Source organism: Apodemus sylvaticus, chromosome 13 (genome assembly GCF_947179515.1).
Source record: "Apodemus sylvaticus chromosome 13, mApoSyl1.1, whole genome shotgun sequence".
In the NCBI taxonomy this organism is placed as follows: domain Eukaryota; kingdom Metazoa; phylum Chordata; class Mammalia; order Rodentia; family Muridae; genus Apodemus; species Apodemus sylvaticus.
The window spans coordinates 101,363,169-101,435,257 of NC_067484.1; the positions used below are offsets into that span (position 1 = coordinate 101,363,169).

General features: G+C 39.6%; 1 non-coding gene across 1 annotated transcript; it reads left to right on the top strand.

Annotated features, from left to right (window-relative positions):
* The first annotated feature begins 37,952 nt into the window (after positions 1-37,952).
* LOC127664288 (5S ribosomal RNA) lies at positions 37,953-38,071 on the top strand. The gene has a single exon (XR_007973141.1). It is a non-coding gene; the product is annotated as a 5S ribosomal RNA (ribosomal RNA).
* Positions 38,072-72,089: the final 34,018 nt, after the last annotated feature.

Genomic DNA, 72,089 nt, shown 5'->3' on the forward strand with positions numbered 1-72,089 from the left:
ATGTGGGTTGTAGTGTAAGGATGTCTTGGGGAGGGTGAGATGAGTTTAGCCCCCTAAGGGCTGCAGCTCTAGCTGCCTCATCAGCTCGGTTGTTTCCCTTAGATACAATAGAGTCATCCGTCTGGTGAGATCTGCAATGGACAATCCCAATAGCTGTGGGGAGATGGGAGGCCTTTAGCAAGGCTAAAATATGGTTTGCATTAGTTATGGATCCTCCAGTTGTGCTAAGTAACCCGCGCTCTTTCCAGATAGCAGCGTGGGACAGGAGGATATGGAAGGCATATTTAGAATCTGTGTAAACATTGAGGGATTGTCCCTGTGCCAGTTGAAAGGCACGAGTGAGAGCTATCAGCTCAGCCTGTTGATTAGTAGTGTGTACAGGAAGGGCCTGTGCCTCTACCACCTCGGTGTCTGACACTATGGCATAGCCAGCTTTTCTAGTCCCTTCATATAGAAAGGAGCTTCCATCTGTGTACCAAGTATAAATGGCTTGAGGCAATGTGCCCTCCTGTATGTGTGAAGGATGAGGTAATAGTTGCTCTAAAGTCTCAGTGCAGGAATGAGACAGGGAGTGGTTAGTATTAGGTCGAGGGAGAAGAGTAGAAATATTAAGAGGAGGACATGATTGAAAGGTGAGCGTGGAATCTTCTATTAGCGCTACCTGGAGAGAAAGAACTCTAGAGGGAGGTAGAGTCTGCAGGCCTTTGTAGGTTAGGAGCTGTGACAGGTTGTGAGAAGAGAGCACAGTTATAGGAGACCCCAAGGTTAATTTCTTTGATTCTCGAATAAGAAGTTCAGCAGCTGCTAAGGCACGAATACAAGGTGCCCATCCCTGGATGGTTAAATCCAGCCTTTTTGACAAGTATGCTACAGGTGCGAAGGAAGGGTCCCAGTTGATGGCCTAAGACTCCAAGGGCAAATCCCTCTTTTTCAGTTACATAGAGGGAAAAAGGGCGAGTCAGGTCAGGGAGATGTAAGGCTGGGGCCTTAAGGAGAGCCTGTTGGAGCCTCTGAAAGGGTTTGGCAACAGATATGAGAAGAGGTTTGTGGGTGGGGCCTAATGCTGCCTCATATAAGGGTCGAGAGAGGAGGGAGAAGGAAGGAACCCAAGAACGTAAAAAGCTAGCCATTCCTAGGAATGATAAAATCTCTTCCTTTGTAGAAGGAACAGTTAAGGACTGAATTAGGTTTTTTCTATCTAAGGTAATAGCCTTATGGGTTGGGGTAATTGTTAATCCCAAATAAGTAACCTGAGGAGTGGACAGTTGAACCTTAGAGGGAGAGACCCTGTAGCCTCGACTGGAGAGGAAATTTAGGAGAGTAGAGGTGTCAGCTTGGCTAATTTCTAGAGATGGACTACAGACAAGGACATCATCTACATAAAGAAGAATTTTAGATCTGGGGAGAGATAAAGAAAGTAAGTCAGAAGCTAGAGCCTGGCCAAATAGGTGTGGGCTGTCTCGGAATCCCTGAGGTAAAACAGTCCAGGTAAGTTGGGTAGAAAAGTGGGTGTCAGGATCTGTCCAGGTAAAGGCAAATATGTTTTGTGACTGGGCATCAAGAGGGATAGAGAAAAATGCGTCCTTTAGATCTAGGACTGAGAAATGAGAAGTTCCTGAGGGGATAGTAGAAAGGAGTGTATAGGGATTAGCTACGACAGGATGGAGAGGAACCACTGCGGCATTAATGCGCCTGAGGTCTTGAACCAGGCGGTAGGTACCATTAGGTTTCTTAACTGCTAGTATAGGGGTATTGAAAGGAGAAGAGGTGGGACGAAGAAGCTTTTTCCTTAAGAGGTCAGAAATGATAGGCTTAAGTCCCCTGAGGCTCTGGAGAGAGAGGGGGTATTGAGCTTGGGTGATGTACCTGGTAGGGTCCAGTAACTGGATGACAACGGGAGAATGATGTTTAGCAACAGAGGGGGTTCTGGACGTCCCAAACTCTGGGGTCCACCTGAGAAGCTGGTAGAGGAAATAACATGTTAGTGTTAGTAGGTTGATTGGCTAGAAGGAGAAGTAGGGGAACTGCTGGCGAGCTCGGGTTCAGGCGAGTGGGGGGAGCAAAAGAAATTGAAGCTCCCAACTTAACTAAAAGATCCCTTCCTAATAAAGGGACGGGAGAGGGTTGGCACTACCAAAAAGGAATGGGTGAAGGGTATATTTCTAAAAGTACAGCTAAGTGGTGGGGTCTGATGAGGAAGGTAAGGCTGTCCTCCTATCCCGACTATGGGAAGACGCGAGGGTGATGTGGAGCCCCAAAATTCCACCAGGACTGAGTAAGTGGCCCCGGTATCCAGAAGGAAAGAGATGGGCTTTCCACATACCACGATAGTTACCCGGGGCTCCCTGCTAGTGATGGGCGAGGTCGGGTTGAGGGAGGCTCCGGCCCCTTCATTCATCCATAGCCAAGCCTAGGAGGTCAGTAGGGAGGGGTTTCTGGGCGGGATGGCCTTCTGTTCTGCATAACATGAGGACAATCGACTGCCCAGGGACCCTCACGATGACATTTAGGACATGGTCCCCTTGGCTTGCGGGGGGTTGGGGCAAGTCCTTGCCCAGTGACCTGATTGACCACACCTGTAGCAGGGAGCTGGTGGTTCCTGAGCCTTGGAAGGCCCGGAGCCCGGGGCGATAGCTGGAGCTGGTCGGACAGCTTTTGCCAGCATGTGGTACTTTTGTTTTTCGGGCTTTTTCATCTCTCTCATGGTATACCTTGAAGGCGAAGGCCAGCGCCAAGACTTCCGCCTGTGGAGTCAGGGGTCCTCTCTCCAAGCGTCTAAGTTTAGCTCTTATGTCGGGATAGCTTTGGGAAAAGAAATAAGTCATTAAGAGTTGCTTACCTTCCGGATTGTCAGGATCTAGATTAGTGAATTGCAACAAAGCCTTCGTGAGGCGTTGTAAAAACTGAGATGGATTTTCCTGTTTTTCCTGGACAACCTCTTGGAGTTTTTCAAAATTTATTGGCTTTAAAACTGCCTTTCTGAGACCAGCTAGAAGGCATGTAACAAACCTGTCTCTGGCTAAAATACCAGCCGAGGAATTATAATCCCATAGCGGGTCTTGGTCAGGCACTGCCTCAGATCCAATTGGATAGCTGCCGTCTGTCTGGTGAATTTCATCTGCATGCGTTTTTGCCTCTTCCCAAACTCGCCTGCGTTCATCAGGAAGTAAATTGTTAGTAAGAATCATATAGACATCATGAAAAGTCAAGTTGTAAGATTGAGTAATGTACTGAAATTCTTTAATAAAGTTAGAGGGGTTAGAGGTATAAGAACCCAGTCTGCTTTCTATTTGAGAAAGTTCGCTCAAAGAGAAGGGAACGTGTACTCTAACTAGACCATCGATTCCAGCCACTTCCCTCAGAGGAAGGACCGGCGCTGGGTCAGGTGTCTTTGGAGGAGAGGTTGGGGGCTTGGCCGTGGCCTTAGAACGTGTAATAGGAGGGGTAAAGGTTGGTGCCAGTTCAGGGCGTCTGTGGTGATCCTTTACTGGCACAGAGGGAGAGGAGACAGACTCCGAGACCTGGTGGGAGGGAGAAACTGGGGCTGCAGGTTGAGATCTTGTAGTCTCCACGTGTCTGTGGCGAGTGGACGGAGGTGGTTCGTCAGCGGGGTCGAAAGTAACGCCATCTAGTGGAGGGTGAGCAGGTTTCATGGCTAGGAGGAGCTGAGATGGAGTGCAAGCAGCGCAGAGAGAAGGTTTAGACCGGAGATAGATAAAAGCTTGGACGTACAGGATTTGGTCCCATTTACCGGATTGCTGACAGTATGTATTAAGATCCCTTAAAATAATTGGATCTAGGGTGCCATTAGGTGGCCATTTGGAATTATTATCTAGTTTATATTGAGTCCAGACCTTATTACAGAGGTTAATTAGTTTTGACCGCCTCACATCGTGAGTTAGTTTTAGAGACTTGAGATTCTCCAGGAGGCAACTGAGGGGACTTCCTGGGGGTACCGGCGAGGATGCTCTGTTCCCCATCAGGTGTGGGGGGCTTTGTTATACCACTACCGGCGTCCCGGATAGTGTTTAACAAAGAAACGGCAGCTAAGCCAGAGAGTCCGGACCGTCGTGCGGAAACCTGGGAGCTGGGGCAAAAAAGCCGGAAAAAAGTAACCCACCTGGGGCCCCAGGATTTTCAGAACGGCTGGAAGCCAATGAGAGGGAGTTAGGATTACTTCTGGAACGGGAAACACCCGTGGTAGAGCATCATAAAACGAGTGTTAGCTCAGGCAGTATCTAGTTCTAGAAGGAAACTGGCCAGGTCTCTTCTGAACTTAAGAAACCACCCAGCCAACCGAAAGACCTTACCTTATTGGGCCGGTGGTGTTTGCTAAGGAAGTGCAATCCGATATCCGGGAACGTGGAACAATTTGGTTTAGCGGCTCAGAGTGGCGGCGGTGAGCGGGGCGCGCGGCGGCGACGGGCGCAGACGGGGCGCACCGGGCCGGGCCGCTACCCCGGGCCAGGCGGCGCACTAGCGGCCGCGGTCCGGAGCCCTAGGCGGTGGCGGGCAGCGTGGCGGCAGCGTGGCAGCAGCAGCAAGCGGCAGCGGCGGGGCAGCAGCGCGGAGAGATGGCGGTGCAGCAGCGTGGAGAGGCGGCGGGGCAGGGGACTTCGGCGGTGGTCCGCGGTGGTCCGTAGAAGCAGCGTGGCCAGTAGCACGGGCGGGAGGGAGGGTTTCTCTGGGTTTCGCTGGTCGGCTCGCCAATGTTAGTTTCTGCGTCTGTTGGCTTCTGGGTCGACTTCTGTAGCCGCTGGCCGCTAGCCGACACACACGCACGCACCCCGGACGCCGGGCCGCGGACCGCGGTGGGGCCGGGAACCGCAATGAGGCACGCTAGACCAAATGGTTCCACGTGGAGTTTATTTAAGAAGGGAAGGGTAGCCGGAGGGAACGGGAGTGAGAAGGGAAGGAAAAGAAAGAGAGGGAGGAGCGCTGCTAGGTTATATAGGAGTGGTGACGTAATTACAGGTAAAGGTGGGCTATGGAATTCTGGGTAGATGGTGGCCGTTGCCTGGGCAACGGACCTATACATTGCTTTGCGTGGTGTCTTAGGCCTTAGGTACCTACAGTAACGGATGCCTGCCCGTTGATTCCAGGATGGAGAAAGAAAGAAAGAAAGAAAGAAAGAAAGAAAGAAAGAAAGAAAGAAAGAAAGAAAGAAAGAAAGAAAGAAAGAAAGAAAGAAAGAAAGAAAGAAAGAAAGAAAGAAAAAAAGAAAGAAAAAAAGAAAGAAAGAAAGAAAGAAAGAAAGAAAGAAAGATGGAAAGAAAGAAAGATGGAAAGAAAGAAAGGAAGAGAGGAAGGAAGGAAGACAAAAGGAAAAAAGAAAGAAAGGGAAGGGAAGGGAAAGGTAAAGGGAAGGGGGATAATGCTTTCTATATACAAGAAGCAATTGTAATTTTTCTACCGTGCCCCCCCCCGTCTAGTTTGGTTTGATTTTGGTTTATTAAGGAAGTTTCACTAGCAGTGAAGGCATGTCCAATTGACAATGACAAACCTAAGGGCAGGCCCTGGGTAGAATTTTGTGGATGGTGAGAAAGGACGTAGGAGGAGCTTTGGGTTAGGAAACTATGATCAAAATATAGCATAGAAAACACAGTTTCTACTATTAAGAAAAGGCCTACCTTGTCTCCTCCTGCCAAAAAAGCCCCGACAGCAATACTTTACTGACTGACTGCATGTGTTCCTTCTCTGCATATCCAATCACTCCCAGCTAGCTAGGTAGTGTGCAATTCTGTCCCCGTTGTGGTATCGAGGGTTAAGAAAAAAGGAGAACCACCTATACAGTTATGTAATGCCATGATCCATCAATACTAGGTAGACTTTCCAACACAGAATGAACACACACACATACACACACACACATACACACACACACACACACACACACACACACACACACACAGCTGCTCTCAGGGCAATCAGTCCCAGACACACAGTATTTTAATCCTCAGGTAAACTCTGTAGGGGAAGCCTTACAAATTCATCCGTTCTGCAGGTTGTACTTGCTTATTTAGTTTAGACCCCAACTTTTATTTAGTGTCAAAATAAATAAATAAATAAATAAATAAATAAATAGATAGATAGATAAATACTGTCTAGATTCAGCCATAGAAATCTCTGAGCTGGCAGAGTGAGGCTGGGTAAGAGTGACCCGAGTGAGTGGGGTCTTCCTCTTTCTGCTAGTGTGTGTTCTCAACTCCATTACCATTTCCAAAGAGCCTAGCTAGGCTATCCTGGAGCAATGTGATCCTGAAAGCAAATAATTGATAGATAGAAGGACACAGATGTGTCGATCCCCACCCCCACAAGGAGAGGTGGAGCCAGGGTGGGGGTGGGGGTGGGAGTGGGGGTTGGGGTGGTGTGGTGTGGTAGGGGGAGGTGTTGAGGAGGAATTTAGGTCGCTTAAACAAGTAAACAACTGGAAACTTCATTTCTTAATTTTATTGAGTGTACCGTGGAAGAGTGAAAATCGGTTAAGAGGGAAGGAGGGAGGGAGGGCGGGCCATCTTTCCATACTGGGCTGATTCGTGCCTTGTGAAGTCCAAATGGGCTGGTAAGTATGTTGTCACCGTGTCTTATCGAAAAGACTGTAGTTCTGGCCTCCCATTTGATTTCCAAAGGGCAGACTGGGTACCCTGCATGGGTAGAAAGGGAAATCATGTCAAGTCACACGCAAGCAAGCAAAACCAAAACCAAAAATAATGTCTGTTAAGTTGAGCAGAGCAGAGCAGAGGAGAGCAGATTCATTCCTCAAAGGCTGATAGTCTGCCAGCTGGGCCTATGAAGTGAAAACAAGTAGGAGAAGGAAGAAAATTATCCTTCTGTTACAGCGTTTCTAAATTTCAAGGAACATTACAGGCCTTGGTGTTCAAACCCTCTGGTTCACTAGCATATTCTTCGTATCTGTCAGACAATATGCAATGCCTACCTCCCCGCCCCCCATACTGTGATGTAGTGTGTGTGTGTTCCACAGCACAACCATCACTGGAGGATTAAGTAAAGATGGATGAGACAGCTAGGGCTACAAAATAAAGATAACAGATGCATAGATAAACAGACAGCAGAGCAGAGCTCACTCACAATGCTTCCCCCATGGGGGGGGGAGAGGGGGAAAAAAGGAAGCCAGGAGGGACTGGTCAACCTCATTTTGAGAGAGAGATGAAACAATACAAACATAGCCAAATACTTTATTATTTTTTTATCGGACTAATAAAAACCAGTAATTACAAAATTCTGGCAATCTCAAGATGGTTGGTGTAGTGGTGGCAGGCAGGCAGCGCTACACAGAGAGATGCTGTCTGGAAGAAAAACAAAAGGAAAGGAAGAAGAGAAGAGAAGAGAAGAGAAGAGAAGAGAAGAGAAGAGAAGAGAAGAGAAGAGAAGAGAAGAGAAGAGAAGAGAAGAGAAGAGAAAACTGGTCGATCATATATATATATATATATATATATATATGCCCAGGAGTGGCATAGCTCGGTCCGCTGGTAGTACTATGTCTAATTTTCAGAGGAATCGCCAAACTGGGTGCTTTTACCAGCTTGTAATCCCACCAAGAATGGAGAAGTGTTCCTTTTCCCCCCACATACTCTCCAGCAACTGCTGTCCCCTGAGTTTTTCATCTTAGCCATTCTGACTGGTGTAAAGTGGAATCTCAGTGTTGTTTTGATTTACATTTCCCTGATAACTAAGGATGTTGAACATTTGAGGCAGATGCTAACAACCTACTATTGGACTGGGCATGGAGTCCCCAAGGGAGGAGCTGGAGGATGGTCCAGAGGAGCTGAAGGGGTTTAAAGCCCCATGGAAAGAACAATGATTTCGGCAACTGAGATACCCCAAGACTCCCAGGGACTGAACCATCAAACAAGGGCACACATGGTTCCAGCTAAAAATCTGGCAGAGGAAGGCCTTGCTGGGCATCAGTGGGAGGAATGGTCCTTGGTCAGGTAAAGGTTCAACAGAGGCTGGAACAAAGGGAAACCAAGGGTGGGGGAGGGAATGTGTTGGGTGGAGGGGCATATACATGGAGGCAGGGGGAAGGAGGAAGGAGAGGGGTTGGGGGGTCTTAGGGGAGGGAGGATATTGGGAAAGGTTTAACCATTGGCAATGTAAATGAAGATGATAGTCACTAAAAAGTAATAAATTAAAAAAAGAGAACAGGCCCCTCTCTTACATATCACAGCACCCTTTCTGCATTCAATTCAGTGTTCCAGCACAGCGCAGACTGAGATGCTCACCACTCAACAATGTTGTTGCTTGGCTTTGAACATTTATTGTGTCCATCCTCCATACAGCTTAGCTGGGATCTGGGGATACATGGAGGAATAGTATGTGTCCCTTGAGAGAGAAAAGCCAACAGCTAAACATATAGAGGTATTTTGTTTTTTATTTTAAATTTTAGTTCATTTTCATGTGTATCGATGTTTTAGGCCATCTGCTAATCAGGCCACTCCCAAGGCTGAGTACCTCTGCCCCTGACTGCTCCTACTTCTTGGGAGTTTGTAATTTTTTGCAAAGTGAGGAGCCATGACTGGAGGGGGCACTATAGTTCACACTATATCAGACGCTCCTCCTTGCCCAACCTCTGGAAAGGTACCAGTTAGGTCTGGGCACAGCAATGTCAATACCAGCCACGCCCTGGGCATAACTCAGCCCCCCTCAGGCTGGGAAATATTGCCAGACAGATAGAAGTTCATCATAGGGGATCTGGGTTATGAAGAACCACTGGGGATAGCTCTAGGCGTCATGTCTCTCTCCTTCTCAGTCATCACAATTCTAGTATTCATCACTTTTGTGAAGTACAAAGATACTCCTGTTGTTAAGGCCAATAACCACATTCTCAGCTACATCCTGCTCATCTCTCTAGTTTTCTGTTTTCTTTGTTCATTGCTCTTCATTGGACATCCCAACCAAGCCACCTGCATCCTGCAGCAGACCACATTTGGAGGATTTTTCACAGTGGCTGTTTGCACAGTATTGGCCAAAACAATAACTGTGGTCATGGCTTTCAAGCTCACTATTCCAGGGAGCAGAATGAGAGGGATGCTGACATCAGGGGCACCTAACTTGGTCATTCCCATTTGTACCCTGATCCAACTTGTTCTCTGTGGCATCTGGTTGGTAACATCTCCTCCCTTTATTGACAGAGATATACAATCTGAACATGGGAAGACTGTCATTATTTGCAACAAAGGCTCAGTCATTGCCTTCCATGTTGTCCTGGGATACTTGGGTTCCTTGGCTCTGGGGAGCTTCACTGTGGCTTTCCTGGCTAGGAACCTTCCTGACAGATTCAATGAAGCCAAGTTCCTAACTTTCAGCATGCTGGTGTTCTGCAGTGTCTGGATCACCTTCCTCCATGTCTACCATAGTACCAGGGGGAAGATCATGGTGGCTGTGGAGGTCTTCTCCATCTTGGCTTCTAGTGCAGGGTTGCTAGGGTGTATCTTTGTCCCAAAGTGTTATGTTATTTTAGTTAGACCAGATTCAGATTTTGTACAGAAGTACAAAGATAAATTGCTTCATTGAAACTTTCATAGTAGGAAAATGTTAGATGATACTCAACATAATTTTATTTGTCTTAAGAAATGTAGTACTTAATCATAGAACATTTTTAAGGGATAAACAAATCAGAACTTACATATAGAACAGTACTATTCATTGTGATACAAATGAACAAAGTTTGGTTAAAAATGGGTTTATAAATAAGTACACAATACTGAAGAAATTGAGAATAAGGCATCTCAGTTGAAGAATGGCTACCATCATGTTGGCCTGTGGTTTGGTGTGTAAGTCATGTACTTGATAAATGATTAATATAAGGTGATGATAGTGACGGTGGATGATACCCACTCTAGGTGAGTTTTTCTTGGAATTATAAGAAAGAGGACTGCAGAGAACATGGACCTGTAGCCAGTAAACAACATTATTCCACGTGATTTCGTGGGGTGCTTGCATCCAATGTCATGCCTTGGCTACATTCAGTATTCTGTGACCAAAGTACATAAAATATAAACAGTTTTTTTTTAAATGTTTCTCTTGATCATTGTGTGTTTTTTGTTTCTTTTAGAACAATAGAATTAAAGATATCACCTAAATGTTAAAATGCCACTTTTGGGATTTGGGATATCATAGATTTCTGATGCAATAAAAATCACTTATTTCAAAAGAGAAACAAGAGGGCAATTTAGCAGAGTGTGAAGCACATGGACAGTGTTGCATATGACAGCATAGAAGCAATGGACTTTGGAGTAGCATTAAAATGTACTAGACATTTCTTAAGAATATCAATTAACCTAAAAGGAAAGAAATATTTTAAGAAAAGTTCAATGGGCTTCAGAATGTGCTCTGTAAATTTTTTTAAAAAGACACAATTTAATTAATAAATGAAAGTCTCATTAAATGAGTAACATCATTAATAGAAATGTCCCCCACAAGACCTTTACTACATTAAGGGTGGCTCTGGCTTTATATATAGCAGAGGAAGCCTTAGGCATCAATGGGAGAACTGGCCCTTGGTCCCATGAAAGCTCAATGTCCCAGTGTAGGAGAATGCCAGGGCTAGAAGGCAGGAATGGGTGTGTGGGGGTACACACCTTCATTTAAAGAGGACCAGGGCTGGTATACAGAGTTTTTGGGGGGAAATTAGGAAAGGGGATAACATTTGAAATGTAAATACATAAAATATCAAATTAAAAAAAATGATACCACTAGGATTCAGGCATTTCTGTAATAGAGCCAATCAATTATCACAGATAATGAACCAAAATAGACACTGCATCCTTTTGGCAACCTCTGTGTTGTTTACGTTGTTCAGTGGTGTGCATTGATTGGTCTATAGATCGTTTTCTTCCTCGACATGACTTTTTCCCCTTTTCCTTTATTTTAGCCTCCCTATCTCTCAAACACCTCCTGCAGATGCAGTCACATGGAAGCTAGAACTTAATCCTATTCATCTCAAAGCTCCCAGCAGTGCCTTCCATTATTTAAGATCCAAGGCATAGGTGTTTTTGCAAAGTCTTGTTCAGCAAACCACATGTCTGTTTCACAACAAATATGGAAGAAGAGCTGTTGTTGATGGTAAAACTAGCCATAGTTATAAGAAGTCATCCACCTTCTCTATATAAAAGGCAGTTCTAAACTATTAATTCATGACATATATTTAAAATCTGGGCCTTTATATTCCTAGCATTGAAATGTTAGGAAAAACAACCAAAAACTTAAAGCCATATATCTATAACATGGAATAAAAACTCTGAGCAGTCTGTGGATCAATATAGTTGAAGAAAACACAAAGATTGGAATGAGGCCGTATGATTGCATTGTCCCCACAGACACAGACTTTTAAACAATTCTTACCTTAACAGCAATTAAACTGATGTAGCATATGTGGCTACTTAAGTAGAATTGCACTGTTGCAATTATGTTACATTAAAGAAACCTTGCAGACAGACAGCAGCTGAGTGGAGGGTTTGTGAGTTTGTGAGTCCAGTAGTACCTTGGTGACATTTTCATCTATTCAAACTTTGTCTGCTGAGCTTCTAGCACAAGCCAGCACTGTGCTAGAAAAGGCTGCTGTGTAAACACCATGAGCCTTGCCCTCACATTTTTCTTTTTCTTTTTCCCCACTTTTAAAAAAAAAAAATTGCTTTATTTACAAGTCGAATAGTATCCACCTTCAGAATAAGTTACTCCTTTGAAAACCCCCTTTCTCACCCCCTATCCCCCTGCTCAACCGCCTCCTCCCTAATTTCCTGACTTGCATTCCTATGTTCTGGGGAAATGAGCCTTCACAGGACCAATGGCCTCTCCTCTCACTGCTGTCTGAAATGGTCATCTTCTGCAACATATGTCGCTGGAGCAATTGGTCCCTCCATGTGTATTCTTTGGCTGGTTACTTAGCCCCAGGGAGCTGGGGGGTACTGATTGGTACATATTATTGTACCTCCTGCAGGGCTGCAAATCTCTTCAGCTCCTTGGGTTCTTGCTTTAGCTGCTCCACTGGCACCCTATGCCCATTCTATTGGTTGGCTGTGAGCCATGGGTATTTTGATCCACTTTTCAAAATGGATAAAATTATTCATACATTGGTCTTCCTTCTTCTTGAGCTTCATGTGGTCTGTGAGTTGTATTTCCGGTATTCAGAGCATTTCGGCTAATACCAACTTATCAGCAATTGCATAACATGTGTGTTCTTTTGTGATTGGATTACTCACTCAGGATGACAGTTTCTAGCTACTTCCATTTGCCTAAGAATTTCAAGAAGTCATTGTTTTTTAATAGCTGAGTAGTAACACATTGTGCAGATGTAACAAATTTTCTGAGATGTGTGTTCTTTCCAGCTTCTGGCTATTATAAATATTGCTGCTATGAACACAGTGGAGCCTGTACCTATAACAATACCATACAGTTTCTTTTTATCACTATTGCTCTGTAGTACTGCTTGAGGTCAGGGATGTTGATTCCCCACGAATTTTATTTTTGAGAATAGTTTTCACTATCTGTTTTGTGTTTTATTTTCCCTGAATGAATTAGCAAATTGCTTTTTCTAACTTTATGAAGAACTGAGTTGGACTTTTGATGGGAATTGCATTGAATCTGTAGATTGCTTTCGGCAAGATGACCACTTTTACAATATTAATCCTACCAATCCATGAGCATGGGAGATCTTTGAATTTTCTGAGGTTTTATTCTATTTCTTTCTTCACTGATTTGAAATCCATATCATACGGATCTTTCACTTGCTTGGTTAGAATCACACCAATGTATTTTATATTATGTGTGACTATTGTGAAGGGTGTCATTTCCCTAATTTCTTTCTCATCCTGTTAATTCTTTGAGTAGAATAAGGCTCCTGATTTCTTTGAGTTAATTTTATATCCAGAAATTTTGGGACCTCAAAATAACACTGGAACACACTGAACCTGATAGAAGTGAATGATGGGAACAGATTTGAACGTCTTAGCACAAGAAACAGCATTCTGAACAGAACATCAGTAGTGCTGGCACTAAGATAAACTATTAATAATTGACACTTCATGAGACAAAAAAACCCTGTAGAAGGCAAAAGACACAGTGAAATAGATATCTTGAATCCCTAAGAAAGAGGAAAACAATTTTACTAACACCAAACAATCATAGGCATAACATACAAAATGTAAAAAGAAATCAAGGAAATAAATGTTTAAAGGGCAAAAGATTCAGTTAAAAATTGGGTATGTCCTAAATGAAGGAAAACAGTAGCAATGGTTCAAGGACAGTACACTTATAAACGACTCTCACAGTCAGTGCTATATCCATTAAAAAACAGCATGAAATTACAGCTTAGGTACTGTTAATCTGCCCCATCTGATTTTAATCCTTAATATTTTCTCATTTGTCAGATGGACATGAGAGTTTCAGCCATCTTTTCCACACTATAGTTAGCCATGGAAAATGAAGGGCAGAAAAAGCACAGAATCTAGCTGAAAAAAAAATCAAAGTTTGTTCTAACATTTTATAGTTGGTATGTGATTTTTTTAATAAGTGTTTTTTCAAAGATGATAAGCTAATGTGCTAATATAGGACACATTAAAATGCAGAAAGTTGCTTTATTTGGATGGTAGGAGAGCTTTCTGCCAATGAATCTGATTTCTGCCCCATCTGATTTTAATCTTTAATATTTTCTCATTTGTCAGATGGACATGAGAGTTTCAGCCATCTTGTCCACACTATAGTTAGCCATGGAAAATGGCTAACTGCGTGAAAAGGCAAAAACGGCATTCAGATACAGACCAACTTGCTTGAATTTAAAGAATGACAATAAATTACAGTTGAATAAAATATAACTGTATTTGACAAGTGTCTCATGTTTATTTCTGAATCAAAAAGTCAAAGTGAGCTGGCAACAATTTGATTCTTGCTTTAGAGACTGTGTTTAGGCATTTAGCATTTTATATCTCAGCCTGCATATGTTTAATATAATATAAAACTAATGTAGAAACATGGCATGACATTATACATGTGGTCCAAGATACAATTCACAGTTCAATGAAGCTCAAGAAGAAGGAAGACTGAAGTGTGCTTTGGTCCTTCTTAGAAAGTGGAAGAAAATAATCATAGGAGCAAATACAGAGACAAAGTGTGGAGCAGAGACTGAAGGAAAGGCCATCCATTGATTGCCCCACCTGGGGATCCATCCCATTTACAATCCTCAAACCCACACACTCTTTTGGATTCCAAGAAGTGCTTTGTAAAAGGTGCCTAATATAGCTGTCCCATTAGAGGCTATCCCAGTACCTGACAAATACAGAGGCAGAGGCTCACAGCCAACCATTAGACTGAGCATGAGGTCCCCACTGGAGGAGCTCGAGAAAGAACGTAGGAGCTGAAGGGGTTTGCAACACCATAGGAAGAACAACAATGTGAACCAACCAGAGCTCTGAAGGACTAAACCCCCAACCAAGGAGTACACATGGAAGGACCCATGGCTCCAATCATATATTTAGCAGAGGATGGCCTTGTCTGATACCAGTATGAGGAGAGGCCATGGGAACTGTGAAGCCTCAATGCCCCAGTATAGGGGAATGCCAGGATGGGGAAATGGGAGTGGGAGGTTGGGGGAACACTCACATAGAAGCAGGGGAATGGTGGAGGGGATAGGGATTTTTTGGGGGGGATAACAGGAAAGAAGATAACATTTGAAATGTAAATAAAGAAAATATCTAATAAAAATTCAAAAAAGAAGTATCTTTACTTTTAAAATTTAAATATAATTACATCATGTCCCCGTTTCATTCAAACCTTCAATTCTTCCTGTGTATATTCCTCAAACACTATCATTTTCATCAATACTCGCATATTCATAGTGTCCATTTATGAATGATAGATAGATAGATAGATAGATATAGATTAGATTAGATTAGATTAGATTAGATTAGATTAGATTAGATATAGGTCCTGCATAGAGAATACAGCATAACTTATGTGTCAAATATTTCAGAACTGAATCTCTTCCCTTCCATAGATTATTTCTCCAAATTTCTGTATTCATTGGTAGTCTGTAGTTTTCTTCATATGGTTGAGTCCTCATGAAATTCAACACATCCATGGTAGTATGTTTATCAATGTCACACATTTTCCATTTTACATTAGGATGCCAAATTTATAAGACATCATGGAGGCCATCCCTCCAGCATTTATAGGAGAATATTCTCAAAGAAAATGCCCTGTTCCTCTGGCTCATGCAACATTTTCAACTTCTACTTTCATCCTAAGCTTTATATGCAGTTGTGTTGTAGATGAATAATATAGGGATAGACACCACACAATCTCTTATTCTCTGAGTTTTGTTCTCTTTGGTTCCCCATAATGGGACCTATCTGTTTCAATCCATATTTTTCTTAAGAGGGGTGAGAGATGCAGTGTACTGTGGGTATAGGGATAAACATTTACAATGCAGTTAGGAATCATGTTGGTTTAGTAAAGCAGCAGTAGCAGATTCTCTTCTATTATCCATGACTTCTCTAGCTCTAAAGACTTGCCTAGGTTCCCAAAAATGCTTTGAATTCCTCCACAAAGCAGAAAATATTGCTAAATTGTTTTGATCTATGCTTGTAACCTAAAATCAAAACAAGATAAATATCCAACAAAATTTGATATATGCATGTGTTCTAGGACTTGGTTTTCAAATACTACCAAGGCCACAATTATATTTCATGAAGAAACAATGGATACCAAGTGAGAATTGTATTAAGAAAATAAAGCCATTCATACCAAAACCAGTTTCCACTGTGAAGTGGTCACTTCATTAATTCCAGGACTAAGAAGGCAAAGAGGCAGGTTATGTGCCCAAGGCCAGCCTGGTTTTTAGAGCGTGTTAGGGGACTGACATTTCTAGGAATGTGTAATGATGGCATGTCCTATAGTGGTAGGGGTCATGACTCAGGTTTTTCTGATAATAAAGCAAACTGTCATCCCCTGGGAAAACTTTCAATCCGGGCATCTATAGAACAACAGCTCATAAATGTTTGGAAACCTAGTCTGCAGGAGGGCAGAATCTAGTTGTAACCTCACACTTGTCCCTCAGTCTGTGGCTGTTACAATACAAGCTTTGTCTGATCCCCTTCCCAGGACTTGCTCAGCACCTAATGCCACTAGAGTGAAGGGATACAGCCACACTTCTAACCTGTCCCTCTGAGATGCTAAGTTAAAGCATTTGTCTGACTTATTGGAATGAATGAGTGTATCCAAGAATTAATTCATCTCCATCAGCAGAAACCCTATGACATGGTTCTTTTATCCCCTAGGGATGTGAGGCCTGAGGTATTTCAAATGTAAAGTTGAGGTCTTTGATCCACTTGGACTTGAGTTTTCCATAGGTGACAAATGTGGGTCTATTTGCATTTTTCCACATGCAGACATTCAGTTCGACCAGCAGCAGGTGGTGAATATGCACTGCTTTACTCTTGGAATTATTTTGGCATCTTTGTAAAAATCAATTGTCTGCTGTGCCCTCCTCCCTCAGCTCTCTGAGCAAGGATTTCCAGACCTCAGTTAGCCACATGCCTCCCCCACCTGGGGTGGAGCCCTCAGACCAAGGTAAGGCCCATTGTTCTCCAAGAACCTGCCACTTCCTGAAAGATGCTAGCCTCCACCTGATGTCAGCCTCCAGCGGAACAAGCAGAACCAGTTCTGCAGACCTGTTTCCGGCCTTTGGGAGAAGGGTCTTCCCTCACCTATCTATTTGGAGACCCCCAGAAAACTTTGAGGCTTGAGCAGAAAATCTTGTGTTGACTCCATGTTTCTCCTGTCACCTTGTTCCTATCTCCAGTTTCCTTCCAGGTGACCTGGTAACCCATTCGAATGCAGCCATGGGTGGCTAAAGTCTGCAACTGTACAGTGTTATTTCTGGCATTTTCAGTTTAATCCATTGATCACCCTGTCTGTTTCTATACTAATACAACACATTTTCATTACTCTAGCTCTGTTAAACTGCTTGAAGTCAGACTGTGGGATCTTTTGATTGCTTCTTTTTCTTTCAGTACTGTAGGTTTATTTGAAATGTTGATATTTACATGACAAAATTTTCTAAGTGATCACTATTGAGAATATTAATCATTTCTCTTGAAGTTTCCAATTTAATTGAGAACAGAATTTTAATGAATGCCTTCATGATTCTTAGAGTTACTTGGTACTTCTTCTGATGGCCATCTTTCACTCCTGATTTTATTAATTTGGATTTTTCTCATGATCTTTTATTTAGAATGGCTATGTATGTGACTCTCTTAAGAATTTTTTAAAAACAGACTCTTTTCTTTGATTATTTGTGTTCTTTATTTCTATCTTATTTATTTTTCCCCTCATGCTGATTATGCTTTTATGATATATTCCTCTTATGACTCTTGAGTTCTTTTATGTTCTAATGCTTTTAAGTGTGTTGTTAAGTTATTCTTAGTGTAATGAAGGTTCTTCTTATCCCAACTTTATTTTTGTCCCATAAGTTTGGGTATGTTTTACATTATTTTCAATTAATTATAGGAAGTCTATAATTGCATTTCTTTTTTTTTTCTTGTTGTCTTGCTCTAATACTCACAAAAATTACTCAGCTTGCCTGAGTTTGCAAGGTTTCTGTATATTCTATTATTGTTGATACTCTGTAATTATATATGCCAGACTGTTAACATATATGGATTTTCAAATTTCCTGTATGTGTAGGGATTGGTTTTATGACTGGGCATGTATTAATTTGGGAGAATAATCCATGCATGACAAGAATAAATTTTATTCTTTTGTGATTATTTGTAATGTTATTAACAGATTTGTTTGATCATTTTGTTTGAAGGTATCCAGTACCTATAGTATTTTTCCATTTACTTTTTTCTTAATAACCATTCCATTGCTTAGAATAATGTATTGAGGTTTCCTGCTATCAATGTGTGAAGGTCAATGTGTGATTTAAGTTTTACATGTGTTTCTTCGACAAAAACATGTATTCTCGTGTTCGTGGCAAACAATATAAGAATCAAAGCAATTGAATGAATATGTAGTCTTCTTCTTTATATCTAATGATTTGTTTTCTATTCAAGTCTATTTTGTTACCAATTGGAATGGTTCCACCAGCTTGCTCCTTAGGTCTATTTGTGTCAAAGTTTTTCAAGTGTTTTATTCTGAGGTAATATTTATCTTTGATGTTGATGTTTATTAATTGTAAACAACAGAAGGATGCATTAGATGAAGAAATTATTTGAAACTATCCAACACCACTTCATAATAAAATGAAGGCAGCCAGTAGAGATGTGTGTAAATTACCTAAAAATGAGGATTATTGTTTACAGGAATAATTATTGTTACATAGCCAACATTTATAATTTTGATTATATTTTTTAAATAGTACTTTGATTTTAGTTCAAATTTTCAAATTATGGATAATTGCATAAGTATGACTGGTACATTAAGTGTCCAAAATGAAATCATAGTTGAAATAGGATGTGAATTCAACCTCACTTTGGGAAAGGGTAGGTAAACAGAGACCAAATAATATATTGAGCATTAAAATTATGTGCAAAGTCTTACAAAATATTCCAATATGAGAAACAGTAAATTTGGGTGTATGTTCTAGTTTATACAAAATTCTGGTGGATTTCTCTGGAAGTAAACTTAAGCGAGCATACCACACAGGTAAATTTCTATCAATGTCTTTTGTTTTATCATTAATTATAATATGCAAGATGGCATGAATCTTGGTGCATTTAACAAATGAGTAAATAAATAAAAGTTTATCATATAAAACTTAGTTATTTTACTTTCAAAAATGGATATTCATTATTTATTCATTATTGCCATTTAAACTACATTCTTAGAATTTTAACAGTGAAATTCAATGAATATGCATGTTAAAAATAATCATTTAGAATATGACAAACCAATCTAATAAATGTTTAAGTAAATAGACCTTATGTAATGCAGAAATACTGAGAAAATGTATGTTATAACATAAATAATATTTGTCAGTCCACTGTTTTCCTATTCATATTACAATTTAGATACAGACATGAAGGCTTTATGCACACATAAGAAAAATTTCTCCAACCCACAAGTATATGTTTTTGTTAATAATAATTGAGGATAAAGTGTGGGGCAAGGGCGTCATTTCAAATTAAAGACTGAGGAAATTCGACAGGTTTGAGTCTGGATATAACAGTGTGTCTTTTTATCAGTAAGTGTGTGTGTGTGTGTGTGTTTGCACATCTTATCACAAAGAATGTAGGAGTGGTATTATTTGAAAACTTAAAAGGCATGAAGGAATTGGTAATGGGTATATATATTCCTGTTCCTCTGGCTCATGCAACATTTTCAACTTCTACTTTCATTCGTAAGTTTTCAGTTGGGTTGTAGATGAATAAAATAGGGAGAGACACCAAACAATCTCTTATTCTCTGAATTTTGTTCTCTTTGGGTTGTCAGTGTTGTGTTTTGTAAAAGGAAGCCAAGAATGTGTTTGGTGAAGGTGCGGTATTGTGGGGGGAAGGGGGCGCCTCTGTGGACCATGCTGAGGCAGCACTTTCCTCTGAAGGACCAGCCACAGGATGGTATAGTGTAGAATAGAGATTATTTAGGACATGGGGGGAGGATTTGAAGAAGTAGACACAGAAATGGCAGAGACAGAGAGAGAGACAGAGACAGACAGACATGGAGAGAGACAGAGAGAGAGACAGAGAGAGAGAGGAAGAAGAGGAGGAAGAGGAGGAGGAGGCTGGTCATGAGCACATGGAGAGGGGGAGGGGATTGGGGAGAGAGGGGGAAGGGATTGGGGAGAGAGGGGGAGGGGAATGGGGAGAGAGGGGGAGAGGGTAAGGGAGCGAGAGCAGGAGAAGAGAAGAGAGTGAGAAGGAGACACGCAGCCCCTTTTAGACTGAGTCGCCACACCAGGCTGTGGCCAGGTCAATGTGAGGCAGAGCATAGACAAAATGACAACAGCCAGGACTACAGGGCCTCTTAAGACTGAAGAAGGGCAGCCTGGGGCCTGGCTGTGTGGCAGCCAATGCAGAGTCTACACAACACATTGTAGTGAGACTTCCTTGATGAAAACTTGTGGTTCACACTGCCTAACCTTCCTGTGAGTCACCTGCTTGGTCCTTGATGGCCTCCGAACTAGGAATCATATGACCTCTGACCCTGCTCTGTCCACACCTCTGTCACTGAGGTAAAAGGGTTTCAAGGAAGGAATTGCATCCGTGGTTTGAGACTGTGTATAAAGTATCCTCGAGAACTGCATCCAAAAGTGGGTTCAGGGAACATGAATCCCCTAAATAAAAATGTATGGAAAAACATAATTCCTGTCTACCAGTAGGGCTTTCTTAAATATTAATTAAATGGGAATCTTAGGTGAACACTTTAGTTCCTGGTTCAGAGTCAATGTTCAAAAATATTTGTTAGGACTGAGGAGGTGACTTTTATTTGAGACAGAGTCTATGTGGGTCTGGCTGTCCTGGAACTCATTATATAGAGCATAGATGAACAAGGCATCTCCTTTAAAAGCACTGTTTTCTCCTTCAGCATCTGCTATACTGAGAAGCAATCCCTGGGGTTATTCCTATCCATGGCAGACTTCCTTATATTCCTATATCTTCCTATATCTTCTTTGGTGTCATTCCTGCTGATGAAACTGTATCTATTCCTTGCATTGAACCATTTTTACTGTTTCCAAAACCTTTGTTTTTAAGAAGACCTTATCCTGGCTGGAGGGTACCACTGTCAGGCCTCCACTAACCACACAGCTGCCTGTGGAGCCTGATTTGGTGGTAGAGGCTCTGAGGGTGATGGTGGTGGAAGCAGAGTGGCTGCTGGGACTTGCCAATCATGGTTGAGGGAGTGGTGACTAGGACAGGTGGCAAGGGCAGGGGATCCTCCCGTGGAGTGATGGTGAATAGACTGGGGGTGGTCATGAGGCTCTTAGGCCTCTCTAGTTCTTTACCTCTTAAAAAGTCAGATAGGGATTTGGTCTCATGAAATAGGTATTACAGCTAATCAGACAGTGATTGGCTACACACATAACTTTGCTGACATGCGTGCACCAGTAAGCACATCTTATGAGCCCAGTTGTTGCAGTTGGCAGAGTCACAGCTGTATGAAATCGGTAATTATTTTTCTTCTTTGGTAGAATAAGAAATAACTTCTAGCATCATGAAAACTAGTCAGTAAAGGTCAAGATTTGAGGTGTGTACCAGACTGATCTCCTTGTGTTCTGTGACACAATTTTATTTTTTTTAATGATGACTTAATTTTTTTGGTATTTATCAGTATATGCAAGGCCTCATATGTTTCATAATTGTAAAATTTAGTAAGTCTACAATTTAGGGATTAGATGAAGGACAGAGATCTATGGGAATTTATGTAGTAGTGAGAATCAAAATGCATCAAAAAGCTACAAAACCAGGAAAGACTGATGCTGTTAATAGGATCTTTTGGGAAATCCAGGTGAAGACAGAAGCTTGCTTCAATCTCCCTGCTACCACTTGGGTTCAATCTTGGGCAAATTATTTAACCTCTCCCAACCATGTTTCCTCACTGCATGCAAACTTCCTCATGCTTTTCATATCTACATGGATTTTTCCAGATTTATATTTTATTTGGATTCTTTCTTCCAAATTTAAGGGGGGGAAACATATAAACAAACAAAAACCAAAACCAAACTAAAACAAACAAAAACAAAAACCCAAAACCACCACCACCATCACCCACAACAAAAGAAATGAATGAAAGAATTAGATCAACCTCAATGTCTGTTATAGGAAACTTAATCATTGTACTCAGACAGCAGAATATTTTTGTACAAATTCTAGTGATTCTATGAAGCTAACCTGCTCTAGGAAATTACCGAGGAATTAAAAGAGAATATTAATGAGTTGAGCCTCATTCCTGTTTTGGGCAACCAACCACATAAAGTGATTGTCTGTACTTGTTCCTGTCTCTACCATGCTGTGAAACTAACTTCTACACACAGTATGTGTAGCTCTATCTACCCTTGCCTTACTGACATTATTCCTCTTCCCCTTTCTCTGCCTACATCTTCATATTCTGAGAAATCTGCTCAGAAAATGACCCTACACCCTGTATCCATAATTATGAATATATTCTGATATACTTACTTATTCCTTGCTGACTTGTCTTCTTCAATGTTTTTGACTTCACAATGTATTCCACTCCTATATTTTTCTAGGTCATAAGTCCTGGAGCTCTGACTAGATGTCTCGCATCTACCAGGGTCTCCAGGTCCCATGAAGACCAGGGTGAGAAAGTAAAATTTCCAATTTTGAAGAATGTGTGAATGCAAGTTCACAATCGCACAAGTAATGACTCCATCTGTGGATGTTGTTTCAAAATAATTAGAAATAATAATCTTCAATGTTGAGAGTTGAACCCACAGTTTCAAACATGGAAACAGGTGTTCTAACACCAGTTACCTGGTATCAACATCATCTCACATGAGGGGATTTATCCCAACATACAATGTTGAAAAATAGATCCCTCTTCACTTAACCAACGTTGACTGCATCATATCTACACTTTGCAAGGCTAGACCAGGATAGGATTATCCCAAATCAAGATTTCATTAGAAATTCAATCTTCAAGGGCCTAGGATAGTGCTGAGCATATAAATCATGTTCATTGGACACTTGCTGAATACATAACATCTGTGATGCACCAGGTTTCTTTCCAAGAATTAGGCATAAATTCCCCATATTCAAATCTGTGTAATCAAGACAGAAATGAGGCAACAATTAGGGATGTTTTATAGCTATCATGTGACAGGGACTGATTCAGGGGCAGTGACGGATAGATTTGTCCTTGTGCAGCATGGACTGACTGCATCCATCAGCGAGCTGAACAAGTCCAGACATATTTCCAGAGGAGATGGTGGTGGTTGCAGGTGGTTGCAGGTGGTGGTTGTGCAAAACTGGCTTAGTGGTTTGCTCTCTCTTCCCTCTCTCTGTCTCTCTGTCTCTGGCTGTCTTTCTTTCTCTGTCTCTGATTATGTTTCTCTGTATCTGTCTCTCTCTGTCTCTGTATCTGTCCCTCTCTGTGTCTCTCTGTCTTTCCCTGAGTCTGTATCTGTCTCTCTGTTTCTATCTCTCATTATATCTCTCTTTCTCTCTATCTCTGTCTCTCTGTTTCTGTCTCTATCTCTCTCTGTGTCTGTCTCTCTGTCTCTGTCTCTGTCTCTCTCTGTCTTTCTGTCTCTGTCTGTCTCTGTCTCTGTCTTTTTCTCTGTCATAATAGATTATTTTTTTTTTCATAAAAAAGTCAATCAGAATACTGAGTTCAGGACCAGCCTGGCACAGAGCAAGGGTAGATCCAGGTCCTGTAGAACTTGTAATTTCTAGAAAGGGTACCCACAGCATGCTTATCATTTGTGCTTAACAGAGGCAAGCAGATCTCTAAGTTATTTTGCTAAGTTTAAGGGAAATAAGTAATTGTTGTCTCCTAGGTAGCAAGGGACTAGGTTCACAGGATTCTGATTTATATGATAATCAAAAAGAGAGCAGAAGTTATTTACTGCATTTATATATAATATAAGTGACTGGGCTTATGAGCTGCAAGAAAAAAAAACTATCAAGGTAAAGTTTCAAAATAGCAAGAGAGAGCTGCTTGGAGAACTGTCTCACGCAGCACATAGAGAGGAAGAGAGCTGCCTGGAGAGCTTCAGCGAAAACTGATTAGAAATAAAAATGATTGAACAAAGAGAAATCTGGTTTTAAAGTTTTCTTGAGCAGAATATAGGCCTCCAGCTTGCCCCACAATTCTCGTCATTTCTTTTTCTACTATCAGACACCTCTTCTTTAGAATCTCTCTCCAAGCTATGTCTGTTCCTACAACTGATTCACAATTCATGGAATGTCACTGACTTACTGAGACTGGATGTAAGTCAGAGTGTGAAAAGTGGAGGAAGTGATCTAATGTGACCCCAAACAGTTCCAGACAAACCAGGGCTTTTCAAAGATCAACATCCAGAGAATCTGGGCAGAAGTTTTTGTAACTCTCTGCCTTTAGTCACCTCATCTTTTTTGAGCTGACACTGACAAAGAAAGTACACACTAGAAAAAGAAAAGAAAACAGAAAAAAAGAAAACACAAAGCAAACGGGTATGTTTATGCATTACTGGAAAGCCAGGCTAAAGTGCGCCTAATCCAGGAATTTTTCACATCACTGTTCTATGACTCCCTGTGACTTTCCCAGGACCACATTTTCCTTGCTGGTTTACAGTGAGATGGGAAGCCAGCTTACTTTGGCCTCACTTTCTCATTTCTCTAAGCTCCCCATTCTCACTCTCAAGTAGACTCTTCCTCCATCTTGCACACATACATATGGGTGAACTCTCTAGGGACTAATTGAAAGCTCTGAGAGCAGCGGGTGTTGTGACATCACTGGTGACATCACAGGGGATGCCTAGAACTCTCCAGGATACACTAGACAGTTCAGACAAGGGATTGTTTATGTCATGTGGAACAGGCTTTGCCTTCCTGTTAATGCTTTCCCTCTACTGAACTGAAGCTGAGGTGCCCATCCCGGGAGACTCTCCTGGGACACAAATGTTGATCACCTCCATTTCAAAAGCCAGAGGTCTCAGCCACTGAGATTTGTCAGTGTCAGAACAATGGGAAAGTGGCATGCTTTATTTCCAAATGTGTTAGCTGTGGAGACCTGGGTCAGGATGGAGAGAAGAGCCAGCCCATCAAGTTGGCAGCAGAAGACTTGAGATGTCCACTTTCTTCCTAGGCTTTGGCTGCAAGAATTTGTTAGAAGGCTGCAGTTCCAGGGACACCTTCAGCATATGGAGATTCAGGACGGGAGGGCCGTTCTCAGGACGGTCTTGCTTGGAGATGATGCCTGCGGACAGGGATCAAGAAATCAAGATTATTCTGTTGTGTTCTCTTCAGTCAGAGTGTTAGATCTGAGTAATCTTGTATATATTATATAGTATATTGTATAGTATATATCTCTGTATTCCATGCTCTGTAAGTCAGGCTGTGAGAGACCCATCTACCCAGAGACTCCCCAACATTTGTGTATCCAAATTTATCAACACATTTCCAAATTCCCCATTTCCTAAACAGCTCTCATCTGTCCCTCAACCACTTCCAACCTATTCTATTACTGAATTAACCACAGTATGCCACACCCAACTGCCTCCAAGTGTGGTCTAAATGCCTCAAATCTAACAACATCCAACCACTCTATGCAGATCAAATCCCCGCAACTACATGGTGGCTCACAACCATCTAAAATGAGATCTGACGACTTTTTCTGGAGTTTCTTAAAGACATCTACAGGATATTTACATACAATAAATGAATAAATCTTTTAAAAAAGAAAACTTAAAATAAAGGATGGTCTTATTTCCAAGAATTCAATTATTGTCCAAGAATGTTTTAGATATCTTAGAGGTTTTTTCCCTTACGAAATTGAGTACTGTCCTTGAAGTATCTGCAAAAAAAATTAAGCTGAAAATGTGAGGGGACTTGTATTAAATCTGATGATTGCTTTTAGTTTATTGTCCTCATATTATGTTAAGTTTACATATTCTTGAACATGGGAGATCTTTCAGTCTTATTTATTTATTTATTTATTTATTTTTGTTTTTATTACTTTCATTTTTTCAGTCCAGTTCTTAGCTCTCTCCTGGCACACCATCCCAGAATTACCCATCCCATTCCTCTTACCCCCTGTCTCCAATAGCATGTCTCAATCCTCCAACACACAGTTCAAAGTACTAGAAAAAGGTCATCAATAAAATCATTAAAAAAAAATCCTCTCCAACTTAAAAAGATGATGGCCATAAATATACAAGAAGGCTATAAATCTCCAAACAATTTAGACAAAAAAATAAAATTTTCTTGTCATACAATATTCAAAACACGAAATGTGAGAGCTGATCCTGTGCCACAGTTCTCCATATCCAAATACTGCAGTGAGAGAGAGGGTCTCCCAGGAGTTCTGACAAGCCTGTGAGTAGAGGTAAGAATACCACTTCTACTCAGAGGGACGCCGACAGAGCACTCAGTTGGAAAGAACTGAGCAGCAGACTGGGACATGGTCCTTTTATTCTCTGCCTGCACCCAGAGCTGATCCCCTGCCTCAGTGCTCTATATCCAAATTCTGTGTGGAGAGAGTTGATCTCACAGAAATTCCATCACACCTGTAAGCTCCACATCTGCTCAAATCCCCGGACCATGAGGAATCCACAGAGAGCCATCAGAACCCAGGTACCAAGGGACAGCTGGGGACAGGATCCTTCTGGATTCTGTCTGCACCTTGGAGGTAGCTGATTATGTGCCAATTATTTCCATACAAAAATTTCTCCTGGAGAGAACTGTTCTCTCAGGAATACTGACACACAGGCTCGCAGGAGAGACAAGTCTCAATCAGAGACAGATCAGTTAACATCAGAGATAACCAGAGAGCAGGACACAAGGGCAAGATCATAAGCAACAGAACCCAAGGCAAATTGGTATCATCAACATCTAGTTCTCCCAACAGAGCAAGCCCTGGCTACCTCAACACACAAGAAAAGGAAGACTCTGATTTAAAATCATATCTCATGATGACGATAGAGGACTTTAAGAAGAGCATAAATAACTCTCTTAAAGAAATACAGAACACAGGAAAACATCCAGTATCCCTTAATGAGGGCACACAAAAATCCCTTAATGATTTTCTAAGAAAGACAAATAAAAAGGGGAAGAAATTGAATAAAACCATCCAGGATCTAAAAATGGAAATAGATACAATAAAGAATTCATAAAGAGAGACAACCCTGGAGATAGATTATCTAGGAAAGAGATCAGGAGTCAGAGATGGAAACATTGCCAACATAATGCAAGAAACAGAAGAATCTCAGGTGTAGAAGATGCCATAGAAAACATTGACAGAAAATGTCAAAGAAAATGCAAAATGCAAAAAAGTTCTTAACCAAAACTATCCAGGAAATCCAGGACACAATGAGAAGGCCAAATCTATGGTAATAAGTAGAGAAGAGAGCAAAAATTCCCAACCTAAAGGGCCAGTAAGTATCTTCAACAAAATTACAGAGGAAATATTCCCCAATCTAAAGAAAGAAATGTCTATAGAACTCCAAATATACTGGACTAGAAAACAAATTCCTTCTGCCACATAAGCACTAAATGCACAATTCAAAGAAATAATATTTAAATCAGTAAGGGAAGATGGTGAAGTAACATGTAAAGACAGGCCTATCAGAATTACACCAGACTTCACAACAGAAACTATGAAAGCCAGAAGATCCTGGGCAGGTGTCATATAGAACACAAATGCCTGCCTAGGCTACTATACCCAGCAAAACTCTCAGTTACCATAAATGGAGAAAACATGATATTTCATGACAGAAAAAAAATTGTATATGATAGGTTCGCACAAATCCAGTTCTACAAAATGAAAAATGCCAACACATGGAAGAAAACTCCAACCCTAGAAAAAGGGAATAAATTAAACTTTAAAAAAACCCAAAAGAAGATAACCATACAAACATAAAAATAGCAGGAATCAACAATCACTATTCCTTAATATCTCTTAACATCAATGGCCAATAAAAAGACAGACTAATCGGCTGGATAAGCAAACAGGAACCAGCATTTTATTGCTTACAGGAAATGCGCTTCAATGACAAAGACATGCACTACCTCAGAGTAAAAGTTTGGAAAATAATTTACAAGCAAATGGTACCAATAAACAAGCTGGAGTAAACATTATAATAGTGAATACAATTGACTTTCAACCAAAAGTTAGCAAACAAGATAAGGCAGGAACTTACACACTCATCAAAAGAAAAATCTACCAAGATGAACTCTCAATTCTGAACCTCTATGCTCCAAATACAAAGGAAGCCTCATTTATAAAAGAAACTTTACTAAAGCTCAAAGCACACATTGTACCCCAAACAATAATAGTGGGAGACTTCAACACTCTACTCTTAGAGACGGACTGATCATGGAAACAGAAACTAAATAGAGACACAGTGAAACTAATAGAAGTTATGGACTAAATGTATCTATCAGATATTTGTAGAATATTTCATCCTAAAGCAAAAGAATATACCTTATTCTCAGCACATCATGGTGCTTTCTCTACATTTGACCAAATGATCAGTCACAAAACAGGCCTCAGCAGATACAAGATGTTTGAAGATAATCCCATGCATACCATCACATCACCAAAGATTTAGGCAGGGTTTGAAAACACAACAAAAAGAAAGGAACAAACAAAAAACAGAAATCCCACATGAACGTGGAAACTGAACAAGACCCTACTAAGTGATAACTTGGTCAAGGCAGTAATAAAGAAATTAAAGACTTTTTAGAATTTAATGAAAATGGAGGCACAACATACACAAACCTTTGGTACACAATGAAAGCAGTGCTAAGAAGACTCATAACTCTGAGTATTTGTAATTTCCAAAAAAACATGGAGATTAGAGAACAGTCATTCACTAATGTCTTTTCATTCACACTGAGCAGTAGGGCCCAGCCTTAGAGGAGGTGTATGTCTGGAAATCACAGTGCAGCAGACGCAGGATTAGGTCTTCAAAGCAAGTCTTATTTACATATGATAAGCCAAGTCTCAGCTACAGAAGACACTGCTTTAAGCAGAAAAAAAATCAAATACAAAGCCTCTGAGTAAAAGGAATGAAAGTCTTAAAGATGTGGATACTATGGAGAATAGAAACAAATAAGTGATTAGAAAAGTTACACATAGAGAAAATGAAATTCAAAAAGTAATAGGAACCAATGAATTTTTAAAAAAGATAAATATGTTTAAAAGAGGCAGATAGATATACTAACTTTGTAATAGAACAGACATTCGCTGGTAGATGGAATGACCGTAAGAAGATAGTTTTTGACTTTGTCCTTATGGGAAATATAACTGCACAATCACAGCACAGCCAGTGGTCTGTGTCTCAAATGTCTGTGCTGACTTAGCCATATCAGTGAGCATTCCACATATCTCTACAGGAGAATTCCCTAATTAGAAATTCATTATTCACTGGCTCAAGCTAACCTACCTACCCAAATTGTACACCCCCACAATCTGGTCTGTTTTCCTTCAAATACATAAATTAATACAAACTGGGAAATTACAAAATCACACAGTCTGCTTGTATCAGGTCTTTCTTCATAACTGTGTCCCCTGCAACTGACCCCCTTAAATTTTGATCTGTGATGTAGCTGTTGCCTATCATGTTTCACTGTGTCTTGTCCATACTAACCTGTTCCTCATGTTTTAGACTGAAGGCAGAAGCCATGCTTCACATGCAAATCCATTTCCTGTTGCTTCAATGGACAGTTTACTACTTGATTTCAATGGGTAATTTTAAAACTCTTCTGCAGTAGAGCCTTTTAACTAAAGCATTTCAGAATTTTAATCAAGAGGAAAGCAAGGTCATTTCCCTGGGGAAAACAAACTGGCAGCAAATTGACCTGAGTCACCATAGCTTTTCTTGGAAATTTTTTTTTCTAAAAGGCTGAAGATACAACTGTCTTAGAATTAATATGCCTTCTCAAAGAGAAATTACTCTGCACACAATTAAAGATTATTTAAAAAAAACTCCATAAGGACAGCATGGATTAAGTTCTGGTCAATGCTCTTTTAGTTTCAGGGCCCATGTTATACTTTTGACAACTTAAATAGGGTCAGAAAACTGCAGGTTTTGACAATTAGGCTGATAGGAGATTTACATAGCAAAGACATTCCTGAAATTATTTCCTAAGTACACCAGTGCCCTAATGCAAAGGGTTATTCTTCAGTGACAACATCGTAAGTCAGAAATCTCAGAGTATGAAAAGAGAAAAATTAGAAGCCAAACTGTATAAAAGTTGTGGTGGGGAGGTCTAGCAGAAGCCATATCTTATGCTAAGTAAAGCTTTTAAGAATAGTATCGTGTATGCTACTTGCAGAGGAAAATGGAAAGAAAGAGCAACTTCTAGGAATCCAGCAGAAACTATCACACAATGGGACAAACTTGATGGGAGTCACAAACAATGTGGCACAAAGAGAATATACCTTATCTCAGGAACATTACTGACCAACCCTCTAGTGGCCTTAGGACTGACAACTACAGCCCCATATGGTGGAAAGAGACAGGATCTGAGGATATAAAATATCGTGAAAGCCTTGGCCCCAGACCATTACCAGCTCTCTCAAGGAAATACCGGGATTTAGAAAAGGATCTATATTTTATTCTCAATATATTGTGGCCTCAGGAAAAGCTCCCAAGGGCTAGGCTGTTACTCACAACATCTTCCTCAGTGGCAAGTTGGAGAAAAACACAGTTTTATTATGACAGGTTCTATAGATAATCATACCTCACCTCATAGAAAGAATGAATTTCTCTATGTGTGTAGAAAGGGGATATTATAGAAGGTCTCACAGACAGTGGTCTTCCTCGTCCAATAATGACTGTCTGCCAGGGGAAACACGAAAAATCAAGGACCGATCATCTGGTGAAAGGGAGCTGCAGTTGGTTTCCCTGAGCCCAGCCTGGAGCCACAAACAACATGTATATTTCCTACAATCCCATATTAATGTTAATATCCTGGGCACGCTTCCACTTGTGGGTCACATTGTTACCTCAGCTGCACCTGAATAATGGGCTATGCAAGCTATTCTCCTTGCTTACAGGAAGAAGCAGACAAGTGCTGTGAGGAAAGCTCAGGCTAGGTCTGAGGACAGCTCCGGGTAAGAGCAGGATCATTGCTCACAGAGAGGAGGATCAGGCAGTTGACTAGCCTGAGCTGGAATGGTGGGTCCTTCACCAGGGCTGGGTGGGCTTAGAGTACTCTAGGAACAATGATTCAAATGCTAATGGGTTACAAACCACTCCTGAGATCTGGAAAAGGTCTGGCCCTAGAGGGGAAGCACACTTGAACCTGAGCAGACTAAGACTCACTGGCACATCAAGGCTGCCAGGAAGACCTGCCAGTCAGACAAAGAGATGGGATCTTCCTGGTGTCTTTCTGCAAATTCACTGTGGCTGTGCAGGATTGAATGGTTCTCTGAGCCTTGCTCTGAGCTCTGCTCTTGTGTGCTGTGAGGGAACTTCAGAGAACCTCTGAAATCCAGACCTGGTAAGCACAGGATATCAGCCCACAATAGAGAGGAACATGCAACTGAGCAGTGTGTTTTGGGGTGTTGGGTCCTCTATTGGAAAAATGGGAACCATCAGCCAGATGTGCGTTTCTTTGAGGTTTCTAGTGGTACTTCTTACTAGATAGTTCCAGCCATGACCTCTTAATAACTTCACTGTCATGGCTGAATATAATTCTGTCCAAAACATCTGGACCAGTTGCCTTCTTGTGGAAACATGGGTGGTTTCTGTGACTCTGCAGCACCTGTGTCCAGACCTTTTTGCCTTTTAAAATATACATTAAGAAGGCAGGAATAGGTCTAGAGAGAAGGCTCAGAGGTTCTCACACAGGCCATGAGTTCAATTCTTAGCAACCACATGGTGTCTCATAACCATATGTAATGGAATCTGGTGCCTTCTTCTGGCCTGCATGAATACATGCACGGAGAACATTGTATAAGTAATGAATTAATTCCTTAAAAATAAGATGGGTATGAATATAATTCTGATATCACACATTACTAAGTTTTATTTTGTTAAGTTTTTTTTTTTTTTTTTTTTTTTTTTTTTTTTATGTTTCGAGACAGGGTTTCTCTGTATAGCCATGGCTGTCCTGGCACTCACTCTGTAGACAAGGCTGGCCTCAAACTCAGAAATTCACCTGCCTCTGCCTCCCAGAGTGCTGGGATTACCGGCGTGTGCCACCAATGCCTAGCTAATTTGTTATTTTTTGTGCTGTAGTTTTTTTTTTAATATTTCTTTAACATACATGCTTAATGTTTTGATTATTATGTGGCAAAGTGATTTTTTCCCAACCTGTTTGGTTTTTTTTTAATGCTTTTTGTACATTAACAGGCACCTTCCTTTAGTTAAGGAAAGTTCATTTGTGATTTTATTGGAAATATTTTCTAGACATTTACACTGATTTATCTTTTTCCCCACTTGCTTCTTCTCCTCTTCCTCCTCCTCCTTCTTCTCTAATATTTCCTGAGAAATGTTAAGTGTTTTGGCTGCCTACCTACACATACTTATGATGAACAAAGAGATGGCCTCTCCAGGCTTGTTAACAACTACACAGGTTACAACTTGGCTTCAGAGCCCCATGTTGCTATGGAAACCAGGAATAATGACACAGTCCCCAAGCATCCATATGCAGTGTTCATAATCAGATGCCCTATAATGAATTCTAGGCTCATGACTGTGGATAAAATAGCTTTATATGGCAAAATATCATCAAAATACTGAAAAATTCATCCAACTGAAAGACTAAAACAATCTAGAGCTGGAAAAACTACCCAGTCTCTGATTCTGACAGTCGTTTGGTTGCATTGGAGATATGGCTGACACCCAATATGCTGATTCAGGAAGCTTAGTGTGTCATTCTCAGAGATAAGACTGTCAGAGGAGGCCTTAGAATGTAAGGTGTCAAAAGAATATTTTTTCTCTGTGTTACTATAGTCTGATAACCACTGTACCTAGAAAAACAAACTGGGAGTAAAGTGCTGAACTGATATAAACTGGGAAATATTTCGTAACTGATTCTTTATGGTCTCATTATGTCACCAGGTTACACCCCTATGTCCAGGAAGATAATATATATATATATATATATATATATATATATATATATATATATATATATATATATATATATATTATAAAAATAAAAATATAAGAATTCACAGTGTACTAGCTTTGGACTAGCCAGATCCTGTCTTTGGGGATGGACAAACAAATGTAGTAGAATCCTCACCATTCAAGAATTATGTTAAGCAGTTAAGTCCATTAACTTCACAGTGGCACAATTGCCACTCCTGGGAAGCCAGGCTCACAGATGCCTACTCCAGGAATTTTCACATCACTTTTCCATGACCAGGACCACATCTTCCTCACTGGTTTACAGTGAGATGGAAAGCCAGCTTCTTTGGCCCCTCTCTCACTTCTCTATGCTCCCCATTCTTACTCTCAAGTAGACTCCTCCTCCATCTTAGAGACATAAATATGGGTGAACTCTCTAGGCATAATTGAAAGCCCTGAGAGCAGTGGGTGTTGTGACATCACTGTTGACATCACAGGGGATGCCTAGAGCTCTCCAGGATACACTAGATTGTTCAGACAAGGGATTGTTTATGTCATGGGGAATAGGTTTTGCCTTCCTGTTAATGCTCTCCCTCTACTGAACAGAAGTTGAGTAGCCCATCCTGGGAGACTTTCCTGGGACACAAATGTTGATCACCTCCCTCTCAAAAGCCAGAGGTCTCAGCCACTGAGATTTGTCAGTGTCAGAACAATGGGAAAGTGCTGTGTTTTATTTCCAAATGTGTTAGCTGTGGAGACCTGGGTCAGGATGGAGAGAAGAGCCAGCCCATCAACTTGGTGGCAGAAGTCTTGAGATGTCCACTTTCTTCCTAGGCTTTGGCCGCATGAACCTGTTAGAAGGCAGTTCCAGGGACACCTTCAGCATGTGGAGATTCAGGATGGGAGGAACGGTCTCAGGACGGTCTTGCTGGGAGATGATGCCTGCGGACAGTGATCAGGAAAACAAGATGGTAAAGCGCCTTTGATGGGATTTGGAATATCACACATTCCTCATTCAATAAAAGGTACTTATTTGAAAAGAGAAACGAGAGTGAATGTTAGCAGGGTGTGAATCACACTGACAGTATCGCATATGACAGCACAGAAGTGATGGACATTGGAATAGCACTACAATGAAATAGGGATACATTAAGAATATCAGATAACATACAATGCAATGAATATTTTAAGAAAAGGACAATGGGGTTAAGATTGTGACTGCAATATAAGGCTCTGTGAATTTATGTGAAAAAAAACAATTTCATTATGAAATGAACGTGTTTCATTATTTGAGAAAAATCACTAATAGCAATATTCCATACAAGACCTTTACCAGAATAAGGTCAGTGAATGTGATGAATCACTCTAGATGAAGGGTCTCATCATAAATTTTATCAAAATATGAGTACTAAAGATTATTTCTGTTCAATCACATGCACAAACACGCACATTATTATTTATTTATATTCGGTGATGAAGTTCAGTGTCATTTTTCTCTCAACATACTGTTCGCTGCTTCATTTCTTAAATATGATTTGGTAGTTTATATCTGACATCATCATTTAATTGCTTTTTTTATATTTCCTGTATTCAAAACACCCTTTGTACAACTCACTGCAATCTTCCAATGCACATGGCCACTTATTCATTAATTCTTATTGAATGTGTATATATTTGCATATATGCATACATGTGCATATTGAAATATAAAATATTGAGACTGTAAAATTGCATATATTTATGTTCTGATTGGTCACATAGCAGTAAATCACTCTAATGACATTCTGCTATACTGAAAAACCAGGGTCTTGATCAGCCACCATCAGAGAATTTTTCTTCTGTAATAGATAGGAACAAATACAATTGCCCTTAGGCAGTCCATTTTTAGAATGTGAAAGAAGTTGGAACACACATTCTTAACTGTGATGCCTCAAATCTCTTGCCTCAGGACCCAAGAAACACTGTGGAAGTGTAGTTAGAAGTATTATCCATGCCAGAGGGGATTGAGAACAACCAACATGGAAAGCAGGACTTCTAAAACAAGAAAGATAGATGCACATGTGAAATTACAGAGGCTGTGGCAGCGTGCACAGGGCCTGCATGGTTCTGTTCAAAATGGGGTCTCAATATTGAGAGGGGAATGGAACTGCATCCCCATTCCAATCCAGTTGATATCCATTTCCAAAATCAATATTAATTGTTTTTATAGTATAAAATGCTTTATGAAATGAACAATGACACCGTACCTTGGCATCTATCCCATGAAGTTGAGGATGTCATCCTATATGTAGTAATAATTTCTTAGAAACATAATGGCCACCAGATGAATGAAAAGAAACATTAAAATTCATGACTATATTACAAACGATTTAACGGCCTTGCTTTCAGGTATGATTTACAAGAATCTCTTTTTTTTTTTTCAAGAGATAGGTTCAATAATAGGACATTCACAGAGTATTCAAACTATCTGAAGGGCAAATCTTTTGCCCAGCATCAGATGGGAAACACAAAACAAACTCAAAGACATTGCTGAGAGTTCTTTGTCTCATAATGCTTTTCCGGACTTTTGTATTTATTTGGTTTTTGTGTCCTTTGGTTTTTTTTTTTATGTATTGTTATTTGTTGTTGCTGTTGTTACCTCAAAGTTCTTTTTAAGTATATTGTAGCTTATACTTTCGTGTTTTCATATAATTTCTTTTTGTGAATTTGAGTTCGTGAATGTTTAGGTTTCTTAGACATTTTCTTTACCTTTCTTTCATCTGTTTCTTTTTCATTTTGTCTTATTACAGGTTTTTTTTTTAATAATTACTACTACTACCACTACCAGTATTACTATTATTACTACTGCTGCTGCTACTGAAGATGATGATGATAGCAATAATAATTTAGATGTTTAATCCATAATAAGAAAAAGAAAGTGAGGGTATAGAATGAATTGAATGGGGCAGGAAAATCTGGAAACAGAATGTAATGTATGAAAACATCTATGTGCAATAGTAGAAAAATAAGAGATCAAAGATAAGACCATCATTGAGCATTGTACCACTCCATTCCTGTGATGAAATAAATAAAACACCATATGACATTAAGGATGACACCATACCTTGGCATCAATCCCTTCATGAAGTTCTCCAGAATGGCGTCCTGTAGAACTAGACGTTTCTAGAAATCATTTCCTAGAAACGTAATGGCTGCCAGATGAATGAAAAATATGAGACATCAAAGTTCCTGTCTAAATTATCAATGATTAAACAGACTTGCTTTTGGGTGTGCTCCACAAGAATCTCTTTTGTGATTGTAAATTTGTGTTTATGATTAAACTACCAAAAGCACCTTTAAGAGGAAAAGTAATTGTCACAGAGAATGTGGCAGTTCTTAGTTGAGCAAGCAAAACACACATGTGAGATTTTATCCCTAATGGACTCCTGAAGCTTCCCTCTAAGTAGTCAGCGATCAGTGATCAGTCTGATGTGAAATAGCACTTTCTAGGGACAAAAAGCAAAAAGCAAACAAAACAAAAAACAACAACAAAACCAAAACAAAAAACCTCATATCACACAGTATTAAGTGCTGTCACAGGCAGTGATTTGTGTCAAACACCATCTTTTGCCTTCTTTAAATCTGCAGCATAATCGATCTTATTTACCATTGTAGTTGGAATTACAATGCATCGCTGATGCATTTACCACAGCTGCGTTGTCTTTGTCATTTGTTTTTGCTATTTTCTCTCTATTACCATTACCTGACCTTCCTGTTTTGCTTTGGTTGTCACAAAGTTATTAATTTGATATAATGGAGACAATTATTTTCTGTTTTTAAAATTAATCATTTTATGTGTTCACATCTCAAATGATCCCCCCACCTCTGTGTCCCCTCCACACCCTCCCCTTCCCATCCTCCTCTCCCCTTTGCCCCCTCCCTCTCACCAACTCCTGCCTCACTGCTCTAGCCCCGCTATACACTGGGGCATCATCCAGTGTCCACAGTACCAAGGCCTCGCTAGCCATGCAGGTGGGCGGGGCCGGCCGACCACGCCCCTGGGTTCTGATCACGCCCATCCATGGGTGCCCATGTCTACATCTATAGGAAGCAGTCTCTGCGGTTCTGCCTCCCCTTTGTCAGACACTCTGGCTGACTTCATTCCCCTGGGCCCTGGGAACCTCTCACTTCCCTGGCGTCTGGGACTTGCCACAGGCTACCCCCTCTAATGGGGAGTTCCCCGTCCTCCAGTGCAGCATATTTATATTATTTCCTGACCCTCTGTTTCTTTTCCCCACAGCTGATCCTGTCCACTCTTTGTATGTCTCTGTCCTAACTCCTTCTGCCCCTTGTACCTAGGTCCCGCCCACCCTATCACTAAACCGCCAATTCTGCCTTACATCAACACCAACCTGTCCAATCTTTGCCCCTTCTCTGTGCCCTGACCCTATCTCCATGCCCCGCCCCTGCCCTGTCATCGCAATACTAGCCCCATCCACTGCTGAGTCTGTGCTCCTCTGTATCCTGCATAGGCTGCCTGCGTGTGGGCCCCACCCCTGTCAGTAGTCCCCACCCTGTCTACCAGCCTTGTCCACTTTTGTAGTCCATGCCCTGTTTATTGAACCCACCCCAGTCTCCAGCCCTGCTCCTCCTCCTACCCCGCCCAACACAATGACACTCCCCCATGAGGACATGGTGAACTTACACCATCACTTGTCCATCCCCAGGACATGTCTTTAGACGGAGGGACAGAGGGACTGACGGTGCAGTGAGCGAGGTGGGGCCCAGCGTCCCCAATTCCAGAAGCTGGACCATCCTCCTCGTCCTCATCGTGCATCCAGGGCAAGAGGAAGTCACGGGTGGGTGGGTGGGTGGGTGAGGACGCTGGCCCAAGAACCTTCGGGGAGGGGAGGGGAGGGGAGGAGCAGGAGAAGGAGAGATCTCTGTGGGGCCAAGGCTGGCACTCACTGTCTGGGCCCTTGCTTCTTCGGGGCGGCCAGAGGAGGGCTGAAGGGGTTCGGGGAGGTTGTAGGCTGGCAGTGTGGACTGGCGCGTGTATGTGTGGCTCGGGCCGGGCCGAGTGGCGTGCGTGCCTGCGTGCGTGCATGTGGTTCTTGGTGTGTGGTGCGGTACAGTGCATGTGTCTGCGGGGCCCTGGGCTTGCGTGGGCTCGGCGTCGGGTGGCGGGCGGGCGGGCAGGGGGGCAGCTTGACAGTCGCAGAGGGCTAGCGCCGGCAGCAGGCTCTTGGGGCTTTCCGGAGCGGCGGCCGTCATCTATGGCCATACCACCCTGAACGCGCCCGATCTCGTCGGATCTCGGAAGCTAAGCAGGGTCGGGCCTGGTTAGTACTTGGATGGGAGACTGCCTGGGAATACCGGGTGCTGTAGGCTTTTTGGACTCCGCCCCGGCGTGTCCTCTCTTGCTTTTGGTCACTGTCACGACCACGGCCGTCCCCTCGGGGACCAGAGACCCGGGCCCAGGGAAGTCCTGCCCCACCCACACCCCACACTCGGGAGAGAGCACCCACCCCCTCGTCCTCCTCACATAGGATGAGGCTTGTATTGCCCATCACCGCTGGCTCCCGGAGCCCTCAGAGTGGGCACCGCCACACCGCACCGCACCTCCCTGCAGGGCTGGCTGGCTAGCTAGCTGGCAGAGGGTTGGATAGGAGAGCCCGTCTCCATTTGCACCAAGCCCAGGATGGCCTCGAACACCCACCCGTCCCACCCATCCTGATCCAACACCGCACTTGGCTCCCACTTTGCCCAGGCAGGGAGGGGGGCAGTGTACTAGGCTACTCCACCCCTTGCCTTCGCCCTCGCCCTCGCCAATGAAGAAAGAAAAGTCCAGAGTTCAATTCCCACTAGCTGCATGGTGGAAATTACAATCAATCCACCAGGCAGGCCTCCAAGGAAACCAGTTTGTTTGCCTTATTTTCTTCTCCTCCTTTTTTTAGATTTGTTTCTTTTTCTTTTTTCTTTATTTCGAGACAGGGTTTCTCTGTATAGCCCTGGCTGTCTTGGAGCTCACTCTGTAGACTAGGCTGGCCTCAAACTCAGAAATCAGCCTGCCTCTTCCTCCCAGAGTGCTGGGATTACAGGTGTGCGCCACCACTGCCCGGCTGCTTTATTTTCTTCTTAATGTGTACTTTTCTTTTTCTTTAGATTCTGAATCAGAGTCACCCAGGAAAGAAATACCACCATCGTCACCACCCTCTGAATTCTTTTCCTTGGCTCTTCCCCTTCCCCCCTCCCCCCTCCCCCACCACTTGTCCTCTAGATGAGAGGGATGTAAATCGTAAAACCAATTTACATGTAGAGAACTGTAAGGGAGCTCTTCTGATCTAGAGAGTACCCTTGAAATGAAATGAGACATTTGCTTGGAAATATAATATTTGGGAAAAGGTATATGTTTGGATTTATAGACAGGAGAACAAACAAAACAATCAAAACCAAAAACAAATAAAAAGAAAACAAAAAGAAAAACAACAGAAACAAAGAAACAAAACAAAACTCATGCTGACTACATAGAAATCAAAAGACAGAGTAGTAACGGATGCCTGCCCGTTGATTCCAGGATGGAGAAAGAAAGAAAGAAAGAAAGAAAGAAAGAAAGAAAGAAAGAAAGAAAGAAAGAAAGAAAGAAAGAAAGAAAGAAAGAAAGAAAGAAAGAAAGAAAGAAAGAAAGATGGAAAGAAAGAAAGAAAGAGAGGAAGGAAGGAAGACAAAAGGAAAAAAGAAAGAAAGGGAAGGGAAGGGAAAGGTAAAAGGAAGGGGGATAATGCTTTCTATATACAAGAAGCAATTGTAATTTTCTACCGTGCCCCCCCCTTGTCTAGTTTGGTTTGATTTTGGTTTATTAAGGAAGTTTCACTAGCAGTGAAGGCATGTCCAATTGACAATGACAAACCTAAGGGCAGGCCCTGGGTAGAATTTTGTGGATGGTGAGAAAGGACGTAGGAGGAGCTTTGGGTTAGGAAACTATGATCAAAATATAGCATAGAAAACACAGTTTCTACTATTAAGAAAAGGCCTACCTTGTCCCCTCCTGCCAAAAAAGCCCCGACAGCAATACTTTACTGACTGACTGCATGTGTTCCTTCTCTGCATATCCAATCACTCCCAGCTAGCTAGGCAGTATGCAATTCTGTCCCCGTTGTGGTATCGAGGGTTAAGAAAAAAGGAGAACCACCTATACAGTTATGTAATGCCATAATCCATCAATACTAGGTAGACTTTCCAACACAGAATGAACACACACACATACACACACACACACACACACACACACACACACACACACACACACACACAGCTGCTCTCAGGGCAGTCAGTCCCAGACACACAGTATTTTAATCCTCAGGTAAACTCTGTAGGGGAAGCCTTACAAATTCATCCCTTCTGCAGGTTGTACTTGCTTATTTAGTTTAGACCCCAACTTTTATTTAGTGTCAAAATAAATAAATAAATAAATAAATAAATAAATAAATAAATAAATACTGTCTAGATTCAGCCTTAGAAATCCCTGAGCTGGCAGAGCGAGGCTGGGTAAGAGTGACCCAAATGAGTGGGGTCTTCCTCTTTCTGCTAGTGTGTGTTCTCAACTGCATTACCATTTCCAAAGAGCCTAGCTAGGTTATCCTGGAGCAATGTGATCCTGAAAGCAAATAATTGATAGATAGAAGGACACAGATGTGTCGATCCCCACCCCCACAAGGAGACGGTGGAGCCAGGGTGGGGGTGGGGGTGGGAGTGGGGGTTGGGGTGGTGTGGTGTAGTGTGGTGTGGTAGGGGGAGGTGTTGAGGAGGAATTTAGGTCGCTTAAACAAGTAAACAACTGGAAACTTCATTTCTTAATTTTATTGAGTGTACCGTGGAAGAGTGAAAATCGGTTAAGAGGGAAGGAGGGAGGGAGGGCGGGCCATCTTTCCATACTGGGCTGATTCAAGCCTTGTGAAGACCAAATGGGCTGGTAAGTATGTTGTCACCATGTCTTATCGAAAAGACTGTAGTTCTGGTCCCCCATTTGATTTCCAAAGGGCAGACTGGGTACCCTGCATGGATAGAAAGGGAAATCATGTCAAGTCACACGCAAGCAAGCAAAATCAAAACCAGAAATAATGTCTGTTAAGTTGAGCAGAGCAGAGCAGATCAGATTCATTCCTCAAAGGCTGATAGTCTGCCAGCTGGGCCTATGAAGTGAAAACAAGTAGGAGAAGGAAGAAAATTATCCTTCTGTTACAGTGTTTCTAAATTTTAAGGAACATTACAGGCCTTGGTGTTCAAACCCTCTGGTTCACTAGCATCTTCTTCGCATCTGTCAGACAATATGCAATGCCTACCTCCCCGCCCCCCATACTGTGATGTGGTGTGTGTGTGTTCCACAGCACAACCATCACTGGAGGATTAAGTAAAGATGGATGAGACAGCTAGGGCTACAAAATAAAGATAACAGATGCATAGATAAACAGACAGCAGAGCAGAGCTCACTCACAATGCTTCCCCCATGGGGGGGAGGAGGGGAAAAAAAGGAAGCCAGGAGGGACTGGTCAACCTCATTTTGAGAGAGAGATGAAACAATACAAACATAGCCAAATACTTTATTATTTTTTTATCGGACTAATAAAAACCAGTAATTACAAAATTCTGGCAATCTCAAGATGGTTGGTGTAGTGGTGGCAGGCAGGCAGCGCTACACAGAGAGATGCTGTCTGGAAGAAAAACAAAAGGAAAGGAAGAAGAGAAGAGAAGAGAAGAGAAGAGAAGAGAAGAGAAGAGAAGAGAAGAGAAGAGAAGAGAAGAGAAGAGAAGAGAAGAGAAGAGAAAATTGGTCGATCATATATATATATATGCCCAGGAGTGGCATAGCTCGGTCTGCTGGTAGTACTATGTCTAATTTTCTGAGGAATCGCCAAACTGGGTGCTTTTACCAGCTTGTAATCCCACCAAGAATGGAGAAGTGTTCCTTTTCCCCCCACATACTCTCCAGCAACTGCTGTCCCCTGAGTTTTTCATCTTAGCCATTCTGACTGGTGTAAAGTGGAATCTCAGTGTTGTTTTGATTTGCATTTCCCTGATAACTAAGGATGTTGAACATTTGAGGCAGATGCTACAACCAACTATTGGACTGGGCATGGAGTCCCCAAGGGAGGAGCTGGAGGATGGTCCAGAGGAGCTGAAGGGGTTTAAAGCCCCATGGAAAGAACAATGATTTCGGCAACTGAGATACCCCAAGACTCCCAGGGACTGAACCATCAAACAAGGGCACACATGGTTCCAGCTAAAAATCTGGCAGAGGAAGGCCTTGCTGGGCATCAGTGGGAGGAATGGTCCTTGGTCAGGTAAAGGTTCAACAGAGGCTGGAACAAAGGGAAACCAAGGGTGGGGGAGGGAATGTGTTGGGTGGAGGGGCATATACAAGGAGGCAGGGGGAAGGAGGAAGGAGAGGGGTTGGGGGGGTCTTAGGGGAGGGAGGATATTGGGAAAGGTTTAACCATTGGCAATGTAAATGAAGATGATAGTCACTAAATAGTAATAAAAAAAGAGAACAGGCCCCTCTCTTACATATCACAGCACCCTTTCTGCATTCAATTCAGTGTTCCAGCACAGCGCAGACTGAGATGCTCACCACTCAACAATGTTGTTCCTTGGCTTTGAACATTTATTGTGTCCATCCCCCATCCAGCTTAGCTGGGTTCTGGGGATACATGGAGGAATAGTATGTGTCCCTTGAGAGAGAAAAGCCAACAGCTAAACATATAGAGGTATTTTGTTTTTTATTTTAAATTTTAGTTCATTTTCATGTGCATCGGTGTTTTAGGCCATCTGCTAATCAGGCCACTCCCAAGGCTGAGTACCTCTGCCCCTGACTGCTCCTACTTCTTGGGAGTTTGTAATTTTTTGCAAAGTGAGGAGCCATGACTGGAGGGGGCACTATAGTTCACACTATATCAGACGCTCCTCCTTGCCCAACCTCTGGAAAGGTACCAGTTAGGTCTGGGCACAGCAATGTCAGTACCAGCCACGCCCTGGGCATAACTCAGCCCCCTCAGGCTGGGAAATATTGCCAGACAGATAGAAGTTCATCATAGGGGATCTAGGGACTGCTAACTGGGTTTAACCATCTTCCTCAGGACTCCAATGCCACACTGAACAGCCTGTCCTGTCATGAGAACAGAACGTAAAGGAAACCCATGGGTTGTGCCCTGCCATCATTGGTCCATTTCAGCTCTGACCTCAAAAGGAAACATTATGAGGTCTCTGACCTGCCCACTTAGTGCTTTGCTGAGGCTCCTTCTGTCCTTACAGTGAGTGCAGCTGCTGTCAGTTGGTTGGCGAGCATTTGGATTTCCAGACTGGTGAGCCACTGCATTTGGATCTTCATGAATTGTTGAATATGAACATAGTGAGTTTCTTCTACATCCCTATGTTTAATTTAAGAGCTTTCTGTGTTCTAGTTTTAATCTCTCCCTTCCTATCCTTCCTTGGTTTGAAATGGGATTGGGAGACTTTTCATTGCCTTTGTTCATTAGTTTTTTTACTTTGTTTTAAAATGTTCTATTTTACATGGCTATATTACTTTCACCATTTTGGAACATTGGTTTATATTAACTACACAACATGTTATTTCTTTTTTTTTCTTTTTTACTTCGATACATTTTTATTTACATTTCAAATGATTTCCCCTTTTCTAGACCCCCACTCCCAAAAGTCCCATCAGCCCACTTCCCTCCCCCTGTTTTCCCACCCAACCCTTCCCACTTCCCTGTTCTGATTTTGCCCTATACTGCTTCACTGAGTCTTTCCAGAACAAGGGGCCACTCCTCCTTTCTTCTTGCACCTCATTTGATGTGCGCATTATGTTTTTGGTATTCCAGTTTTCTAGGTTAATATCCACTTAATAGTGAGTGCATACCATGATTCATCTTTTGAGTCTGGGTTACCTCACTTAGTATGATGTTCTCCAGCTCCATCCATTTGCCTAAGAATTTCATGAATTCATTGTTTCTAATGGCTAAATAGTACTCAATTGTGTATATATAGCACATTTTTTGCATCCACTCTTCTGTTGAGGGATACCTGGGTTCTTTCCAGCATCTGGCAATTATAAATAGGGCTGCTATGAACATGGTGGAACATGTATCCTTATTACATGCTGGGGAATCTTCTGGGTATATACCCAGGAGTGGTATAGCAGGATCTTCTGGAAGTGAGGTGCCCAGTTTTTGTAGGAACCGCCAGACTGATTTCCAGAGTGGTTGTACCAATTTGCAACCCCACCTGCAATGGAGGAGTGTTCCTCTTTCTCCACATCCTCGCCAACATCTGCTGTCTCCTGAATTTTTAATCTTAGTCATTCTGACTGGTGTAAGGTGAAATCTCAGGGTTATTTTGATTTGCATTTCCCTGATGACTAATGAAGTTGAACATTTTTTAAGATGTTTCTCCACCATCCAAAGTTCTTCAGGTGAGAATTCTTTGTTTAACTCTGTACCCCATTTTTAATAGCGTTATTTGGTTTTCTGGAGTCTAATTCCTTGAGTTCTTTATATATGTTGGATATTAGCCCTCTATCTGATGTAGGGTTGGTGAAGATCTTTCCCAATTTATTGGTTGCCGATTTGCCCTTTTGATGGTTTCCTTTGCCTTCCAGAAACTTTGTAATTTTATGAGGTCCCTTTTGTCAATTTTTGATCTTAGAGCAAAAGCTATTGGTGTTCTGTTCAGGAACTTTCCCCCTGTACCGATGTCCTTAAGGGTCTTCCCCAGTTTCTTTTCTATTAGCTTCAGAGTGTCTGGCTTTATGTGGAAGTCCTTGATCCATTTGGAGTTGAGTTTAGTACAAGGAGACAAGGATGGATCAATTCCCATTCTTCTGCATGCTGACCTCCAGTTGAACCAGGACCATTTGTTGAAAAGGCTATCTTTTTTCCATTGAATGTTTTCAGCCCCTTTGTCAAGAATCAAGTGGCCATAGGTGTGTGGGTACATTTCTGGATCTTCAATCCTGTTCCTTGATCTGCCTGCCTGTCACTGTACCAATACCATGCAGTTTTTAACACTATTGCTCTGTAATATTGCTTGAGGTCGGGGATACTGATACCCCCAGAATTTCTTTTATTGTTGAGAATAGTTTTAGCTATCCTGGGTTTTTTGTTATTCCAGATGAATTTGAGGATTGCTCTTTCTAACTCTGTGAAGAATTGAGTTGGGATTTTGATGGGTATTGCATTGAATCTGTATATTGCTTTTAGCAAAATGGCCATTTTAATTATATTAATCCTGCCAATCCATGAGCATGGGAGGTTTTTCCATTTTTTGAGGTCTTCCTCTATTTCCTTCTTCAGAGTCTTGAAGTTCTTGTCATACAGATCTTTCACATGTTAGGTAAGAGTCACCCCAAGGTACTTTATACTGTTTGTGGCTATTGTGAAGGGTGTCATTTCCCTAATTTCTTTCTCAGCCTGCTTATCCTTTGAGTATAGGAAGGCTACTGATTTGCTTGAGTTGATTTTATAACCTGCCACTTTGCTGAAGTTGTTTATCAGCTGTAGGAGTTCTCTAGTGGAGTTTCTTGGGTCACTTAGGTAGACTATCATATCATCTGCAAATAATGTTAGTTTGACTTCTTCCTTTCCAATTTGTATCGCTTTGACCTCCTTATGTTTTCTAATTGCCCAAGCTAGTACCTCAAGTACAATATTGAAAAGATAAGGAAAAAGGGGGCAGCCCTGTCTAGTCCATGATTTTAGTGGAATTTACAACATGCTATTTCTCACAGGGATATTTTTATGCATGTCCATGAAGAACTTTGATCACTTTCCTCTTCCTGATCACACCTCCACATGACTGCTCCTTCCAAATCCCTCAGTGTTTCCCTTTCCAAGTAGAGGCCAAGTAACATATAGTCCTTCTGTTTAAAGGACTGACTGGCAGTATTGGACAGTCTCTTAAGGAAATGAACCAGTGTGTCTGTTCATTTAGCAGAAAGCGGCCTCCTAAATGATTATCTTAGGATCTTCCTGGCATTTCAAATGTCATGATTCCATGCAAGGGCCAAAGGCCATGCTCAGATCCCATTCTGGTGATTCAAATTATGGAAGTGGGCAACTGAAAAGAATTCAAGACCAGAATAAATGTAAGTCTAAGAACAGCCAGATTTGTACTTCCTTGAAGAACTTTCTGTGCTAGGACATACCACAATTTGTCCCTCCACTTACTTAGGTCCCTGTGTCTGCAGCTGTCATTGTGTGTGGGATCTTCAGTCTTAAGAAGAGAAAATGTGGTACAAAGGCTAGTATTTGATCAGGCACAGGAGTGGGGCAATAGTGATGTTGAAGGAAAGGATCCTGTTGTGTTCTGCTGGCCCAAGAACTCAAAGAATGTGTTGAAGAACAAAGAGTACCTAGTGCTGGAATGGTCTGTCCAGCACTTCACAGAACTCCCTTACAAATTCCTGACCCTTTGGAAAAACAGAGGGGAATTGTTTGTGTCTCTAGATCCTGGGCTTTGGTGAGAAGTCTCAGGCATAATGGGGAACACGTGATGAATGGTGTCATCTTCCCCTAAGCCCCGCAGGTGATTGTCTCAAACCCTGGGCACCACGGAAAACAGTATTTTGTCCTAATTACCAATGTAGTAAATGACTACCATCCTTTAGCACCCATCAATGTGTGTTTGCAAAATATAATAATTGAATACTTTCAGTGTAGACCTGAGTTATTACAAAGTTGTCATAAAGGCTGGGGTCTAAGTGAAAAGCTGAACACTGTTCATATAGTAGACATTGAATACCAGAGTCCATAACTGAGGAGGACTGAATCTCTGGAGCCCATCATCATTCTTAGGATTCCTTGTTAACAAGGACAGTGTTCTCATTAAAATTAGGGTGTCAAAAGTTACCCAGAGTGTCAAATATTTGAACAATGTTTGTATTTGTGTGGTTTGGAGCAAATTATGGATCTTGGGCAGTGGGTCTAGCAGGAAGAAGTCCATCACTAGGCAACAATGGGGACAGACATTTGGTGGTAACCAGCCCCTACTGCCCCACTGACCAAGATCAGACTCCCTGTCCTTCGAGACAGAATGTGAGGAAACTAGTGCGTTGTGTGTCTAGATATCATTCGTCCACTTCTTGCTGTGACTTCACCAGAACCCATTGAAGGGAATGATAGACCCCTGTCCCGTTACAGCTTTGACTGAGGCTGCCTCCTCTTGTCATAGGACAGAAGTTGTAGGTTGGTTGGAAAGCAACTGGAGTTTGACACTGCTTAGAGATTATACTTGGACTTTGGGAGCTTTAGACCCTGAAATAATGAGTTTCTTTGTACTTTCGGGACTATCATTTACACTTTTTGGTTATGGTTTATGTATTTATAGGCTTGATCTGTGTGTTTACTTTTCCCTGTTCTTTATTATCTTCAATTTTACTTTTTATTATTTTAAGTCACATTTGACAAATTAGAGTATTTTATGTTTTCATTTATGTGTGTGAGTGTTTTGCCTCCATGTGTGTCTGAGCACCACCTCCATGGTCCTGGCTGTGGAAGTCAGAAGTAGGAGTCAGATTTTCCAGAACTGGAATTGCAGTTGGTTAAGAGCCACTTCTCACACACCTAGAATAAAAGCAACAACATATTCACATACCGTATGTGTGTGTGTTGTTGTTGTTTTTTTTTTTTTTGTTTGTTTTTTTTTTTTGTTTTTTTTTTTGAGATAGGGTTTCTCTGTGTAGCTCTGGATGACCTGGAACTCTCTCTGTAGACCAGGCTATCCTCTAACTCAGAAATTCACCTGCCTCTGCCTCCCAAATGTTAGGATTAAATGCATGTGCCACCACTGCCTGGCTCATATCTGGGATTTAAGCAAACAAAAACTCTCACTACAAATGCCTATAGTTCTACTTCCAGAGAATCTGATGCCCTTTTCTGATCTTCAAAGGTCATAAATAACATTATATAGAAAGATTTGTATCAGTATTTCAAGTGACATGTAGTGCCTGTGAGTGGCTGTGCCCTTAGAGGCCAGAGCTGTAGGATCTCCTAATGCTGAAGTTAAGGCAGTTGTGGGCTTCCTAACCTGGGTCCTGAGAACCAAACGCAGGTCCTCTGCAGAACTAGCGGACATTCTGGATTCCAGAGCCAGCTCCCCAGCCTGGACACTGTGGGGTGTGGAGTGTCTGTAGTCTTTTCCACCTGATCTTCTTGGTGCCTTTGCTCAGTGTGTGCTGAGACCAGCAGCTCTTCCTGTCTGTGGTTCTTCGTTTGTTCTTTCAGTTTGCAGTTGGTTCCTGTCAACCTGACTTAGTCACAGTGTGTGTCTACTGCTTTAGAAGGTGCTTTGGTCTTCTCTTCCCAAGCATTCAAAGTTCCTGACTAGGCTATCTGACATATTTCTGAGTTTTTCTTGTCTTTTTGAGGTAACAATTTGTAGCTGTAAACATTCCCTTGGGCCTGATTTTAATGTTTTTATTTTATTTTATTTTTAATTTCTCATTGCCAATTTGGTTCTAGCCAAGTCATGCAAGGCCTGATGACAGAACAGGATCTGAAGGCCTGCCACTCTATTGAAAAGAACTTCTCCACTATCTGTAATATGCTGACCACCCTGGGCAAAGAAATCTTTTCAGTGCTGAAACTGGCCTTCCATATCTGCACATTAACCTCTGTGGCTATAAAAATTTTTCAAAACACCAAGACTGATGCCTCAGTCATCTTCCGAAAAGCCAGGATTATGAAATCACTTAGACATCCTAACATTATCAAGCTGTTTCATGTGGTCCAAAGAAGAGAGACCAGACCTCCTACCTCATAGTGGAGTGTGCCTCAGAGGGAGAGCTACTAGACCGCATCATAGAAGGGAGTCTTGAGAGGACAGTGAGGCTTGAAGAACTTTGCTCAGATAGTACATGAAGTGCACTTCTGCCGTGACCATCACACTGTTCAGAGAGACATAAAGGCCAGCAACATTTTGATTGACTTCAGGGGAAGGCCAAATCTCCCTGCAGTCTCCCATGAATGTAACCCTCACAGGCTCCTCCTCTGAGGATATTTTTCAGAAAGAGACCCTCATGGAGGAAAAGAACCTCACCTAGGAAGAGGCCATCAAATAGGAAGAGGCTGTCTATCGAAAAGTTGCTGTCATTTCTGATGGCCAGCCTCAGGATGCAGGCCAAGCTTCCAATCATATCTGGCAATACCACTGCAAGTGCAGGAGGAAGACAATCATGAACCAAAATCTCTGCTGCTGCCATTCTCCCACAAGAACCCTGCTCCAAGGAAAGGGGCTGGATCCTGGAGTCCTTCCCAGGATCAGGTGGGTACAAGTCCTCATTCATTTATCCGTTACTCTGTCTTGTCCTTTGTGAGAAATGATAAGTGCGCCCTCTTGTGGCACATTTAGGAACTTAATATTCTGTCACTTCAGAACAATTCAATAGAAACCCCTGAAAGACCACCCCATGGTCTCTGAGCCAGAAGTGGAGAGCAGAGATGCTGAGAGCAGGGAGAGGGGAGGGTAAGGGCATAGCCAAAGGAAGCAGAGAGTTACTGGCAAGCCAGATGGGTGCTGTGGCCAGGCAGAAGCCGTGTTATAACCTGTGTGTTTTCAAGTCATTAAGACTCTCCTTCCTGCTTCATTCTGCTTTTAAGTCCAGAAGAGGACCAGCCCCAGCTCCATGGCTTGTGAGTCATGGGTGTGGGCCAGTCTGGCTGAGAATCAGATAGCACCTCAGGGAAGCCAGGCCAGATGTCCAGGAGCCAGTGTGGTCACAGGCCCATCCTGCACAGGAAGACATGTGCACAGCAGCCCAGACCTGTCCAGGTAAAATCCCAGGCAGGCAGGTCTGGCTTTTCACAGGGACATGCTCAGTGGAGTGGGCTGATGTGCAAAAGTGCCCCAGAGTTGTCTGCAGAACAGTAGCCCTGTGTCCTCTCCTCCAGCCTCAATAAACATCAGACTGGATCTACAGGAAGTGTCTGCCCTTAGCTCTCTGTTTCTCGCAGTGAACATGATATTCTTTACGATCTCTCCTTAGAAGAGCTTCCCTAGCAAGCCTGTCCTAGCTTCCCAAAAATGGGTTCCCAGGTTGAGAATGAGGCCTGCAGTGTCTCTGTGGGAGTCCTGTAAAGAGCAGCCTATTGCCAACCTTTTACAAACCCCACCCACACCCATTCCCCTGCCCAAGTCATCATAGGTCACATTACTTGAGCCTTCAGACTTAACTCAGAGCAAAGCTTATGAAAACCACAGTTGTGTGGTGACTCCAGGGGCAGCTGTGCCCTCTCTCTCCACCAATTCTACTATCTAGTTCTTCACCTCCTGCCTCTCTATGCTTCTTCTTTCCAGGCCATCATTCTCCTTGTCAACAGGACTTCAGACTCCGCACCATGTTCCACACTGTGTGAGAATGATGGGTGTTGTGAAAAGGGTGAAACTAGAGACCCTTCTGATGGGCAGCAACCTGCTGTGCAGCTGGGGTCCAGCCTCGTGTCAGCTTCAGGTTTCTACCTGGAGTCTGCACCCAGCTGGACACATATGAACGGTACTTCCATTCCTTTGAGTGTGTGCACACTGCTTGTTCTTGCCCAGTTAAGCAGGTGTGTTCTGACTAGCAGCTGTGGGGCTAACCTCATCTAACTTCTCAATGCATCATGATGGATGAAAGAGAAGGCACAAGCCACTGCAAGCCTGAGCCCAAACATGCAGCAGAGGGAAGTGGCAAGACAGGGCTTCATGCCTACTGTTTCAAGGTTTCATGCCCTCACTCCTTTGGTGATCTCATCTGACTCACATTTAGCCATTTCTAGGGAGTTTGCAGATTTTAATTAAGACTAGATGTCAGAGCTTTGGTGAAGGTGTATGCATATCCTCTCAGGTCTGAAGGCTCAGTAAGCCTGTCTCCTGTGTAAGAGACTAGTCTTATGGTCAAGACCAGCCTGTACATATAGAGAACAGTGCTCTAGTTTGGGTGGCAGTGTGAATCCTTAAAACAACAAGAACAACGATGATGACGATGACGACAATAAAGACGATGACAACAACAACAACAGGATTAGTGATAAAGCTCAGTGTACTTAGCATGCTGGAGTCCCTGGGTTCTAGGCCAGCATCAAATGAAACGAGGTGGCTTATGGCCAGAAACCTAGGATTGAAGGGTAGAAACAACAGGACCAGACACTCAAGGTCATCCTCTGCACAGAGAGTTTGAGGCCAGTGTAGAATGGCTGATACTCTTTAAAAACATACACCATCCCACCCACCCCCACAATATTGATACTCAACTCTGAGAAAAGTGACTTGGCAGCTCATAACAACCACATATTCCCTGTGAATTAGAAGCCCTCTCTGTGCCAGAGAAGAAAACTGGGCATCTGTATATGCAGTAATTATTTCCTGTGGCTCATATCTGGACTCAGCCTGAGGGTTGAGTTTGTCCCTGGTGCACAGCACTGAGGAGCTGTGAAGTAAGAACTTCCTGCCTGCCCTGTGGGAGGCGCTGAAGAGCTGTGTGGCTAGCGCTCCCTGCTGGCCCTTTTGGAGGCACTGTGTAGTTGAGTGGTCCCTGTTCCCTGATAGTCCCTTAGCAGGAAATAAGAAGGAAGTTTTGAGGGCATGGGGGTCCCAAACTTTGCCAATAAGGAAATCAGGAATATTGCTGATCTTTCAGCCAGTTAGAAAGTGACAGTGTACTGCCCCCTTGTGGCTGCTCTGTATTAGCACTTTGTGCATGGCCTCGGGAAAGCCTGTGTTCAAGTAGAGGAAGAGTATCCTTCCTTAAGTTAGGTTTGTTCCCGCTATCTCATAATTCAGTTATCACATTTATCTTAATCTGACACATGGCTTGTTTCCTCTCCTCTATTTTCCTGTAAGACTTCCTGAGTGTCTTGGAAGAAAATTTCCCTATACCAGACTCTTTCTCAGACTTCCTCCCTCTGTGCAGAAATCCCACCTTACAAATCTGCTCTTTGATAAAGGTCATGGGCTTTTTATTTTAACACATTTATATTAATATTTTCTTAGACAGGCATAGAAGGACAGAGACACTTCATCACACAGTGTTCAAAGACATCCCTAATAGCTATGAAAAGCAAAAAGTGGAAGGATGGAATTTTCCCTTCTTAGCTGATGCTGTGGCAAGTCAGGTAAATGACCTGGATCTGTGAGTCAGTTGTAAGAATTTCCCATGACAATGAATGGTGCTGTTTCACGAATTCCATCCACAAACGAGGGGAGTTTTAGTTTTATTATACAGGGGTTTAATTTCATAATCTGCATGATTTTTTTATGAGGAGATATTTCCCATGATAGAAAACAAAGAGAGAGAGAGAGAGAGAGAGAGAGAGAGAGAGAGAGAGAGAGAGAGAGAGAGAGTAATAAAATTAAAACTAAAAAACAGACTCAGTGGGTTAAAAAAAAAAGGAAACAAAAAGAAACACCTGATCCAGAGAAGAATATTTCAGAAGCCTTGCAGCTATCAGGGGATTCCATAGTGTCCCAAAATATCACCTTACTGCAAGTTTAAGAGTTCAGGTAACTACCCTAGCAGTATTTGTTAGCTACTGTGTAACTGTTTCCCAATGGCTTTTTTTTTTTTTTAAATTCTATATTCTTTGTTTACATATTGAATGCTTTCCCCTTTCCTGGTTCCCCCTTCCCATCAGTCTCATAAGCCCTCTTCCCTCCCTTCGTCCATTTCCCAATAACCCCCCTCCCATTTCCCTGTCCCTGCAATGCTGAATCAACTCTTTTCAGAACCAGGGCCCTCTCTTTCCTTCTTCTTCGGTATCATTTGATATGTAATTGTGTCTTGAGAATTCAGAGCTTCTGGGCTAATTAATATCCACTTATCAGTGATTGCATTCCATGTGTATTCTTTTGTGATTGAGTTACCTCACTTAGGATGATATTTTCCAGTTACAACCATTTGCCTAAGAATTTCATGAATTCATTGTTTTTAATTGCTGAGTAGTATTCCATTGTATAAATATACCACATTTTCTGTATCCAATCCTCCACTGAGGGACATCTGGGTTCTTTTGAGCTTCTGGCTATTATAAATAGGGTTGCCATGAACATAGTGGAGCATGTATCCTTATTATATGCTGGTGAATCATTTATTTTTGGAAGTGCAGTGACAGCTCAGCAGTTAAGATCTGTCTTCTGGTTTGATTCCCAGCAACCACATGGTGGCTGTAACTCTGGGCCCTTCTGGAACTGGCTCCCCTCCTGGCTGTGGTTTACATGTGATTCTTGCTATCTGAAGGAGCCTAGACTGATCTTGAGAGGCCCAATCTTTTAAGTTTAGACTCCTTTTAGAGCACCTGACCTAAGTTTGAACTCAGGTAAACTAACAGGCTGGTACCTGGCATTAGTTTTTAAGTTGCCATCCCCCCAATTTCTAGGCTAATCCCCAACAAGGCCAGAGTTTCCAGTTTACACCCTCAACAAGACCAGTGTCTTCAGGTTATTCCCCCAACAAGCCTGCACCCTTTATCCACCCCTTGCCTAATGACCACCAATGCAGAGGGGAGCAGAAATTAAGTCTATGATGTGACTTAGCACCAGCCAATTATGTTAAAGGCCACAGCAGCTTCCTAATTAGATATGTGCACACGTACTCCCTGCTTGCTGCTTACTATAAAGCCTTGCCCCATAGACATTCGGGGGTCCCCACCACCAAAACCATCCTGTGTGATGGTGGTGCATTGCCGGGGAGGGTCCAAACTAGCTCGAATAGAATAAAGACCCTGCTGTGAGTTGTATCAGATTGGCTCCTGTGTGTGTTTCCCTGGCACAACAATTTCATAGCACATAAGTTGAATAGTGGAACAAGAAATATCATGGAGTGTGTATAGAACATGTTGTAGATACTATGAGGAGACCCAACATTGATTGAGAAGTTAGAAATAAGCCTATATCCTGGTCCTGCCTCTCTTGGGCATTAGACCATTTTGCCACTCTCTCTCCAGGATCCTGTCCTAGTCCAAAGAGGTAAGAAAACAGATCTCACCCCTGAGTTTCTCACACATGCTATCTCATGTTGCTACCTTCTAAGCTCTGAAATCTCAAGTTTAAAAGAAGGGCAGCGTGTCATCGTATTAGGCTGGTCAGATAAGACAAGTTTTCAGAAAATCAAATACCTTTAATCCCCATAAGATCAGGCCCCTCTCCAATTGTTGGTTGTTAGCATCTGTCTCTATTTGTAAGGCTCTGGCAGCCCCCTCCCCCCCCCCCGAGACAACCATGGCATCTCCTTTTGGTATACACTTCTTGTCATCCATAGTAGTTTCATAGTTTGTTAACTGTTTAAAGAATGAATCCCCAGGAAGGGCAGTCTCTGGGTGGCCTTTACTTCAGTCTCTGCTCCACACATTGTCTCCCTTATTGCTCCTGTGACTATTTTGTCCACGTTCTTAGAGGAACAAAGCACCTTAACTTAAGTCCTCCTTCTTCTTGAGCTTGGTGGATTGTAACTTGTTTATTTTGAGTTTTTGGGCTAACATCCCCTTATTAGTGAGTGCATACCATGTGTGTTCTTTTGTGATTGGGTTGCCTCGCTCAGGATGACACTTTCTAGCCTCATCCATTTGCCTAAGAATTTCATGAATTCATTGTTTTTAATCACTGAATAGTACTCCATTGTGTATATATACCCATTTTATGTAGCCATTCCTCTGTTGAGCGACACCTGGGTTCTTTCCATCTTCTGGCTATTATATAAGGCTGCTATGAACATAGTGGAGCATGTGGCATTATTACCTGTTGGAGCATCTTCTGGGTAAATGCCCAGGAGTGGCATAGCTGGGTCCACTGGTAGTACTATGTCTAATTTTCTGAGGAATCACCAAACTGATTTCCAAACTGAGTGCTTTTTACCAGCTTGCAATCCCACCAACAATGGAGAAGTGTTCCTTTTCCCCCACATCCTCGCCAGCAACTGCTGTCCTCTGGGGTTTTCATCTTAGCCATTCTGACTGGTATAAGGTTGAATCTCAGTGTTGTTTTGATTTGCATTTCCCTGATAACTAAGGATGTTGAACATTTGAGGCAGATGCTAACAACCAACTATTGGACTGGGCATGGAGTCCCCAATGGAGGAGCTGGAGGATGGTCCAGATGAGCTGAAGGGGTTTACAGCCCCTTGGGAAGAACAATGATTTCGGCTACTGAGAAACTCCAAGACTCCCAGGGACTAAAACATCAAACAAGGGCACACATGGTTCCAGCTAAAAATGTGGCAGAGGAAGGCCTTGCTGGGCATCAGTGGGAGGAATGGTCCTTGGCAAGGTAAAGGCTCAACAGAGGCCAGAACAAAGGGAAACTGAGGGTGGGGGAGGGAATGTGTTGGGTGGAGGGGCATATACATGGAGGCAGGGGGAATGAGGAAGGAGAGGGGTTGGGGGGTCTTAGGGGAGGTGTGATATTGGGAAAGGTTTAACCATTGGCAATGTAAATGAAGATGATAGTCAATAAAAAGTAATAAATTTTAAAAACAGAGAACAGGCCCCTCTCTCACACATCACAGCCCCTTTCTGCATTCCATTCAGTGTTCCAGCACAGCGCAGACTGAGATGCTCACCACTCAACAATGTTGTTGCTTGGCTTTGAACATTTATTGTGTCCATCCTCCATCCAGTTTAGCTGAGTGCTGGGGATATATGGAGGAATAGTATGTGTCCCTTGAGAGAGAAAAGCCAACAGCTAAACATATAGAGGTATTTTGTTTTTTATTTTAAATTTTAGTTCATTTTCATGTGTATCGGTGTTTTAGGCCATCTGCTAATCAGGCCACTCCCAAGGCTGAGTACCTCTGCCCCTGATTGCTCCTACTTCTTGGGAGTTTGTAATTTTTTGCAAAGTGAGGAGCCATGACTGGAGGGGGCACTATAGTTCACACTATATCAGACGCTCCTCCTTGCCCAACCTCTGGAAAGGTACCAGTTAGGTCTGGGCACACCAATACCAGCCACGCCCTGGGCATAACTCAGCCCCCTCAGGCTGGGAAATATTGCCAGACAGATAGAAGTTCATCATAGGGGATCTAGGGACTGCTAACTGGGTTTAACCATCTTCCTCAGGACTCCAATGCCACACTGAACAGCCTGTCCTGTCATGAGAACAGAACGTAAAGGAAACCCATGGGTTGTGCCCTGCCATCATTGGTCCATTTCAGCTCTGACCTCAAAAGGAAACATTATGAGGTCACTGACCTGCCCACTTAGTGCTTTGCTGAGGCTCCTTCTGTCCTTACAGTGAGTGCAGCTGCTGTCAGTTGGTTGGCGAGCATTTGGATTTCCAGACTGGTGAGCCACTGCATTTGGATCTTCATGAATTGTTGAATATGAACATAGTGAGTTTCTTCTACATCCCTATGTTTAATTTAAGAGCTTTCTGTGTTCTAGTTTTAATCTCTCCCTTCCCATCCTTCCTTGGTTTGAAATGGGATTGGGAGACTTTTCATTGCCTTTGTTCATTAGTTTTTTTACTTTGTTTTAAAATGTTCTATTTTACATGGCTATATTACTTTTACCATTTTGGAACATTGGTTTATATTAACTACACAACATGCTATTTCTTTTTTTTTTTTCATTTTTTCTTCGATACAATTTTATTTACATTTCAAAAGATTTCCCCTTTTCTAGACCCCCACTCCCAAAAGTCCCATCAGCGCACTTCCCTCCCCCTGTTTTCCCACGCAACCTTTCCTACTTCCCTGTTCTGGTTTTGCCCTATACTGCTTCACTGAGTCTTTCCAGAACCAGGGGCCACTCCTCCTTTCTTCTTGTACCTCATTTGATGTGTGGATTATGTTTTGGGTATTCCAGTTTTCTAGGTTAATATCCACTTATTAGTGAGTGCATACCATGATTCACCTTTTGAGTCTGGGTTACCTCACTTAGTATGATGTTCTCTAGCTCCATCCATTTGCCTAAGAATTTCATGAATTCATTGTTTCTAATGGCTGAATAGTACTCCATTGTGTAGATATACCACATTTTTTTGCATCCACTCTTCTGTTGAGGGATACCTGGGTTCTTTCCAGCATCTGGCAATTATAAATAGGGCTGCTATGAACATAGTAGAGCATGTATCCTTATTACATGGTGGGGAATCCTCTGGGTATATGCCCAGGAGTGGTATAGCAGGATCTTCTAGAAGTGAGGTGCCCAGTTTTCAGAGGAACCACCAGACTGATTTCCAAAGTGGTTGTACCAATTTGCAACCCCACCAGCAGTGGAGGAGTGTTCCTCTTTCTCCACACCCTCTCCAACACCTGCTCTCTCCTGAATTTTTAATCTTAGTCATTCTGACTGGTGTAAGATGAAATCTCAGGGTTGTTTTGATTTGCATTTCCCTAATGACTAATGAAGTTGAGCATTTTTTAAGATGCTTCTCCGCCATCCGAAGTTCTTCAGGTGAGAATTCTTTGTTTAACTCTGTACCCCATTTTTTAATAGGGTTGTTCGGTTTTCTGGAGTCTAACTTCTTTTTTTTTTTAATTTTTTTTATTCGATATAATTTATTTACATTTCAAATGATTTCCCCTTTTCTAGCCCCCCCCACTCCCCGAAAGTCCCGTAAGCCCCCTTTTCTTCCCCTGTCCTCCCTCCCACCCCTTCCCAGTTCCCCGTTCTGGTTTTGCTGAATACTGTTTCACTGAGTCTTTCCAGAACCAGGGACCACTCCTCCTTTCTTCTTGTATCTCATTTGATGTGTGGATTATGTTTTGGGTATTCCAGTTTTCTAGGTTAATAACCACTTATTAGTGAGTGCATACCATGATTCACCTTTTGAGTCTGGGTTACCTCACTTAGTATGATGTTCTCTAGCTCCATCCATTTGTCTAAGAATTTCATGAATTCATTGTTTCTAATGGCTGAATAGTACTCCATTGTGTAGATATACCACATTTTTTGCATCCACTCTTCTGTTGAGGGATACCTGGGTTCTTTCCAGCATCTGGCAATTATAAATAGGGCTGCTATGAACATAGTAGAGCATGTATCTTTATTACATGGTAGGGAATCCTCTGGGTATATGTCCAGGAGTGGTATAGCAGGATCTTCTGGAAGTGAGGTGCCCAGTTTTCGGAGGAACCGCCAGACTGATTTCCAGAGTGGTTGTACCAATTTGCAACCCCACCAGCAGTGGAGGAGTGTTCCTCTTTCTCCACACCCTCTCCAACACCTGCTGTCTCCTGAATTTTTAATCTTAGCCATTCTGACTGGTGTAAGATGAAATCTTAGGGTTGTTTTGATTTGCATTTCCCTAATGACTAATGAAGTTGAGCATTTTTTAAGATGCTTCTCCGCCATCCGAAGTTCTTCAGGTGAGAATTCTTTGTTTAACTCTGTACCCCATTTTTCAATAGGGTTGTTCGGTTTTCTGGAGTCTGACTTCTTGAGTTCTTTATATATATTGGATATTAGCCCTCTATCTGATGTAGGATTGGTGAAGATCTTTTTCCAAACAGACTGGACCAGAACAGAAATACTTCCCGTCACATAATAATCAAAATACCAAATATTCTAAACAAAGAAAGATTATTAAAGGCAGTAAGAGAAAAAGGCCAAGTAACATATAAAGGAAGACCTATCAGAATCACAGCAGACTTTTCACCTGAGACTATGAAGGCTAGAAGGTCCTGGGCAGATCTCATTAAGACTCTAAGAGAACACAAATGCCAACCAAAACTACTATATCGAGCAAAACTCTCAATCACCGTAGATGGAGAAACTAAGATATTTCATGACAAAACCAAGTTTACCCAATATCTATCCACAAACCCAGCTCTACAAAGGATAATAGGAGGATAACACCAATACAAGGAGGGAAACTTCACCCTGGATAAAGCAAGATAGTAATCTTTCATCAAACCCAAAAGAAGTTAAGCAATCAAATTTAAAAAATAACGTCAAAAATGATAGGAAGTAACAATCACTATTCCTTAATATCTCTTAACATCAATGGACTTAATGCCCCAATAAAAAGACACAGACTAACTGACTGGATATGTAAACAGGACCCTACATTTTGCTGCTTACAGGAAACACACCTCAGGGTCAAAGACAAACACTACCTTAGAGTAAAAGGCTGGAAGACAATTTTACAAGCAAATGGTCTCAGGAAACAAGCTGGAATAGCCAATTTAATATCAGATAAAATTGACTTTCAACCCAAAGTCATCAAAAGAGACTCTGAGGGACACTTCTTGCTGGTCAAAGGAAAAATACAACAAGAACCTTCAATCCTGAACATCTATGCTCCAAATGCAAGGGCACCCTCTTTCATAAAAGAAACTTTATTAAAACTCAAAGCACACATTGCACCTAACACAATAATTGTGGGTGACTTCAACACTGCACTTTCCTCAATGGACCAATCAGGAAAACAGAAACTAAACAGGGACACAATGAAACTAATTGAAGCTTTGGACCAATTAGATTTAACAGATATATAATATTGAATATTTTTAATTAAAAACTCAGATAAATTTATAGGCATAAAAATACATTTAGAATATAAAGGAAAAAGGAAGTGGATACATTATCTGATCAAACTGAAGATTGTCATAAAACATATGTATGATGAAATTGAGGATTACATAGTGTTATTAATAAAATTGAAGTTTTATTTATAAAAAGACAGATAAAAATAGGATAATTTATAATTTATGAAATAATTTATAAAATAATTTTTTGAAAAACGCTGATACAAATCTAAGCATACAAATGAATTTAGAATATAAATGTAAAATGAAGTGGAGGTATTATCTGAAAAAACTGAAGATTTTCATACAGCGTATGCATGATAAAATTGAGGATTACATAGTGTTTTGATAAAATTGAAGATTTATTCAGAAAAACAATCAAACAATTCTGGGCCTACAAATGCATTTAGAATAAAATTGAAAAATAAGTTTACATAATTTTCAATGTAATGAAAATTTTCATGTAACCTGTGAGTGAAAATTGAGGATTATATAGAATAGTTGATAATATTGAAGTTTTTTTGAAAAAAAATCAGATAAAAAATATGCATACAAATACTTTTAGGATTAATTGATAACTGAAATGGTAACATTTTCTGATAAAACTGAAGATTTTCATATAACATATGTAGCACAAAATTGAGGATTACATAGGATAATTTATAAAATAATTTTTTTTTGGAAAAACACCCTGATAAAAATCTAGGCATACAAATGCAATTAGAATATAAATTAAAAATGAAGTAGAGATAGTTTCTGAAGACACTGGAGATTTTTATACAACATATGTATGTTAAAATTGAGGATTATATAATGTTTTTGTTAAAATTGAAGAGTTATTCAGAAAAACACTCATATCTAATGCTAGGCATACAAATGCATTTACAATATAATGGAAAAAGAAGTGTAGATATTTTATGAATATACTGAAGATTTTCATCTAACCTGTGTATGAGAAAATTGAGGATTACATAGGATAATTGATAATATTGAAGATTTATTGGGAGAAAATCAGATAAAATAATAGGCATATAAATACTTTTAGAATATGATTTAAAAATGAAGTGGAAACATTTTCTGATAAAACTGAAAATTGTCACACAACATATGTATCACAAAGTTGAGCATTACATAGAATAATTTATAAAATTAATTTTTTTGTAAAAACACTGATAAAATCTAGGAATACAAATGCATTTAGAATATAAATAATAGATCAAGTAGAGATTTTCTGAAAAAACTGAAGATTTGCACACAGCATATGTATGATAAAATTGAGGGTTACATAGTGTTTTTGAAGAAATTGAAGAAATTAAAACACTCAGATACAATTCTAGGCATACAAACGCATTTAGAATGAAATTGAAAAAGAAGAGTAGATATTTTTGAATATAATGAAGCTTTTTATCTCACATGTTTGTGAAAATTGAGGATTACATAGAATAATTGATAATATTGAAGGTTTTTTGGAAAAAACTCAGATAAAATAATAGGCATAGAAATACTTTTAGGATAATACTGAAAAATGAAGTGGAAACATTTTCTGATAAAACTGAAAATTTTTATATGACAAGTGCATCATAAAATTAAGGATTATTTAGGATAAGTGATAATGTAAATAATATTTGGAAAAACACTCAGATACAATGCTAGAAATAGAAGTTCATTTAGAATATAATTTAAAAAATAAGCATAGACAATTGGGATAATACTGAAGATTATCATCTATCCTGAGTGTGAAAAAATTGGAGACTACTTAGGATAATTGATAATATTGATGAATTTTTGGAAAAAAATCTCAGAAAAAAGAATAGGCATATAAATATATTTAGGAGATAATTAAAAATGAAGTGGAAACCTTTTCTGATAAAACTGAAAATTTTCATATAACATATTTCATAAGATTGATGATTGAATAAGAAAATATGTAATACAAAAATTTTAAGAATAAACTCAGATACAATGATAGGCATATGAAAGCATGTAGAATATAATTGAAAATGGAAGTGGTGATATTTTTAGATAATACTGAAGATTTGCATCTTACGTTTGTGTGATAAAATTGTGGATTAAATAGGTCAGTTCATAATACTGAAAATTTTTTGGAAAAAACTTCAAGAAAAATTATAGGCATATAAATACATGTATATATCACAAAATTGAGGATTACATAGGATAATTTATAAAATAATTTTTTTGGAAAAACACTCTTACAAATCTAGGCATACAAAAGCATTTAGAGTAAAATTGAAAAATAAGTGTAGATATTTTTGAATATAATGAAGCTTTTCATCTAATATGTTTGTGAAAATTGAGGATTACATAGAATAATTGATAATACTGAAATTTTTTAAAACAAACTCAGATAAAATAACAGGCATACAAATACATTTAGGATAAAATTGAGAAATGAAGTGTTAACATTTTCTGATAAAACTGAAAATTTTTATATGACAAATGTATCAAAAATTGAGGATTAGATAGGATAACTGATAATATAAATACTTTTTGGAAAAACACTCAGACACAATGCTAGGCATAGAAGTGCATTTAGGATATAATTGAAAAAGCAAGTGTAGACATTTTTTAATAATCCCGAAGATTTTCATCTAACCTGAGTGTGAAAAAATTGAAGACTATATAGGATGATTGATAATATTGAAGATTTTTTTGGACAAAAATTCAGATAAAATAATAGGCATATAAATACATTTAAGAAATAAAGTGGAAACATTTTCTGATAAAAGTGAAGACTTTCAAAAACATATGTATGATAAAATTGAGGATTACATAGTGGTTTTGATAAAATTGAAGATTTATTCAGAAAAACCCTCAGAAACAATTCTAGGCATACAAATCTATTTAGAATATAATTGAATAAAAAGTGTAGATATTTGTTGAATATACTGAAGATTTTCATCTAAACTGAGTGTGAGATAATTGAGGATTACATAGGATAATTGATAATATTGAAGATTTTTTGGAAAAAATCAGATAAACTAATAGGCATATAAATACATTTATGAGCTAATAAAAATGAAGTGCAAACATTTTCTGATAAAACTGAAGATTTTCATATAACATGTTTCATAATATTGTTGATTACCTAAGATAATAGGTAATATATAATTTTTTGGAAGAAACTCAGATACAATGAGAATCATACAAAACAATGTATTATATAATTGAAAAAGGAAGTGGCAACATTTTTAGATACTACTGAAGATTTACATCTAACTTGTGTGCTATAAGATTGAGGATTATATTGGACATTTCATAATCTTGATGATTTTATGGAAAAACTTGAGAATAATTTATTGTCATATAAATAGATTTATGATATAATTGATAAATGAAGTGGAAACATTTTCTGTTAAAACTGAAGATTTTCTTATAATTTATGTGTCTAAAAATTGTTGATTATATATAATTATTCATAATATAAATTTTTTGGAAAAACATTCAGATAAAATGCTAGGAATACAAAATTACTTTGAATATAAATGAAAATGGAAGTGGAGATATTTTATGAAAAAAACTGGAGATTTTGATAAAACATATGTATGATAAAATTGAAGATTATACATGATAACGGATAATATTGTAGATTTTTTTAGAAAAAAATCAGAAAATATAATAGGCATATAAATATATTTAGGATATAATTGAAAAATGAAGTGAAAACATTTCTGATAAAACTGAGGATTTTCATATACATATGTGTCATAGCATTGAGGATTACATAGGATAATTGATAATATTAAATATTTTAATAAACAACTCAGATAAAATGATAGGCATACAAATGCATTTAGAATATATAGGAGAAAGGAAGTGGAGACATTTTCTGATAAAACTGAAGATTTTCATAAAACGTATGTATGATGAAATTGAGGATTACATGTTATTGATAAAATGGAAGATATATTTATAAAAACACTCAGATATAAGGTAGGATAGTTTATAATTTATAAAATAATTTATAAAATAAATTTATTTTGAAAAACGCTCTGATACAAATCTCGGTATACAAATGTATTTAGAATATAAATGAAAAATGAAGTGGAAATATTATCTGAAAATACTGAATATTTTCATACAACATATGTATGACAAAATTGAGGATTACATAGTGTTTTTGATAAAATTGTAAATATATCCAATGAATATAATGAAGATTTTCATCTATCCTGTGTGTGAAAATTGAGGACTTCATAGAATATTTGATAATATTGAAGTTATTTTGAAAAAGACTGACAGAGAATAATAGGCATACAAATACTTTTAGGATATAATTGATAAATGAAGTGGTAACATTTTCTGATAAAAGTGAAGATTTTCATAAAATATATATATCACAAAATTGAGAATTACCTAGGATAATTTATAAAATAATTTTTTTTTGTGGAAAACACTCTGATACAAATCTAGGCATACAAATGCATTTAGAATATAAATGAAAATGAAATGGAGATATTTTCTGAAAAAAACTGAAGGTTTTTATACAACTTATGTATGATAAAATTGAGATTACATACTGTTTTTGATAAAATTGAAGATTTGTACTGAAAAACAATCAGATACAATTCTAGGCATAGAAATATATTTAGAATACAATTGAAAAATAAGTGTAGATATTTTTGAATATACTGAAGATTTTCATCTAAGCTGTGTGTGAGAAAATTGAGGATTACATAGAATAATTGATAATATTGAAGATTTTTTGGAAAAAAAAGTTAGATAAAATAATAGGCATATAAATACATTTAGGAGATAATTAAAAGTAAAGTGGAAACATTTTCTGATAAAAATGAAGATTTTTATATAACATGTTTCATAAAATTGATGATTACATAAGATAATAATAGTATAATATTTTTCGGTGTCAGCGTAATTTTTTTTTGGTATCAGCTTAATTGTGGCTTCATAGAATGAGTTTTGTAGAGTTCCTTCTGTTTCTATTTTGTGGAATAGTTTGAAGAGTATTGGTGTTAGGTCTTCTATGAAGGTCTGATAGAATTCTGCACTGAAGCCATCTGGTCCCGTGCTTTATTTGATTGGGAGACTTTCTACGACCCTTTTTATTTCTTCAGGTGTTATGGGACTGTTTAGATGATCTATTTGATCCTGATTTAGTTTTGGTGTCTGTTATTTGTCTAGAAAACTGTCCATTTCCTTCAGATTCTCCAGTTGTGTGTAGTATAGGCTTTTATAGAAGGATCTAATGATATTTTGAATTTCCTCAGTTTCTGTTGTTGTATCTCCCTTTTCATTTTTAACTTTCTTAATCTGTACACTGTCTCTGTGCCCTTTGGTTAGTCTAGCTAAGAGTTTATCTATCTTGTTGATTTTCTCAAAGAACCAGCTCTTGGTTTTGTTGATTCTTTGTATGGTTCTCTTTGTCTCCATTTGATTGATTTCGGCCCTAAGTTTGATGATTTCCTGCCTTCTCCTCCTGGGTGAAATAGCTTCTTTTTGCTCCAGGGCTTTCAGGTATGTCATTAAGCTGTTAGTGTATGCTCTCTCCATCTTCTTTTAGGAGGCACTCAGGGCTATGTGTTTCCCTCTTAGCACTGCTTTCTTTGTGTCCCATAGATTTGGGTATATTGTGTCTTCATTTTCATTTAATTCTAATAAGTCTTTAATTTCTTTCTTTATTTCTTCCTTGACCAAGATATCATTGTGTAGAATATTGTTCAGTTTCCATGTGTACGTGGATTTTCTGTTGTTTTTGTTGCTACTGAAGACAACTTTTACTTCATAGTATTCTGATAGGAAGCATGTGATTATTTCGATCTTCTTATATTTGTTGATCTCTGTCTTGTGACAAATTATGCGACTGATTTTGGAGAAGTTACCATGAGGTGCTGAGAAAAAGGTATATTCTTTTTCATTAGGATAAAATGTTATATATATATATATATATATGTATATATATATATATATATATATATATATATATATATATATATAATCTAATTGGTCCAAAGATTCAATTAGTTTCACTGTGTCCCTGTCCAGTTTCTGTTTTCCTGATTGGTCCATTGAGGAAAGTGCAGTGTTGAAGTCACCCACAATTATTGTGTTAGGTGCAATGCGTGCTTTGAGCTTCAGTAAAGTTTCTTTTATGAATCAGGGTGCCATTGCATTTGGAGCATAGGTGTTCAGGATTGAGAGTACTTCTTGGTGGATTTTTCCTTTGACCAGCAAGAAGTGTCCCTCAGAGTCTCTTTTGATGACTTTGGGATGAATGCCAAATTTATCTGATATTAGAATGGCTACTCTAGCTTGTTTCCTGAGACCATTTGCTTGTAAAATTGTCTTCCAGCCATTTACTCTAAGGTAGTGTTTGTCTTTGACACTGAGATGTGTTTCATTTTGCATCAAAATGTAGGGTCCTACAGTCGGTAGGACTATGTCTTTTTATTGGGGCATTGAGCCCATTGATGTTAAGAGATATTAAGGAATAGTGAGTATTTCTTCCTGTCATTTTTGATGTTACTTTTAAAATTTGATTGGTTATCTTCTTTGGGTTTGAGGAAAGAAGGTTACTATCTTGCTTTTTCCAGGGTGAAGTTTCCCTCCTTGTATTGGTGTTTTCCTCCTATTTTCCTTGGTAGGGCTGGGTGTGTGGAAAGATATTGGGTAAATTTGGTTTTGCCATGGAATATCTTAATTTCTCCATCTATGGTGATTGAGAGTTTTGCTGGGTATAGTACTTTTTACTGGCATTTGTGTTCTCTTAGAGTCTGCATGAGATCTGCCCAGGATCTTCTAGCTTTCATAGTCTCAGGTGAGAAGTCTGGTGTGATTCTGATAGGTCTTCCTTTATATGTTACTTGGCCTTTTTCTCTTACTGCCTTTAATATTATTTATTTGTTTAGAACATTTGGGGTTTTGATTATTATGTGATGGGAGTTAGTTCTGTTCTGGCCCAGTTTGTTTGGAGTTCTGCAGGCTTCTTGTATATTCATGGGCATCTCTCTCTTTAGGTTAGGGAAGTTTTCTTCCATAATTTTATTTAAGATATTTGCTGGCCCTTTAAGTTGTAAATCTTCACTCTCATCTATGCCTATAATCCTTAGGTTTGGTTTTCTCATTGTGTCCTGGATTTTCTGGATGTTTTGGGTTACAAGCTTTTTGCATTTTGCATTTTCTTTAACTGTTGAGTCCATGGTTTCTATGCTATCTTCAGCATCTGATATTCTTTCTTCTATCTCTGGTATTGTGTTGTTGATATTTGCACCTATGTCCCCTGATTTCTTCCCAAGGATTTCTATCTCCAAAGTTGTCTCCCTTTGAGTTTTCTTAGTTGTTTCTACTTCTGATTTTAGATCCTGGATGGTTTTGCTTAGCTCCTCCACTTGCTTGTTTGTGTTTTCCTATAATTCTTTAAGAGATTTTTGTGTTTCCTCTTTCATGACCTCAGTCTGTTCACCAAAGTTCTCCTGTATTTCTTTAAGTGATTTTTGCATTTCCTCCTTATTGGCTTTTGTATTCTCCTGAATTTCTTTCAAAGATTTTGTGTTTCCCTTGTAATGGCTTCTAACTTTTGATCCATTTTCTCCTAAATTTCTTAAGTATGTCCTTCATGTGTTCCTCTACCAGCATCATGACCAGTGATTTTAAATCCAAATCTTGTTTTTCTCATGTGATGGGGTGCTATATTTTATAGCTGCCTGCAGCTATTACGAACTGGGTTGCCAGAACAGAAGCCGAGGGATGGATGGGGAAGGGGCAAAAAGATGAGGGCCAAGACAATATTTCACTGATCAAGGCCGGAAACTTTAATAGTGGTCAGACCTTTTAACAGTTTGGGCAAACCCTTCCCCCCAGACTCCAGGCTGAGTTCTGGTGGAAGTTGTCTAGCTTCTCTTGGAGGTCCTTGTCTTGACTGCCCTGGCAGCTGGGTGGGTCACCTGCTTAATTCAGAATTTCCTAGACCTGGAGGAACAATGAGCTTAACTTTCACTGAGATCCACCCTAGGATAAAAATTCCTGCTTTAACCTACTTCCCTATTATGACTTAACTGCAGATTCCTGCCCGAAGCCAGAGATTGTCCTTGACCAATGTCAAACTCAAACCATTTGCATGACTGCCCCAATGTGGCTCTGTACAATGGGGTATCCAGGACATGCTGTTAATGGAGAATTGGGTTCAGATGCTTCCATATTACCTGGATTTCTGTTAGTGATGTTCATGCATTTGCCTTTTGCCATCTAGTTCTTACTGGTGTTAGTTGGTCTTGTTGTCAATGCTGGACTCACCAGTGCAAGCTGCCTCTTCCCAGCTGGACTCTAGTGGACAGCTGACCTCCTGAACTACCTGGAGACAGGATGCTGTGGCCCAGGCTGTTCCAGAACCAGAGGAAGAAACCTGAAGGCTCCCGCCAGAGGCCTCAGGACTCACCAGAGCACACTGACTCCTCCCAGCCAGCCTCTCGGGTGCAGAGCAGGCCTCTTGCACTTCCTGGAGACCAAGTGCCTTGGCTCAGGCTGTTCATATCCTGAAGCAGAGACCTGAAGGCTCCTGCCTGGGGTCTCCTGGACTCACCTGAGCACACTCAGTATTGAATATTTTTAAGAAAATACTCAGAAAAAAATGATAGGCATACAAATGCATTTAGAATATAAAGGAAAAAGGAAGTGGATACATTGTCTGATAAAACTGAAGATTTTCATAAAACATATGTATGATGAAATTGAGGATTACATAGTATTATTGATAAAATCAAAGATTTATTTATGAAAACACTCAGATATAAAATAGGATAATTTATAAATTATAAAATAATTTATAAAATATTTTTTTTGAAAAATGCTTTTACACAAATCTAGGCATACAAATGTATTTAGAATATAAATGAAAAATGAACAATGAAGTAGAGAAAAAACAGATTTTCATACAACATATGCATGATAAAATTGAAGATTACATAGTGTTTTGTATAAAATTGAAGGATAATTCAGAAAAACACTCAGATAAAATTCTAGGCATACAAATGCATTTAGAATAAATTTGAAAAAGAAGTGTAGATATTTTTGAATATAATGGAGCTTTTCCTCTAACATGTTTGGGAAAATTTAGGAATGCATAGAATAAATATTAATATTGAAGTTTTTTTGGAAAAACTCAGATAAAATAATAGGCATACAAATATTTTAGGATATAATTGAAAATGAATTGGTAACATTTTCTAATAAAACTGAAGACTTTTATATGAAAAATATATCATAATATTGAGGATTACATAGGATAACTGATAATATAAATATTTTTTGAAAAACATACAGTTACAAAGCTAGGCATAGAAACGCAATTAGAACATAATTGAAAAAGTAAATGTGAGACATTCTGTGATAATACTGAAGATTTTCATCTAACCTGAATGTGATGACATTGAAGAGTACATAGTATAATTGATAATATTGAAGATATTTTGGGAAAAACTCAAATAAAATAATAGGCATATAAGTACATTTAGGAGATAATTAAATAGGAAGTGAAAACATTTTCTGATAAAACTGAAGGTTGCCATATAACATGTTTCATAAAATTGATGATTACATAAGATAATAGGTAATATAAAACTTTTTGGAAGAAACTCAGATACAATGAGAGGCATACGAATGCATGTAGAATATAACTGAAAAAGGAGTTGGCGACATTTTTAGATAATACTGAATATTTACACCTAAGTTTTGTGTGATAAATTTGTGGATTATATAGCACAGTTCATAATATTGAAGATTATTTGGAAAAAATAAAGATAAAATAATAGGCATATAAATACATTTAGGAGATAATTAAAAATGAAGTGAAAACATTTTCTGATAAAACTGAAGACTTTCATATAACTTATGTCTCATAAAACTGAGGATTATTTAGGATTGATAATTTAAAAATTATTTGCAAAAACGCTCAGATATAATGCACTAAGAATGTAAATGAAAACGGAAGTGGAGACATTTTCTGAAAAACTGAAGATTTTCATAAAAAATATGTATGATAAAATTGAGGATTATACAGTGTAACTTATAATATTGAAGATTTATTGGAAAAATTTCAGATAATATAATAGGCATATAATTATAATTAGGATATAATTGTAAAATGATGTGGAAACATTTTCTGATAAAATTGAGGATTTTCATATATATATGTATCATAAAATAGAGGATTACAAAGGATAATTGATAGTATTCAATATTTTTAATAAAAATCTCAGATAAAATGATAGGCATACAAATGCACTTAAATATAAAGGATAAAGGATGTGGAGACATTGTCTGATAAAACTAAAATTTTCATAAAACATGTGTGATGAAATTTATAATTGCATAGTGTTATTGATAAAATCAAAGATATATTTATAAAAACATTCAGATATAAAATAGAATAAATTATATTTTATTAACTAATTTATAAAATAATTTTTTGAAAAACGCTCTGATACAAATCTAGGCATACAAAGGCATTTAGAATATGAATGAAAATTGAAGTGCAGTTATTATATGAAAAATCTGAAGATTTTTATACATCTTATGCATGATAAAATTGAGAATAACAGTGTTTTTGATAAAATTGAAGATTTATTCACAAAAACACTCAGATAAAATTCTAGGCATACAAATGCATTTAGAATACAATTGAAAAACAAGTGTAGATATTTTTTAACATACTGAAGCTTGTCATCTAGCCTGTGTGTGAGAAAATGGGGGATTACATAGTATGATTGATAATATTGAAGATTTTTTGGAAAAAACTGAGATAAAATAATAGGCATATACATACATTTAGGAGATAATGAAAAATGAAGTGGTAACATTTTCTGATAAACTGAAGATTTTCATATAACATGTTTCATAAAATTCATGATTATATAAGATAATAGATAATATAAAAATTTTTGGAAGAAACTCAGATACAATGATACACATACGAAAGCAGGTGGAATATAATTGAAGAATAAAGTGATGACATTTTTAGATAATACTGAAGATTTACATCTAACTTGTCTGTGATAAAATTGTGGATTATATTGGACAGTTCCTAATATTGAAGATATTTTGGAAAAAATTCAGATAATATTATAGGCATATAAATTGATTTACGATATAATTGATAATGAAGTGGAAACATTTTCTGTTAAAATTGGAGATTTTCATAAAATTTATGTATCAAAAAATTGAAGATTACATAGAATAATTGCTAATATAAAAATTTTTTTGGAAAAACATTCAGATAAGATGCTAGGAATACAAATTCATTTAGAATATAAATGACAATGTAAGTGGAGACATTTTCGAGAAGAACTGAAGATTTTCATAAAACATATGCATGATAAAATTGAGGATTATGCAGGATAACTGATAATATTGAAGATATTTTTGGAAAAAAATTCAGATAAAATAATAGGAATATAAATACATTTAGGATATTATTGAAAAATGACGTGGAAATATTTTCTGATAAAACTGAGGATTTTCATATACATAGATATCCTAATATTGAGGACTACATAGGATAATTGATATTATTGAATATTGTTAGTAAAAAACTCAGATAAAATGATAGGCATACAAATGCATTTAGAATATAAAGGAAAAGGGAAGTGGAGACAATGTCTGATAAAACTGAAGATTTTTATAAAACATATGTATGAGGAAATGGAGGATTACATAGTGTTAGTGATAAAATAGAAGATTTATTTATAAAAACACTCAGATATAAAATAGGATAATCTATAATTTATAACGTAATTTATAAAATAATATTTATGAAAAAAGCTTTGATACAAATCTAGGCATACAAAAGCATTTAGAACATAAATGTAAAATAATATGGAAGTATTGTCTGAAAAAATGAAGATTTTCATACAGTATATGTATGATAAAATTGAGGATTACATAATGTTTTTAAGAAAATTGAAGGTTTATTCAGAAAAACACTCAGATACAATTCTAAGCAAACAAATGCATTTAGAATACAATTGAAAGATAAGCATAGATATTTTTAAATATACTGAAGATTTTCATCTAAACTGTGTGTGAGAAAATTAAGGATTACATAGGATAATTGATAATATTGTAGATTTTTTGAAAAAACTCAGATAAAATAATAGGCATATAAATAGATTTAAGAGATAATTAAAACTAAAGTCGGAAGATTTTCTGATAAAACTGAAGGTTTTTATATGACAAATATATCACGAAATTGAGGATTACATTGGATAACTGATAATAGATATACTTTTTGGAAAAACAATCAGATAGAGTGCTAGGCATAGAAATGCATTTAGAATATGATTGAAAAAGAATTGTAGATATTTTTTTAATATACTGAAATTTTAATCTAACCTATGTTATAAAACTGAGGATTATATAAGATAAATGATAATATTGAAAATTTTTTGGAAAAATTCAGAAAAAATAATAGGTAAATAAATACTTTTAGAATATAATTTTAAAATGAATTGGAAACATTTTCTAATAAAACTTAATATTTTCATATAACATATGTATCGCAAAGTTGAGCATTACAAAGGATTATTTACAAAATAAATTTTGTTTGGAAAAACTCGCTGATACAAATCTAGGCATTCAAGTATATTTAGAATATAAATGAAACATGAAGTGGAGATATTTTCTGAAAAAACTGAAGAATTTCATACAACATATGTATGATAAAATTGAGGATTACATAATGTTTTTGAAAAAATTGAAGAAATGATTCAGAAAAACACTTAGATACAATTCTAGGCATACAAATTCACTTAGAATACAATTGAAAAAGAAGCATAGATTTTTTTTAATATAATGAAGCTTTTGATCTAACATATTTGTGAAAATTCAGGATTACAGAATAATTGATAATATTGAGATTTTTTTGGAAAAAAACTCAGATAAAATAATAGG